We start from the raw sequence: 72089 nt of genomic DNA, 5'->3' as shown, positions 1-72089 counted from the left end.
CAGTCCTGATTATACAAATTTAATTATACAAAGTAAATAGTCCCTTGATCCTATATTCTATGAGCTGTTTGATTGGGTAGACTGCACACACTCTGTACAATCTGCAACGATGCTCGATCTCTGCTGTTTATTTACTAACAGCTTGCATTTACTCAGTATTCTCACTAGGTGGCAGCAGCGGGTCTTTTGTATTTCACCTCAGCGTACTGGACACGCTCGTATTCCTTTGTACCACCAGTGGTCAGAGACGAGCCCTGAGTGCGGGAGGAGAAGAGAATGCTGGAGTAGTGAACATCATCCTGATGTGTGACACATACCTGTCCACTCTGGAGATCCGGGTCTTCAGTGGAGCTGTGACTTTGCCCTGATTTGGACTTTCTCCTCCTGAGAAAATTGAAAGCATTTTAAGCAAATGCAATGTGTCACTGATCCTGTAAATGATCTAACTCTGTACATACCACATCCACAGAGCTCCCACGATGATTATTAATAAACTTCAGTTTGTTATAATGTGGTTTCTTCCTCAACTCAGATTAGAGCTATAGATATCTATAGCTCTAATCTGAATCTACAATTACCTTAGGTAATCTATAGCTGATCTATAATCTATATAGATTATAGATCAGCTATAGATTACCTAAGGTAATTATTTCGGCTAATGGACCTCAATTTGTAAACCTTTAAGCAGTCATTGGACAAGCAAAAACAATTAGGCATCACACTTCCACATTGCATTGACAGATTTTTTTTCTGTTACAGAAATACTTCAGTCCCAATTGAATTGTTTCTGAAAAGAAAAATTAGAAGGCGGCTATCACAGATACAGCCACAGTTCTCTTCTCAAATGCAGGAAAAGCAGCAAACGCAAATAAGAAGTTCAGTTCATGTGAGAGTATTTTATCCACAGCAGAAGGTACATGTGAAGCAGTTCAGGGGAAGGGAAGAGAAGTGGAAGGCCATTAGGTCCAGTTACTTACCTAGTCTGGGGAAAGGGCAAGTCCTACAAAAAGCATGTAGATCAGTTAAAAGCAACAAAATGAATGAATACTGAGCAGGATGTGGAAGAGCTGTCAGACAAAACGTCTGTGACACTTCAGGAACAGGGTTAAGAGCAAGTGAAAATTCAACAGTAGTATCAGAAATATCTCAAAGGTCTGTTAACATTAAGCCTTTCTGTGTCTGAAGAGTATGCCAGAGGTTAAATCTGTAAAACCCCAATGAATCTGGATAAAGATGCTGTGGATTTTTTGTTAAGGGTTTATTTATTTATTCATTCATTCATTTATTTATTTTGGTTGGCTGTTGTGTTATTTGGGAAAGTGGTACAGTGAGTGTAGTGTATTAAATATAATACAAAAAAAGTAAAAAAAAATGTTTTGGGATGAGTTGGAAAAGTAGTAAATTGTTATTGTCTGTTTTTAAAGACAAATGTGTTGATATAGTCTAGGACGTGTATGTACAAAAAGAAAGTAGAGCCATGGTGCCATGTGATGTGAAGGGTGTGCTTGTGTATGCACTATGAGGTACATGGTGTTCATGTCAAGTCTGTTAATAAACTTCAGTTCATGTTATAATGTGGTTTCTTCCTCAGCTCAGAAATTCCAGGTGTCCACCCAGCCACGACACTACTGTAGTTCCATTTTGACAACTATGATGCAGTTCTGTCTTTTGTGCTTGTTAACAACAATCACTGGAACTTGCTGGTTTGTAATTCTTTCTTGTTGATTTATTTTATTCTTTTTCATTTTGTATTATTTGTCTTTTAATCCACACCATTTCACAAGTAGTGAACAAAATATATTTCTGACTCATAATGCTTTTCCCTTTTTTGGGGCAAAGTATATTCACACATTGACGATTGATCAGATAGATAGATAGATAGATAGATAGATAGATAGATAGATAGATAGATAGACTTTATTGATCCCATGAGTGATATACTGTATATATATATAAACAGTAACAATCATTTTTGGAAAGTTCTAGCAACCACAGCTGCCAGTGTTTTTCACCACAGATGGACCAGTTTGTTTTTAATAATGTATAATCTAAAATAAAAATAACACATAATCTAAAACAAAATCTGTGTGAAAGAAAAAATAAGTGTTGTGGTGAATTATTAAATGTTGCAGAAAGGAAATCCAAACTTGTTATCCAAACCCTGGTGTCTATCTGACCACAACATCTCTCTGACAGCTTTTCCTCCATATTTAGAGCTGATGCTGCTTTGAACTCTGAAGTTTCTTCCTCATGGTGCGTTAGTTCCTAAGTCTCATCTATGAACTGATCACTTGACCAACATGCTGCAATCACCTTTGTGAATGAACTTGAACATGTACAATTAAAATCACATCTTGAGCTTCACTTGTTATCAGTTTATTTGGCATTACAACAACACCAGATCATTAGTTCTACAGATTTAACAGGTTTAGACTGTTGGCTAGAAAGTATTTGCTTGTGAGAGGAAAACAGTGGAATTACTTCTGAACACCAAAGTTCCAGCAGATGGAGAATTTCTACAGTGTAATTATATGAGAAATAAATGAGAAATGCTTATGATGTGTTATAAAAAAAGACACTGGAGACACAGGAGTATTGAACAAAAAAATAATTTATTAACTATTTATAACTATTTACAAGCAATGATGAACTTTAAACTTATTACAGATATTAATGTATTTTATACCACAACAAAATGCTTGAATCTAATTGAAATGTGTGCATAATTTTAAAACATTTTAGTATGACCACTTTAGCGTTATTTTAGTAGCATTTATTATACGTTAATATTAATAATAATTATTTCTAAAATAAATACGTGTATGCCAGACATAATCTGAGACGATGAATGAATTTAAAAACTGATTGTTGTTGAATAAAGTGATTCTTAAAAAGGTTGATGTGACATTTTTATGAAATGCTTACTGTATGTAACATTAATGTTTAATAAATGAAACATTGCTATCATTGGCAAATCGCTGTGGTATAAATATCTTAATAAACTCTAAACTTGGGGGTGGGGGTGTTTAGGGGGTTTAGAAGGGAATGGGGGGGATTCAGGGGGTGGGAGTACACTACATTTTTATAACTTATTGAAAAAAATATTAATCTTAAAAATGTAATATTTACATATTTACAGAAATGCATAAATCAACAACAATGCAAATTATATTAATATAATTATATTATTAATGTAAATTAGACTAATAACACAGGAAATAAAAAACAACAAGATCCTATACATTTAACAAAAACTAAATGTAAAAACCAGCAGACATTTTCTACAATTCTACAATCATTAAAATGTTTACATTTATAGATTATGATAGAGATGAGACTAATGCTGAAATCTAGGGGTGAAATACTTACCACACATACTTACCACAGATACATACCTTACATCATGAATACGAGGTGATGAACATGAGGTGAAGACTGAGCTTTTTAAAGTTACATCTCGTTCACAAAAATACTAACTACCCAAGTGGGGACTAGGACAGGCGTCCTGATGAACTCCACCTCCCCATCAGGATCCACACGCTGCCGTCTACTCAGAGGGGCTTCTTGATTGCCATCCTCTTCGTCCCGCCTCCTCCTTATGCCCTGGCGTGGGACAGGAGTTATCACTGTGGCAGGAGCATAGTACATACCAGCCACAATGCTGTGGATGTCGATATTGAAATAAGGCTGGGGCAAAGGAGCTGTTGAAGGCTGTGGACTCCCTGAAGGTGGTGGCCTCCTCAAAGGGGATGGGGTCCTGAGAGGGGATGGACTCCTTAGAGGGGGTGGGACTAGGTGATTCCCCTCACTCTCACTCATACTGACTTATATAAATAAAAAAGGTCTGTCTCTAAATATCTGAGCTTTTTTTCTTATTAATTCTTATTTTTACACATACACACTGTTTGTCTACCTGTCAAAAGTTTTAGAACACCCCAATTATTCCAGTTATTTATTGCAATTCAAGTCGTTCAAGTCCAATGAATAGCTTGAAATGGTACAAAGGTAAGTGGTGAACTGCCAGAAGTTAAAAAAAAGGTAAGGTTACCCAAAACTGAAAAATAATGTACATTTCAGAATTATACAAAAAGGCCTTTTTCAGGGAACACAAAATGGGTTAACAATTTAAAGCTGTTCTGCAGCAATGGAGGTTGATCAAGCCTTGAAAGCTGGTGCTACTAATTCCTACAGGTCTTCCAGCTTTTCTGGATTACTTACAACCCCCTCTGTCTGCATAAAAGCAGTGTTGGAACACACTGTGGTACCATACCCTCGTGAGCATCAGTTGAACAGTATTGTACTGCAGAAAGTAGCGTGTCGCTACAAAAATGGTGAGAAAAAGGCAATTAACAACGGAAGAGAGACAGACCATCATAACACTTAAAAATGTAGGTCTTTCCTACAGAGAAATTGCAAAGAAAGTCAAGGGGTCAGTGAGTACAGTTTCCTTCACCATCAAAAGGCACTCAGAAACTGGGGCAAACTCTGACAGGAAGAGGTCTGGCAGACCCAAAGCCACAACTGAATCAGAGGACAACTTTCTGAGAGTTAACAGCTTGCGTGATAGGCAGCTCACAGGACAACAGCTTCAAGCACAGCTTGATAGTGGTCGTAGTAAGCAAGTCTCAGTTTCAACTGTGAAGAGAAGACTTTGAGCTGCAGATTTGACAGGACGAGTTGCAGCAAGAAAGCCATTACTAAGACGTCAGAATAAGACAAAGAGGCTTGCCTGGGCCATGAAACACCGTCATTGGACTACTGAAGACTGGAAGAAGGTATTATGGACTGATGAATCAAAAATTGAAATCTTCAGTTCATCACGCAGGATCTTTGTACGCCGTCGAGTAGGAGAAAGGATGGTTCCACAGTGTGTGGCATCAACTGTCAAACATGGAGGAGGAAGTGTGATGGTCTGGGGCTGTTTTGCTGGATCCAGGGTCGGTGACTTGTACAGAGTGAGAGGCACCCTGAACCAAAACGGCTACCACAGCATTCTGCAGCGCCATGCAATACCCTCTGGTATGCACCTAGTTGGTCAGGGGTTCATCCTACAGTAAGATAATGACCCAAAACATAAGTCCAAGCTATGCCAGAACTACCTCAGGAAAAAAGAACAAGATGGTAAGCTTGAAAACATGGAGTGGCCAGCACAGTCTCCAGACTTAAACCCCATGGAGCTGGTTTGGGATGAACTGGACAGAAGAGTGAAAGCAAAGCAACCAAGTGCCACACATTTATGGAAACTTCTGCAACAGATTTGGGAAGAACTTTCTGAAGAATATTTGATTTCTATTGTAGAAAGAATGCCACGAGTGTGTTCAGCTGTTAGATCTGCCAAAGGTGGCTACTTCGATGAGTCAAAAGTTTAGAATACATTTTGGTCTAGAAATTGATTCCATGATTTCTTTTTTAACTCCAATTGCTTATTTGTACTATGCTTTCATTTCAGAGTGCAATGAGACATTAAACTGAATAATTTTCAATAAAAAACTGTAAAAATTGGGGTGTTCTAAAATTTTTGACCTGTAGGGTGTAATTTTATATATATATATATATATGCATAAACTTTTAAGCCATAACATTATGACCACCTGCCTAATATTGTTATTCCTCCTTTTGATGCCAAAATAGCCCTGCAGCCCTGACCCATAGAGGTGTGGTCTTCACTAGATCTCTGAATGAATAATATATATATATAAATAAAACAGTGGGTTATGGCAGCGACTGAGGGCAGGACTAGTGAGAAAACTTGAACACAATCAAAGGGGGCTGAACACAAATGCAGATAACCAGATCACAGTTCTGGAGAAATGTTTACTTATCTTTAATTAGATAATAATGCAGGTCAAATAATCCACAAAACAAATCCAACAAGTCAGCTCAAAAGACTTGACAGTAGTTCCAAAGAATAAATCCCCAAAATCCACAAGGTTAATCCAAAAGCATACAAAAGGTTCACAGGAGTCTAATCAAAAAACAAAGTCAATACTTCCAAAAAGTCATTCTAATTAGTCCACAAAATAAATCCATAAGGCATTCAAAAGAGCACTTGTCAATCAATCAAAACAAAGAACTATACCAGATGCACAAAGTCTTTTAAGGACAAGGCCATAAAACAGAGCACACGGCTGACCTAGACTTAATCAAGGTACAGGAAACACTAAGCAAAGTATTTGTGGAGGAAAAGGGTGACTTAAATACACAAACCTAAACAAAGCACAGGAGACACCTATTAGACATAATGACAGAGACTGGACACCAACAAAAAGGCAGTGGGGGCCTCTAGTGGGCAGAAAACAGTCCACAACCCTGACAGGAAACCAGTAGATATCAGTTTATATCTTGCTCTGTTCATGTTACAATTAGTTGCATATCTTACCTGTATATTTCAGTCTAGTTGTGTTGATATTTAACATGATCAGAAAATGACAAATGATTTTCAAAGTCTTTTCCTGTTTCATCATAAAATGGACATAATAAAACGTCCAAGAGTCAGAATGGACAAACCCATGTGTATAAATCACACCAAAATATGGATTTGAATTAAAACACTTAAGCAAAACATTATTTCAGACTTTTGGATAACAGCTTGATAGACTTTTATTTGATAATTATGTGCAGTATTGAGATTAAAATTTATACTTGATTTGGATTGGTCAGAAGGTGTTCAGCATGGACCTGATAGCAGTTCAGGTTTCAAATCAAATCTCTCTTTTTTTAAAGAATGTCCTCTTTCTGATTATATATATACAGTTATACAAACCAAAAAATAGTGTATGTCAAATATGTACAGAAGAAACTGAATTTGAGTTTAGAGACTAACTAACTAACTAACTAACTAACTAAATATAATCACAATCGTTTACATCAGCAAACAAAACATTAATATAAATTATGTATACACAGTGCACATACTTGTACTCAATACACTTTTGATCAAGATCAAGCCACAATTATAAGGACATCCTAATGATTAGACTGACCAACTATAGAAGAAGAATTCACATAATCAGAAAAAATAATAATTAATGGCCCCAAGTTTCAGAAAATATGCCAGTATTGCCCTTTATTGTGTACCTAATTTTATCCAAATGAAGGAAGCTCATAACATCTTACTGCCAGTCATCAAAAGATGGAGGGAGAATTTGTTTCCATAGCAGAAGAATATGCCATCTAGCTAATAATGTTAAAAAAGCAAAAGCGTTTGCAGAACATCCGGACAAACCTGTGACACTCGGAGGAAGTCCGATAAGTGCAACCAAAGGACAAGGCTTGATCTGTTTCTTTGTCACAGTGGAAAAACATTTAAAGATTTATAGCCAAAAAAAGTTATGGATCAAAATTCTGGGACCAAATTGGTAATAATTGCTGGACAAGGGAATTACTTTTAGGAAAACGTGAGACGGCAGTAAGAGGACCACACAGTAGTGCAGCTGGTCAGGCCGGGGAGCAAGAACCCTCTTCAATACTGACCCAAGCTGGGACCCAATCACAGAGCCCGAAATGACTCTGAAACCAGAACAGTGTAGATTGTATATTTGTCACCCAGTTGTAAAATAAGAAATTATGAAGGGCAAGCCCACCCTCAACCTTTGGTTTTTGAAGTATTTCCCTCCGAATTCTGGCTTGTTTTCCCCCCAAAAAACAGATGAAATGTGTGGGTTTAAAGTCTTAGATATAATAAATAATAGATATAATAAATATAATAAAGTTTTAGAGATAAAATTTTGAACACTGAAATAAATACAGAAATCTAGGCAAAACATTCATCTTTACTGAGTTTAAATGACCAGCTAGAGAAATGAGGAGAGCTGACCAGAGAGCAAAATCATTCTGAGACTTTGTGAACTGTACCAGCTCTCCCAATTGTTCAGTATCAGTAACATTCATTCAGTCAGCACAGGACATCTGTGCAACAGGACACACCAGTCACATGTCCAGTATTTTGATTGTGGAAAAAATAAGAGATTTCAAATAACAGGTTGTTGTTTACACATCTAGATGTAAATATCTGGAAATGAAATCTGAGAATTCTGGTCTATAGCCTTATATACTTTTTTGGAACTTAAAGCCAAATTGTCTTCAAAGTATAAAAAAAACATTTGAATATTTTCAGAGGGGACTGTACAAATAGTCTTAATAAGTGTCTAATTGTCTCCTAAACCTCTAATTGGTGAAACCCTGTCTTTTGCTTCTTCCCAACCATGTTCTAAAAGTAGTGGTGGCTCCAGCAGTGGCAGCATCACTGATGAAGGTCAGTGCAAATAAAGATGATCAGACTTTATGGTGTGTAGGAATGTACTCTCATTCACACTATTGCAGTTATACAGTAGACATACTGATGACTAAAAATAATCAGAATGAGACGGTAATAGGAGCAAATGAAAACATTTATTAAAGTAAACTATATAAACACTATACAACTATAAGTTTATTTACAACAATACTATTTGCAGCTACTATTTATACTAATTATTATTAGCAGTTATCTATATAGACAAGGATAGAGGGATAGACTGATAAGGGACGCTCTATGAGGGATGAGGGATATTAAAACTACTCCTTGGGTGCTGGGTTCACTCTACAGACCTGTAGGGAAGAAAAGAGTATACTTTAATATTAAGTTCATCAAAAATAAGAATTAAATTAATTTCTACTTACGTGTGGAGAGCTTGAGCAATGTATAGAAAAGAAGTGAGGGAAAAGAAATGGAACAGAAGGAAGAAAAGAGGAATTTGGTAGAAGGAAGGACATTGCTCAGAGCTTCCACAAAATGTCCAAGTATCCTTTTTTAGCAGGCTGTGATTGTTAGAAAAATTAGCTTTTGATGCTTGTTATTTTAATTATTATTCCTTAATTACTCATTACCACATTTGTTTGACAACTACATCATTTTAAAGCCCAGTAACTGAAAGTATTTTGCACAAGGAAACAGTCTATCATCATTCTGAAGTCACCTGGTTGTTAACTGCTGCCAGACGCATCACAATCTTCTTCCCCATAACGAACAAGAAGTTCTGATTGTGGATGCAGGTAAGATGAATCTGAATATAAGACAGCACATAATATAAGTTAAAGCAGAGTGAACTTCCCCTGAGCAAAAACAGCAGCTAAACAAAGGTTTTACTCACAGCGAACGCCTCACGGAGAGCATGCAGCTTCAGGCCGATATCAGTTACCCCTCTCTCTGTAAGATGGTCCCTAAGAAACAAAAGATTAAATGCTTAGTGTATTAAACATACATTACTCCTTTATACCATTAAACTGTGAAGAGAAGCGTACCAAGTAAAGGGCACCTCCATCTCCTCTTGGCTAAGGCTCTCCTCACTCTCCTGCAAGACACATTAGCAATAAATCATTAAAACTCACACAGTAAATGTTACAGCCTCCCATTCAGGGGAATAGCAGCATCTGTAGATACACATCAGGTCTGAAACACAGAATTACCTCAGAGTCGTACTGTTCCTCTGAATCACTGTGGGGAGAGTCAACCTGCTCCTGCTCCCAGGTGGAGGTGTTCACCTGACCATCTTTAGCCACATGCAGGAACGTGCAGGACACCTTCTTAAAGGTTTGCTGTTAAATTAAAATTCCAAGAGTTACTATCTACAATAAAGACTTCATGATACTGCAATAAATTTACCACATAATCCTCAAGTGGCTCCATGATGGTTTCCACCCGGTTACAGGAAAGGAGCTCTGTAACCTTCCCATATTCAGCCTTAAGAGAACAATTTGAAGTGAACACAATTAGTCACTGCAACTAACAAAAGTTTTGTGACGCCACAACAGATAATCCCTCACCTGTATGGCAGTGAAATGGTCCTCGATGGTGGTCTGATAAGGGAATCCCTGCAAATGACAATTAGCTGAAACTCAAGATCTACTTCTCAAAAGTGTTCATCTAATAATCATTAATATCAATTCTCTTCATCAGAGTAACAAAGATGGTGATTACCAGCTGGTCGAAGTAGCGCGTCTTGGTGGTTTTAAACCAGCAAATCCACTCTCAGGACCCCTTATCATCCCGAGGAAGTATCCCTTAATGTCCACTGCCTAGAAACAGAGAAACTAAACATTAGAACTTGTAAAGAAGGATGTGTGTGTTTGTATCTCAGCTGTAGCACTGTACAATACCCCAGACAGGAAGGTAAAGGTGCGTGCAGAGAGGAACTGGATATTTCGGCAGGCGCTGATCAGCTCACCAGCATCGAGTGTCTGTGAAATGAAGAGCATGATGAACATAACTGCTTCCTATCACAGCCATTTTATAATAACACAAGTAACATTCTCTCACTTTCTTTACAGTCAAAACAACCCTGTGAAATACAGTGATCAGCTTTAGTAAATAAAGGAAAGGTTTGGTTACCAGAAGGACGGGTGAAGATTCCTGGTCATGTTCGTTTGGCAGCAGCTGTAGGTTTGGCTCAACGACCTTAAAACACACAAACACAATTAGTAACTGCAATTAACACAATTTAGTGATGACACAATGAACAAGCCCTTACCTGAATGCCAGGGAAACTGTCCTCACAGTTGTTATGAAAAGGGAATCCCTGCAAACGACAATTAGATGAAACTCAAGATCTACAACCGCATTTCATTTAAGTTCTCTTTTAATAATCGTTAAAGTGGAATCTCTTCATGAGAGTAATAAATAGCGTGATTACCTCGAGAGTCCAGCAGTGTGCGGTTTCAACAAAACTAAACATTAGAACTTGTAAAGAAGGATGTGTGTGTTTGTATCTCAGCTGCAGCACTGTACAATACCCCAGACTGGGAGTTGGAGGAGTCTGCAGTGTTGTACTCAACATTACAGCAGGTGCTGTTCAGCTCACCAGCACTGAGGGGCTGTGAAAAGTAGAAGATGAGGATCATCAGTGTTTTTTATCATAGCAGTTTCACACTAACACTTTCAAACATTCTGTCACTTGGAAAATCCAGAGATCAGATTTAGTAAATAAATGACAGGTTTGGTTACCAGAACAACAGCTGAAGATGTGGAGTGAGTTTCTGTGGGTAGCTGCGGCAGGATTGGCTCAACAACCTTAAGACACACACACACACACACACACACACACACAGACACACACACACACAGACACACACACACACACAGACACACAGACACACACACACAGACACACACACACACACAGACACACACACACAGACACACACACACACACACACACACACACACACACTTAGACAAAAGCAGCCTACACGTTTCAAATGTAGTTAAAATATTTTACTGACACATACCTGGAGGACTGAGGGAGTATCTGATGATTCTCCCAGCAAATCCACAGCTTCTGCAATAAATTAGTTTCATGTAAGTTTAATTACAACTAATATTTTCTGTTAAATGTAAAACATTAAAATGGCCAAATTTATAAGGTAGTAGACAGAGAGAGAGAGAGAGAGAGAGACCTTGTAAATTTTTCTCTCCTTTCTTTCTAATGCTTAAAAGTTAATAAACCTGTGAGTTAGTTAGCTAGTTAATTTGTGAAGAAACAGACTAATTGTAGCATTAGTAGCTTGTGTAAATTCACTGTACATGTGACTGATTAAACTCTCTAAATCCTCAAGTCCAGGCGTCCTGATGAACTCCACCTCCCCATCAGGATCCACACGCTGCCGTCTACTCAGAGGGGCTTCTTGATTGCCATCCTCTTCGTCCCACCTCCTCCTTATGCCCTGGCGTGGGACAGGAGTTATCATTGTGGCAGGAGCATAGTACATACCAGCCACAATGTTGTGGATGTCGATATTGAAATAAGGCTGGGGCAAAGGAACTGTTGAAGGCTGTGGACTCCCTGAAGGTGGTGGCCTCCTCAAAGGGGATGGGGTTTTATTTTAATAGCACTGTGTATGTTTTATACAGCAGGAAAGCCTCACTATCAAAACAAGAAGTATTTACACAAGTTATATTACTGTAATCTTCCTATAACACTGCATTAAAAACTATTTTATTTACATTTACAGTATTTACATTTTAGCTGCATTTATAGGTGTTATACAGGGCTCTTCCAGTATCACGGCTTCACTGTTAGTCACACTGTGCACTTATTTCAATGCTTAAAAATATCTTCCCCCAAAAAATGCAGATTAAAATACATTTCTATTACAGTCTATTACTTTAGCACTTTCTTACTCCAGTGGTTCACATCCCCTTTGAGTCCAATTGTGTCTCCTCTCAAAAATTCGCCCTTTATCGTAAATTACACTACTCCTAACTATTTTATTCACGACAGCTAGAAACAAAACCTTGCTGAACAGAATTGAAACAAACAGCTTGATATTTTTGCCTAAGCTGCACTCTACATTGCCACACTAGCTCCATTTATTTGTACCGATTGGTTTTGTTCAGCTAGCTGCCTTTCCTCACAGCCCCTTTCTCTCTCCGCTTTAACAACTCGACAAACACGGACAATGAAAAATCCTTAAAATAGTAAGTTACTTCATGTTATTGTAAGTATTTTAACTTATTCTATTCACTCCATCAAAAAAAACTATAAACACTGAAAAACAATTATTTAGCTACATGCTAACTAGCCGTCTAGCTAATCTTTGCTAATACTCCTCGGCTTGACTTAGTAAACTTTAACAAACGTTAAGTAAACATTGGGACTTTTATGAAAAGCTGATGTTAACATATCTGAAAACATGAACACTGTTTTCTTCTTCCCTGCTCGTTTCACTGGAGTCTGTCATTTTGTCCGCTAGCTTTAGCATACTGATCGGGTACGTAAAGCGATTAGCCGAATAAAGATTAGCTGAACAGAATTTCTCAAAACCATCTAATCATATAAAACGATATTCCTGATTGTGGTTTTTTGTAATAACGCGGTGTTTAAAAGACTTTATACTTAAGTGAAAAAGAGGAAACTCAGTAACTCACCGTTCCAGGGGTCGTACAGTCCGCTCCATCCGGGCTCGGGATCCACATCCGGGTGCTGAGGCTCGGCTCCTCCCCCGAAGTTCATCATCGCTGCGCTGTAGAGTCGGTGTAGGAGTCAAATCCAGTAGTGGAGTACAGAGAAATCCGAAACAGGGGTGTAGCAAAAATGCCAAAAGATAATCCAAATCTTGCGACCTTCAGAATCAGTATAAACCAACACTAACTAGTATAAAACAGCACTAACTAGTATAAACCAATATAAACCAGCACTAACTAGTATAAACCAGTATAAACCAGCACTAACTAGTATAAACCAGTATAATCCAGCACTAACTAGTAACAAGAGTCAATAATGAATAAATAATAATAATCATAATAATAAGCTGAAATGTCCGGGAAGCCCAGGGAGTGAAGCATAGCTGAAGTTTAAGGCAGCATGTAGCTGTACAGTTAGAATTCAAGCTGTAGGACCAGTTTAAAGACGATACGACCTTAAAAAAAAAAAAAAAAACCTCCTGTTTACGGCATCTACCGAAAACCTCCGAGAAAAACCGAACTGTACGGAAACCAGGAAGTGAAGTCCGTAAAAAAATGCATTTACAAATTATATATTTTACATTTTATAATTTGCTCCTGCTGAACACACTCAGTGTCCTCAAGGTAGGATGATCTTTATCCTTTAATGCCACACTGTTTCTACAATAAATCATGTTAAAGTGACAGTGTTACAGTCTAATGTTATGTAGCACACAAGACACCATGTTGCTGTGAATTAGCCTAATGCTAGTTACCGTGCTAGCGAACCTGGCTACTGGTTTAAACTACACAATAAAATCATTAAGCTCGGTTTAAGAATTTATTTTATTTCCACAATGAAATATTTACCCCATTAGAAGTCCATTCTTAACAACCCCTTCTCCTGGTTTTAATAAAATAAATCGTGCTTAGCTTTGTGATTCAGCAGCTAGCGCGCTAACGGACTTTAGCCGATTTTTAGCGATTTCAATGACAGTGTAATATTTGGACTAATCATATCTACCGAGAGAACTTGTATATTTGTTGTAATTATTTAACACTTTATTGGTTATATTAATGTGAATATGATATTTCTCCTAATAATAGTTCACCTGCTATTGAACATGCTGCTGCTTTAAATTACACACTAAAATCCTGAACCGAGTTGATGAGCTCGGGTAACGAGAATTTAGTTTATTTCCATAATATAATATTTACCCATTTAAAAGGTGACTTTTCACACCCCTGAGTACTGGTTTTACACTAAATCATGACTAGACTAGTGATTTAGTCAGGTCTAAAGGACTTAGTTACAGATGTATGTTATCTACCTAGAGAACTTCGCTAATCATTTCATTTACACAGTTAGCATCATGCTAGTTATCGTGCTAGCGAACTCGGCTGCTGGTTTAAATGACACAATAAAATCCTTAAGCTTGGTCAAGAATTTATTTTATTTCCACAATGAAATATTTACCCTGTTAGTAGGTCACTTTTAACAACCCTGACTACTGGTTTTACACTAAATCATGATTAGCCTTGTGATCCGCTAGCTAGCGCGCTAGCGGACTTTAGCCGATTTTTACCGATTTAAATTACACTGTAATAGTTGGATTAATTATATCTATATGTCTATTTGTTGTAAGTTGTACACATTTTATCGGTAAATATAATATAAATATAATGTTTAGCCTAATGTTAGTTAAGCTGCTAGTGAACTTGGCTGTTGTTTTACATTACACACTAAAATCCTGAACGAGTTGATGAGCTTGACCAACGAGAATTTCATTTATTTCCACAATATAATACTCATCCCCATTAAAAAGTGACTTTTAACAACCCTGACTACTGGTTTTATACTAAATCATACTTAGACTACTGATTAATCAGCTCTCGCGCTAAAGGGCATGGTTACAGATGTACACCGATCAGCCATAACATTATGACCACCGACAGGTGAAGTGAATAAGACTGATGATCTCCTCATCATGGCACCTGTTAGTGTGTGGGATATATTAGGCAGCAGGTGAACATTTTGTCCTCATAGTTGATGTGTTAAAAGCAGGAAAAATGGGAAAGTGAAAGGATTTGAGCGAGTTTGACAAATGGTGATGGCTGCATGACTGGATCAGAGCATCTCCAAAACTGCAGCTCTTGTGGGATGTTCCCGGTCTGCAGTGGTCAGTATCTATCAAACGTGGTCCAAAGAAGGAACGGTGGTGAACCGGTGACAGGGTCATGGGCGGCCAAGGCTCACTGATACACGTGGAGAGTGAAGGCTGGCCCATGTGGTCCGATCCACAAGACGAGCTACTGTTGCCCAAATTGCTGAAGAATTTAATGCTGGTTCTGATAGAAAGGTGTCCGAATACACAGTAAATCACTGTATTTCCTGATGTCTGTGGCCTCTTTTAGCAGGATGATGCACCGTGCCCCAAAGCAAAAATGGATCAGGAATGGTTTGATGACCACAACAATGAGAATGAGGTGTTGACTTGGCTTCCAAATTCCCCAGATCTCAGTCAAATCGAGCATCTGTGGGATGTGCTGGACAAACAAGTCCAATCCATGGAGGCCCCACCTCGCAACTTACAGGACTTAAAGGATCTGCTGCTAACATCTTGGTGCCAGATACCACAGCACACCTTCAGGGATCTAGTGGAGTCCATGCCTCGACAGTCAGGGCTGTTTTGGCAGCAAAAAGGGGACCAACAGCATATTAGGCAGGTGGTCATAATGTTATGGCTAAGCAGTGTATGGTATCTACCTAGAGAACTTCACTAATCGTTTCATTTCCACAATATCATATTGAGTATAAAGGTTTTAATAATTATACAGTATAATATTTTTTATAGATTTGGGTGGTGGACAGGGGCAGGAGGTTTTAGAGAGTTTAATCAGGTCACATGTACAGTGAATTTACACAATCTGACTGCTACAATTTTTCTGTTTCTTCACAAGTTAACTAATTATCAAACTCACTGCTTTATTAACTTTTATGCATTAATAGGAAAGTTTGATATTGTGTAATTGAAGAGTCATAATTCTGAGTCACAGAAAAATAATCTATTGCAGAACCTGTGGATGTGCTGGAGGAATCAGCAGATACTCCCTCTGTCCTCCAGGTATGTGTCAGTTAAATAGTAATATTTTAACTTCATTTAAAACCTACAGGCCACTTTTTTCTAAGTGTGTGTGTGTTTGTGTGTGTGTGTGTGTGTGTGTGTGTGTGTGTGTGTGTTAAGGTCATTGAGCCAATCCTGCAGCTGCTGCCCACCGAACCACACGAAGAACCTTCAGCTGTCATTCTGGTAAGAAAATCCTTCATTTATTTCCTAAAGCCAATCAATGGATTTTACAAGGTTGTTTTTACTGTAAAGAATGTTAGTATAAATCTGATATGATAAGAAGCACTTATGATCTTCATGCTCTACATTTCACAGCCGCTCGATGCTTATGAGCCGGACAGTGCCTGCCGTGATGTTCAGTGTGTGTCTGTAGTCTCCTCCCTCTCCCAGGTATTCTACACTGCTGTAACTGTGATACAAACACACAAACATCCTTCTTTACAAGATCTAATGTTAAGTTTTGTTTCTCTATTTCTGGCCAGTGGACATAAGCAGAGACATCATTGGAATGATGAGGGGTCCAGAGAGTCGGCTCTGCTGGTTTGAAAGCGCAGAGACACACTGCTTGACTCGCGAGGTAATCACAGTCTTTATTACTCTGATGAAGAGAATGGACATTTTTGAACTGACATGATTTTTAGAAGAGCACTTTTGTGAAATGTGGTTGTAGATCTTGAGTTTCATCTAATTGTCTTTTACAGAGATTCCCTTATTATACCAGTGATAAGGAGAGTTTCACTGGCATTCAGGTAAGGGATTATTCATTGTGGCATCACAAAATGTTATGAACTGCAGTGACTAATTGTGTTTGTGTGTTTTAAGTTTGTTGAGCCGAACATCCAGCTGCTGCCCACAGAACAACCTCAAGACCCTTCACCTGTTTTTCTGGTAACCAAAGCTTTCATTTATTTCCTAAAGCTGATCACTGGATTTTACAAGGTTGTTTTTACTGTAAGTGACAGAATATTAGTATGAAACTGCTGTGATCAGAAGCACTCATGATCTTCCTGCTCTACTTTTCACAGCCGCTCGATGCTGGTGAGCTGATCAGCGCTTGGTGTAATATTCAGTTCCTCTCTGCACAGGCCTCCATCTCCCAGTTCAAGGTATTCTACAGTGCAGCAGCTGAGATACAAACACACAAACACCCGTCTTTACAAGTTCTAATGTTTAGTTTTGACTGGCATTTTGGGTCGTCAGTAAAGTGCTGTAATATCTTAATGTTGCATAAAATGACACATAACCCAGCACACTTGCTCATTTGACTGATGTAGGATACAACTAAGCTGAAAGATAAGGGTCTTACTCAACCAATGCTGCTTGGAAGTGTGCTGGAATTTGAACACAACCTTCTGATCAAGCCTTCTGTCACTGAGCCATTACAACCATGCCAGAGCAACACCATAACTAGTTTGCATTGATTCAGCTATTTCTCCCACTGAATTAATGGCACTTAAAGATTCCAGTGAAGCAGTGCAAGCTAGCTGTAGTGATGGCTTTGAGTCTCTGATAAGAAGGTTGTGTGTTCAAGTCCCAGCACAAAACATAACTTCCTTGATTGTACCCTTGAGCAAGACACTTCTTCTTTTTCTTATTTTTGTCCTGTATTGATTTTGACCCATAGTTTGTTGTCTCTGTAGGACACAGTCCAGAAGGAAACCTGCACTAAGGGACTCAAAGTAGATATCCTCAGTTTTGTTGAAGATGTGGCAATAACCAACCCAAACACAAGAAGTATAGCTGTGGTGCTGGAAGAGAAAATTGTGCTTGATGATGTTGATGACCTGCCAAATGCATTTGCTTTACTTTTTGGTATCATTTATGCACTTAACATTGAGCACCTGAAGAAGTATACCTTCGAGGTGACCCAGACATTATTTCTGCACCTTGGCTCTCAGTGTACTGCAAGAGTGCAGTCATTGAAGAATAAGCTTCTGAAGCTGGATGTTTAATCTTGGCTGCTGTTTATAAAAAAGTTAACAGTTATCTATGCACTTTCATAGTTTTGTTATTGGAGCTGAGTTTGTTGGACTTGTTTGTTGAACTGTTCAAGCTGCAGCTGTGAAGCCATAGCAAAGTCATTTTTGGTCTTTTTCCATTGTTTTACCCAAATCTGATTACTTAGAAATATACAGAATACTTGCTGACTCAAAAGGTTCAGACTGTAGTTTCATGGCCATAGCAGTGAATCCAGAAAAAGTCGTCGTTGTATATTTCTCAATATTTCATCTAGTTGTGTTTTGTATTCAGTGATTATTTGTTCTTTTTATTTGTTTTGGTCTCAAAATCTCTAATACTGCTTTTTTCACTCCTTGGACTCAGATTGTTTATGTACCATTGTTTAATTCAGGCTTACTCTTTTATAATTGGTGCAAAATTTTATATCGTTTTTTTATTCCTATTTGCAAACTTTCTTTCATGTTTGTATCGATTTATTGGATTATAATTGATATTTTATTTAAGATAAATTATATTAATATTGAAAAGAGAGCTTTTTGTGAAATGTATATTCAGTGCCATGAGTAATGTCTGGATTTTGCATTACATCATTTTTGGTTGTGGTCATTTGTTTCTGTTTACTGGAGAGTTATTGAGGCTCAATGCCTTGGTTTTATTAAATGTTATTCAATAAATAATAGCATTTATTCAAGTTGGATTGATTCATATTCTGTCTTGGAAAAGTCTAAATCTAAATATCTGTTCATTCTTAAACTCTTCCAGTAATCAGTTCTGCTGTTTGTAACACCTCAGCTTATGGACAGACTGAGATGCAGACAGATACCATAAGCACAGACACAGCTCTTATTTTATATGCCACCATTTGCTCTTTAAAGACTTGTCTCATTTGTTTTGAAATGGATTTGAATGGGCTTGAACACGCGTATGAAAACAAACAAAATGTTACACGTCTCATTATCAACTTCTTTGGAACATTTATTAATAAACTTGAACAAGCATCGGCTCTGTACATCCAACATTAACACTATAAACGTTTTACATAGAGTGCATTGTATAACGTAATGACATCACACCCAAATGAACCATAATACATTCAATAAAACAAGAGTAGTTCGGCTGATGCCGTAATCTAACGAGTAAGAGTGCAATACTTAACACCCACACTTGCTCTTAGCTTATTAAGTTACCTGAAAACAAAATAACAAATAAGGCTTCTCTTTCACATAAACGATGTAAACATAAACCTTTTACTCTTTTAAGTACCAAACATGTCTCGAGCAAACCTCTTTAACTTTAGCTTTAGTTTCCTTTATAAAGTGCTACTTGATGTCAATGTGCTTGCACCTTTGCCTGTAAACTGGGTTTCTGGCTATTGCTATTGTACCTTGGTTGTCTTCATACACTTTTGTTTGTGCGTATTGGTATGTATCCATACCTTTGAGTAGCTGCTCTAAGTAGATACATTCCTGAATGGCTGATGATAAGGACATGTATTCTGCTTCACAAGTAGATAATGCTACTGTTGGCTGTTTTCTGGTTTTCCATGAGATCAGAGTAGTAGAGTAGTAGAGGTCACAGTATTTATTTCCACAATGAAATATTGAAATTTGGAGATTTTAGAGACTCAATGGTGAGGGACAAAATAATCTGTGGGATTCCTGATAATGGTCTCAGGGAAAGACTGTTATGTGAAGCAGCTCTGACACTGGAGAAATCAGTCAATATGTGTAGACCTGCTGAAATAACTTGTGCACAAGCCAAGGAACTACATAGAGAAGATGCTGCAGTGCAGGCCATTAAAAAAGAGGAGCAAAACACATTTTGCAAAGCAAAAGCAGCAAAGAATGAAAACCCCAAAAAGTAAATGCTGAAGATGTGGAGGCAAAATCTGCAACAATAATGTCTCTCCTGCGATGTCTTGCAGACCAAGATGACCTGTTAGACCTCCTTCAAATTCACAAGTCTTACTTAGTGTGTGCAGTTCCGCAAGGTACTGGTCAAAACTCACTCCTTGTGTCTGGTCAGCAGAGAAAAACGTCTCAAAAGTGACATTCTTACTTGGCACGAAGTATTATGGAACATGTGCCACACACAAGACCTGAAATAATTGTTTGGTCTAAAAACCACACACCTGGCAACACACAAACATCATCTGACATTCACTGAATTGAACTAGATGACTGTTCCTGAGAAAATTCAGCAACTTATTATTTCAATCAATTTACGCACTAGGCTTTCTCACAACAAATCAATCTCACTGTTGGATATGTAATCTAATGATGATGAGGTAGTTCTAGGTTTCGCCTTGTTTTATATAAGCTGTATCCGATACTGCCATCCTGTGGTGAGATTGAGAATTGACCTAATACAGGAGACTTACTATCAGGTACCACAGAGTATAGAAGTAATGCATTAAGTCTCTTTATATACTTTCACAAGAAGACCAGCCTGTAACCACTTAATGAAATAGAAATAATAAATGAATTAAATGACTTGAATGAAATTTTATTTTTATACTTGTACAGAAGGCCATCATACAGAGGTGGCAGCAGGAATAACACAGGCTACTGACTTAACACCTTACTACACACTGTGTCACTTTAAATTTCATTCATCTCAGGTTACTTTTAGAAGCATTACTGCACTTTAAAGCTTTGGACCCTGTGTTTTCTATAATGTATAATTTTCATTTTGAATGTACTTTTTTGTGATTTCAGTATTTATACCCTATACTCTTATACTTACACTCTACCCATGTGTGTACTTACCCCCACTGTTACCCATAGCCCCTCCCTGCATGCTTAGTCTCGTCAGCATTGTGAATGTCATACATGTGTCTCAGACCTTGAGTCCAAGAGAATTGTTATTTCATCTCATCACACTGTATGTGTCTGTGATTATCTTGAAATACCGCATAGTTAAAGCTCTGTGAAGAGATTCTGGCACTTAGGTTTAAAACACTTAAATCCTCATTATTCGCATCCTACAGTTCTGTTATTTATTTTAAAGTAAATTGTTCTTCATAAGTATACCAGTAATTGTTAAGAAGTTTCTGTCAGTTCACATTTCACAATACAAATCAAATCCAGCTCCAAGAAGAGATTCAGGGTCTAAGGTGATCTGTTATAAAGAAGGTATCAGCTTTCATATAAGCATTTCTTTAATGTTAACTAATGCAGTAAATAAAGTAAGTTAACAGAGCCTTAATGTAAAGTGTTATCACAGTATGTTTATATGGTTTATTACTCACATAAATAATTGTAATGTGATAAATGTATTGATTATGTCCACTGAAAAAAAAGTCCAAAATTCTGTGACCACATTAATAATCTGGGATTTTTCTTCAACTGCATTTTTCCTATTTAAAATATAGAAAGTAAACAATAGTTCATTTAAGATTCTGTACTCTTTCTAGGTGTCTATTTAAAGGTCAGATTTTCCTCATGTCTGATCTTTTTTACTGAAGCATGTGTTCAAGTGACACACTGATGCATTTGATCTAAAATGGCTTGTAAGGTTTTACATAAACTTGTGGTGTCCATGCAGCTCAAATGCACACACTCATTTAAAGCAAAAAAGGCAACATGCTAAATGCTAGAAGCTCAGAAAGGCATCTTGCATAAATTTCAAAGATTTTACTTCAAGTTGTTGTCAAATAATATAATCTGTAAAACAAATTGATGTATTAAATTAGAAAAAAATGCCAAAAAGAAGCATTTTTACTAGTGGTCTCAGACATTTGGACCCCACTATATATTTTACTATGACCTTAGCAAGGCTATAAAGTGTCCAGCTTTTATATATTTCTTTTCTGTTTTGTACATTCCTTATTTTGAAGGCTAGTGTATTAATTTAAGTGTGTTCATTTATGACAGAAATGGCCTCAATGTGTCTTAAAATGTCCTTGTTTTGTCTGTGCAGGCAACATTTATAACTGATTCCAGGTGTTTTGAGGAAATGCATCTCAAGCTCTGACATACTGCTGTGGCTGAAATTGATTTTTAAGACACTAATGTACATGGAAGTTGCTGGACAAAGCTCAGTCTGATGGTGTGCTTTTAGATCATTTGTGGCATATCTTGCTTCTTGTCATAGATAAATGTGAACTGTCTGAAAATGGAAAAATGGTGTTGGCAGTAGGACTAAAAGGGAACTGGAAGCAAACATTTTGATCAGTGGAGTTAATAAAGCTTATCTAACAGTTAGAACAGCTGTCCTGTGTTGTAATTATTTTATTGTTCATATTCTTCTTATTAACATGAGTTAATCATAATGGACTTTATACTGGACAATGGCAGCACACAGAGCGCTTACTCTAAATAAATGATGTTTATTATTATTTTTGTGGGAAATGGTGATGGAGTTCTAACTGAAAGACTACAAACTAAAATATATCATCCTATCATCACATACTCTCCCATCCAGCATGTCTAGACAAACATGCGTACACATGCACACGTGCACACAATCTTGGTATTTCCAATGACCTTCGTATTGGTGTAGATATTTAATGGAACATGCCATTTCAGAGGCTTGTACCAATCACTGTAGTTCCATAAAGCTCAGTCTTTACAATATGAATAGGTAAAAATCATCTTCTGTTGTGACCTAAACCTTTATAAACTACTGTGTTGAGACAGTGTGTAGAATTCATGCACTTGTCAGCCGTAAGAGTGTTTTATATTCTGACTCACATGTCAACAGAAACAGAAGCTGAATAGATTCTGGATGAAGCCTTAAAAAATAATCAGACATGATCTTCCATGAGAGCATTCTCTGGACATCAAATAAACCCAATAAATAGTAAAATACTAATAAAATAATAAAATAGTAATAAAATAAAGGACAAATAATAAGAAACGCGGAAAACATGCTGATTTATTTTTGTTAGTTCAGATTCATTCTGGTTTAAATGTTTTATCATTATTTACAGTAACTTTAGGAGATAAAACTCATTCATAATGGTTAATAAAGGTGTCATGAAGACGCTGTGATTTCTATTTCACCAGCAGAGGGCGCGCTGAGACTGTCAAATATTCCCTAACAAGAACCTGAAACATCTCAATGGCGCCATCTAGAGGGAATCGTGCAGAAAATTATTTCTGTATCTTTGAGAATTTTTTAAAAGCATTAGATTTTTTTGGTAAACGGAAATGAAATACGTTGTGGAAGTGGAATTTTCATACGTTTTCATTAAGATTAAAATGGATTAGAATATAGCTCATATCTGTATATATGATTATATCTACATATATGATACAGTATAAACAACTCAATTCAATTCAGTTCAAAGTGTTTATTGTCTTGTGCACAGTGAGGAAAACAAGTTTCCCTGTACAATGAAATTCTTTCTTTGCTTTTCACAGTTAATGCCAAGACAAGTCACACACACAAAAATATAACTCAGTGTTCTAGTATTCAGTAGCATATGGTGAGATGCTGTTGTTTAACTGTTTAATTGTTTCATCTCAGTACACACACACACACACACACACACACACACACACACACACACACTCTCTCTCTCTCTCTCTCTCTCTCTCACAGCATTTCACACAGTAACATGACTGTTGTTTTAGAAAAATACTGATATGTAATACAGCAATACTCTACTCTTTTTACTGTGTAATTATATGAGAAACAAATGAGAAATGTTTATGATGTGTTATAAAAAAAGACACTTGAGACACGTGTGTAATGAACCAAAAAATAATGTATTAACTATTTACAAGCAATGACAAACTGTACACTTATTACAGATATTAATATTTTATATAATATTTTAACATTTTATACCACAACACATTTGTATAATTTAATAGTAAAAGTCTTAAAAATGTAATATTTACATATTTACAACAATGCATAATTCAACAACAATACAATTATATTTATTTATTTATTAATATAAATGACGATAATACACATAACATAAATAAACAACATTAATATATTATAATTTTATAATTATAAAAATCCTATACATTTAATACAAATTAAATGCAAATGCAAAAAAAACCAAGACTCACATTTTTATCTAGATGCCATAACTACTTTAATCATACCACAATTATATCATTAAAATGATTTACATTTAGAGATTATGCTAGAGATGGTGGTAAGAATCCTCTGGATGCCTGCGCAATCACACCGAGATTCATAAAGTGACCGAATGATGTAGCTATGAACTATGGGCTATGAGCTCATAAGAGGTGTTCTTAAAAAACTACAGAAGAGGCCTGAGCATGAACACTGGGCTCTTGGGTCTACTGAAAATTTTGGGAACAGGTTACATAGTTAGCTCCAAAATGTTTTTTTTTTTAATTTTTTCCAACACAACAGACGAGAAGGTATCAAGCGGATTCTCACCACCCCACGTGTTTAAAAGGCTGAAATACTTACATAATTATTAAAAAAGACTAATGCTGAAATCTAGGGGTGAAATAATTATCACACATACTTACCACAGATACTTACCATACATCATGGATATGAGGTGATGAACATGAGGTGATGACTGAGCTTCTGAACTTTTGAACAGCTCTCCCATGGAAATAGAAACCAAGTTAACGGGGAAACGGATGATCCATACAGGTGGTGGGATCCATACAGGAGAGAGACCTCTCATAGGTGGGGATGAGCTCCTCACAGGTGGTGGGATCCATACAGGAGAGAGACCTCTCATAGGTGGGGATGAGCTCCTCACAGGTGGTGGGATCCATACAGGAGAGAGACCTCTCATAGGTGGGGATGGGATCCTCACAGGTGGTGGGATCCATACAGGAGAGAGACCTCTCATAGGTGGGGATGGGATCCTCACAGGTGGTGGGATCCATACAGGAGAGAGACCTCTCATAGGTGGGGATGAGCTCCTCACAGGTGGTGGGATCCATACAGGAGAGAGACCTCTCATAGGTGGGGATGGGCTCCTCACAGGTGGTGGGATCCATACAGGAGAGAGACCTCTCATAGGTGGGGATGGGCTCCTCACAGGTGGTGGGATCCATACAGGAGAGAGACCTCTCATAGGCCAGATGTCATTGTCCTCAGAGTCACTGAGCTCTCTGTTGTAGCTGAGCTCATCCTCTGGAAACACAAACGTCTCCCTGTGTGTCCCTGTGTCAAAGAAGATAAACAGACAATGTGGCACATTTAAAAACGTCTCATAAAAAGAAGCAGAAACCCTTTTTAATAGCACTGTGTATGTTTTGTAAAGCAGGAAAACCTCCCTATCAAAACAAGACGTATTTAGACAAGTTATATTAGTAAGAGTAATTCTGCAGTATGATTAATGCTGTCAGACCTAGACTACAGTCTACTGGTCAAATTTAAGAAAAAGTATCGCAAAAGAAACATAACATTACTTTTTATAAAAAAAATAACTAAGTAATGCAAGTAGTTACTTTTTTAGGGAGTAACACAATATTGTAACGCATTACTTTTAAAAGTAACTTTCCCCAACACTGAATATAATATATAATAAAATATATAATATAATAACAAATATATAATATATTTGTTATTTTTCACATTTTAGTAAACCATTTAAAGGTTGTGAAATTCTGTAAAAATGATCTGTATATGAGTGAAAAATTCAGTTTGTGTTGCGTTTAAAGGAAACTTTTATACATATACTGATGGCTAAAAATAATCAGAATGAGACCGCAATAGGAACAAATATAAACATTTATTTAAGCAAAGTCTATAAGAAGTATACAAATAAGTTTATTTCTAAACAATTCTATATATGTATTTCCGATCTTTAGGCTATTGATGGGAATAGGGGGAGTGGGATAGGAACAGAGGGATAGATTAATAAGGGATGATTATTAAGGGATGAGGGATCTTAAATGCTAAGGTTAAGCCTTCTTCAGGTCCTGGGGTTCACTGTACAAACCTGTAGGAAAGAAAAGAGATTTTTTAAATATTAAGTTGATCAAAAATAGAAATAAAATGATTTCATACTTACGTGTGGAGCCTGAGCAATGTAGGAAAAAGAAGTGAGAGAAAAGAAGATGAAATGAAACAGAGGAAGAAAAGATGAAGTGGGTAAGGGGAAAGACATTGCTCAGAGCTCCTCCAAAATGTCCATCATCAGCTGGACGTGCAGCTTGAGGAGTCGCTGAACTGTGGTGGCTAAGGCTGCTGGGTCACTGTAGAGCTCCAGAGGCTGAGTGAAGAGTACTTCAGCAAGCTCTGTAAGGTAATCCTATTGACAAATTACACACACATCCAACATAGTGTCACTGAGTTTAAGATACAATCCTGAGAATTTGTGGATCGTGGCATCAGAAGATATTCAACACTTACAATAAGCACTGTGAAGTACAGCTCTGCTGCAGGCTCCCACACGTCCACGTCCCACATGCTGAAGAGCGCAAGCAGGCGCTCCAAGAAACCTCCCTTAAACTTTTGGAAAGAAAGACAAGCTTCATTAATGCCATGTCTTATCAGGTTTAAAAAATATGGAAAAAGAAAACCAGATCAAATAGACCATGTTCTGAAACTCAAACATTGCTTAGAAATCTCCTGATAAGACACTTACTGGCTGAGGTTTTGAGCCATTTATAAAGTAGCTGAAGAAAATCAGCTCAAAAAAAACATCCAGGAAGTTGTAGTGGTGGTCCTGCACAGAGTAGAAAAGATACAAAAATAAATTAGCTTTACATATTGGAGTCCTGTTTTCTATATTAGCAAAATCTGTTATCTTTAAACATCTGTCATTTCACACAGGCGTTTATTAGCTTACACAGGAGCTGAGCTCTGCTTTAATCGATTCCTGATTGGAAGGCGTCCTCAGGAATCGAATCAGGGCCTCGTAGGCCAACTGCACACCAACTGCATCCTGTTAAAGCAAACGAAAAAATCTCTGTAACTCACTTTGGCTATGGCTGAGAAACTGAAATTATTTCCATCACAAAAATGATACAGTCTTTCATCATTCTGAAGTCACCTGGTTGTTAGCTGCTGCCAGTCGCATGACCATCTTCTTTCCAGCCATGAACAAGAAGTTCTGCTTGTGGATGCTGGCAAGCAGAGTCTGAATATAAGACAGCACACAATATAAAAGTTAAAGCAGAGTGGACTTTACCTGCGCAGTAACAGCAGCTGAATAAAGGTTTTACTCACAGCAAACGCCTCACGAAGCGCGGGCACCTTCAGGCCGATTTCAGTCACCCCTCTGTCTGAAAGATGGCAGCTAAGAAACAAGAGATGTAAATGTTTAGTGTATATTAAACATACAATACACTGTTACATCATTAAAGAGTGAAGAGGATCGTACCAAATAAAGGGCACCTCCAACTCCTCTGGGTTAAGGCGCTCCTCACTCTCCTGCAAGCCAAATCATTAAATCATTAAAACTCACACAGTAAATTTTACAGTATCCGAATCAGGGGAATAGCAGCATATGTAGATACACATCAGGTCTGAAAGTCTGAATTACCTCACAGTCGTTGTGATCATAGTCCCAAGTGGAGGTGAACATCTGTCCATCTTCAGCCACATACAGCAAAGTGCAGGTTACCGTTGTAATGGTTTGCTGTTGAATAAAAAAAATATCCACACTGAAGACAAATAAAAGCACAACTGACAAAATTCTAAAAGTTACTAACTACAAGATACACTTCATGACAGTGCAATAAATTTACCACAAAATAATGTGGCACGACGAATGATGTCTCCATTCAGTTACAGGAGATGAACTCTGTAACCCTCCCAGATTCAGCCTTAAGAGAACAAATTAAAGTGAACACAATTAGTCACTGCAATTAACAAAAGTTTTGTGATGCCACAACGAATAATCCCTTACCTGTATGCCAGTGAAACAGTCCTCTATGGAGGACTCATAAGGGAATCCCTGCAAATGACAAAAAGCTGAAACTCAAGATCTATTTCACAAACGTGAGCGTCTAATAATCATCAAGGTCAATTCTCTTCCTCAGAGTAATTAAATCTGTGATTAACAAACTTAAAACACACAAACACAATTAGTCACTGCAGTTCATAACATTTTGTGATGCCACAATGAATAATCCCTTACCTGAATGCCAGTGAAACTCTCCTTATCACTGGTATAATAAGGGAATCCCTGTAAAAGACAATTAGATGAAACTCAAGATCTACAACCACATTTCACAAAAGTGCTCTTCTAAAAATCATGTCAGCTCAAAAATGTCCATTCTCTTCATCAGAGTAATAAAGACTGTGATTACCTCGCGAGTCAAGCAGTGTGTCTCTGCGCTTTCAAACCAGCAGAGCCGACTCTCTGGACCCCTCATCATTCCAATGATGTCTCTGCTTATGTCCACTGGCCAGAAATAGAGAAACAAAACTTAACATTAGATCTTGTAAAGAAGGATGTTTGTGTGTTTGTATCTCAGTTACAGCAGTGTAGAATACCTGGGAGAGGGAGGAGACTACAGACACACACTGAACATCACGGCAGGCACTGTCCGGCTCATCAGCATCGAGCGGCTGTGAAATGTAGAGCATGAAGATCATAAGTGCTTCTTATCATATCAGATTTATACTAACATTCTTTACAGTAAAAACAACCTTGTAAAATCCATTGATTGGCTTTAGGAAATAAATGAAGGATTTTCTTACCAGAATGACAGCTGAAGGTTCTTCGTGTGGTTCAGTGGGCAGCAGCTGCAGGATTGGGTCAATGACCTTAACACTCACACACACACACACAAACACACACACACACACACTTAGAAAAAAGAGGCCTGTAGGTTTTAAATGAAGTTAAAATATTACTATTTAACTGACACATACCTGGAGGACAGAGGGAGTATCTGCTGATTCCTCCAGCACATCCACAGGCTCTGCAATAGATTATTTTTCTGTGACTCAGAATTATGACTCTTCAATTACACAATATCAAACTTTCCTATTAATGCATAAAAGTTAATAAAGCAGTGAGTTTGATAATTAGTTAACTTGTGAAGAAACAGAAAAATTGGAGCAGTCAGATTGTGTAAATTCACTGAACATGTGACCTGATTAAACTCTCTAAAACCTCCTGCCCCTGTCCACCACCCAAATCTATAAAAAATATTATACTGTATAATTATTAAAACCTTTATACTCACTATGATATTGTGGAAATGAAACGATTAGTGAAGTTCTCTAGGTAGATACCATACACACGCTCAGCCATAACATTATGACCACCTGCCTAATATGCTGTTGGTCCCCTTTTTGCTGCCAAAACAGCCCTGACTGTCGAGGCATGGACTCCACTAGATCCCTGAAGGTGTGCTGTGGTATCTGGCACCAAGATGTTAGCAGCAGATCCTTTAAGTCCTGGAAGTTGCGAGGTGGGGCCTCCATGGATTGGACTTGTTTGTCCAGCACATCCCACAGATGCTCGATTGGATTGAGATCTGGGGAATTTGGAAGCTAAGTCAACACCTCATTCTCATTGTTGTGGTCATCAAACCATTCCTGATCCATTTTTGCTTTGGGGCACGGTGCATCATCCTGCTGAAAGAGGCCACAGACATCAGGAAATACCGTTACCATGAAAGGGTGTAGATGGCCTGCAACAATGCTTAGGTAGGTGGTTCATGTCAAAGCATCATCCATATGGATGGCAGGACCAAAAGGTTTCCCAGCAAAACATTGCCCAAAGCATGACACTGCCTCCGCCAGCTTGCCCTCTTCCCATAGTGCATCCTGGTGCCATGTGCACACACACCCGTCCATCCACGCCATGTTAAAGAAAACTTGATTTATCAGACCAGGTCACCTTCTTCCATTGCTTCGTGGTCCAGTTCTGATGCTCACGTGCCCATTGTTGGTGCTTTCAGTGGTGCACAGGGGTCAACATGGGTGCCCTGACTATGCAGTCCCATAAGTAACAAACCGTGATTTACTGTGTATTCGGACTCCTTTCTATCAGAACCAGCATTAACTTCTTCAGCAATTTGGGCAACAGTAGCTTGTCTTGTGGATCGGACCACATGGGCCAGCCTTCACTCTCTACGTGCATCAAGTGAGCCTTGGCCGCCCATGACCCTGTCACTGGTTCACCACCGTTCCTGCTTTGGACCACGTTTGATAGATACTGACCACTGCAGACTGGGAACATCCCACAAGAGCTGCAGTTTTGGAGATGCTCTGATCCACTCGCGCAAATCCTTACACTTTCCCATTTTTCCTGCTTTTAACACATCAACTATGAGGACAAAATGTTCACCTGCTGCCTAATATATCCCACACACTAACAGGTGCCATGATGAGGAGATCATCAGTCTTGTTCACTTCACCTGTCGGTGGTCATAATGTTATGGCTGATCGGTGTACATTTGTAACCATGCCCTTTAGCGCGAGAGCTGATTAATCAGTAGTCTAAGTATGATTTAGTATAAAACCAGTAGTCAGGGTTGTTAAAAGTGACCTACTAACAGGGTCAATATTTCATTGTGGAAATAAAATAAATTCTTGACCAAGCTTAAGGATTTTATTGTGTCATTTAAACCAGTAGCCGAGTTCGCTAGCACGATAACTAGTATGATGCTAACTGTGTAAATGAAATGATTAGCGAAGTTCTCTAGGTAGATAACATACATCTGTAACTAAGTCCTTTAGACCTGACTAAATCACTAGTCTAGTCATGATTTAGTGTAAAACCAGTACTCAGGAGTGTGAAAAGTCACCTTTTAAATGGGTAAATATTATATTATGGAAATAAACTAAATTCTCGTTACCCGAGCTCATCAACTCGGTTCAGGATTTTAGTGTGTAATTTAAAGCAGCAGCATGTTCACTAACAGGTGAACTATTATTAGGAGAAATATCATATTCACATTAATATAACCAATAAAGTGTTAAATAAGTACAACAAATATACAAGTTCTCTCGGTAGATATGATTAGTCCAAATATTACAGTCATTGAAATCGCTAAAAATCGGCTAAAGTCCGTTAGCGCGCTAGCTGCTGAATCACAAAGCTAAGCACGATTTATTTTATTAAAACCAGGAGAAGGGGTTGTTAAGAATGGACTTCTAATGGGGTAAATATTTCATTGTGGAAATAAAATAAATTCTTAAACCGAGCTTAATGATTTTATTGTGTAGTTTAAACCAGTAGCCAGGTTCGCTAGCACGGTAACTAGCATTAGGCTAATTCACGGCAAGATGAGGTGTCTTGTGTGCTACATAACATTAGACTGTAACACTGTCACTTTAACATGATTTATTGTAGAAACAGTGTGGCATTAAAGGATAAAGATCATCCTACCTTGAGGACACTGAGTGTGTTCAGCAGGAGCAAATTATAAAATGTAAAATATATAATTTGTAAATGCATTTTTTACGGACTACACTTCCTGGTTTCCGTAGTTCGGTTTTTCTCGGAGGTTTTCGGTAGATGCCGTAAACAGGAGTTTTTTTTTTTTTTTTTTTTAAGGTCGTATCGTCTTTAAACCGGTCCTACAGCTTGAATTCTAACTGTACAGCTACATGCTGCCTTAAACTTCAGCTATGCTTCACTCCCTGGGCTTCCCGGACATTTCAGCTTATTATTATGATTATTATTATTATTTATTCATTATTGACTCTTGTTACTAGTTAGTGCTGGTTTATACTAGTTAGTGCTGGTTTATACTGGTTTATACTAGTTAGTGCTGGTTTATACTGGTTTATACTAGTTAGTGCTGGTTTATATTGGTTTATACTAGTTAGTGCTGTTTTATACTAGTTAGTGCTGTTTTATACTATTTAGTGTTGGTTTATACTGGTTCTGAAGGTCGCAAGATTTGGATTATCTTTTGGCATTTTTGCTACACCCCTGTTTCGGATTTCTCTGTACTCCACTACTGGATTTGACTCCTACACCGACTCTACAGCGCAGCGATGATGAACTTCGGGGGAGGAGCCGAGCCTCAGCACCCGGATGTGGATCCCGAGCCGGATGGAGCGGACTGTACGACCCCTGGAACGGTGAGTTACTGAGTTTCCTCCTTTTCACTTAAGTATAAAGTCTTTTAAACACCGCGTTATTACAAAAAACCACAATCAGGAATATCGTTTTATATGATTAGATGGTTTTGAGAAATTCTGTTCGGCTAATCTTTATTCGGCTAATCGCTTTACGTACACGATCAGTATGCTAAAGCTAGCGGACAAAATGGCAGACTCCAGTGAAACGAGCAGGGAAGAAGAAAACAGTGTTGATGTTTTCAGATATGTTAACATCAGCTTTTCATAAAAGTCCCAATGTTTACTTAACGTTTGCTAAAGTTTACTAAGTCAAGCCGAGGAGTATTAGCAAAGATTAGCTAGACGGCTAGTTAGCATGTAGCTAAGTAATTGTTTTTCAGTGTTTATAGTTTTTTTTGATGGAGTGAATAGAATAAGTTAAAATACTTACAATAACATGAAGTAACTTATTATTTTAAGGATTTTTCATTGTCCGTGTTTGTCGAGTTGTTAAAGCGGAGAGAGAAAGGGGCTGTGAGGAAAGGCAGCTAGCTGAACAAAACCAATCGGTACAAATAAATGGAGCTAGTGTGGCAATGTAGAGTGCAGCTTAGGCAAAAATATCAAGCTGTTTGTTTCAATTCTGTTCAGCAAGGTTTTGTTTCTAGCTGTCGTGAATAAAATAGTTAGGAGTAGTGTAATTTACGATAAAGGGCGAATTTTTGAGAGGAGACACAATTGGACTCAAAGGGGATGTGAACCACTGGAGTAAGAAAGTGCTAAAGTAATAGACTGTAATAGAAATGTATTTTAATCTGCATTATTTGGGGAAGATATTTTTAAGCATTGGAATAAGTGCACAGTGTGACTAACAGTGAAGCCGTGATACTGGAAGAGCCCTGTATAACACCTATAAATGCAGCTAAAATGTAAATACTGAGTTTTTAATGCAGTGTTATAGGAAGATTACAGTAATATAACTTGTGTAAATACTTCTTGTTTTGATAGTGAGGCTTTCCTGCTGTATAAAACATACACAGTGCTATTAAAATAAAACCCCCATCCCCTTTGAGGAGGCCACCACCTTCAGGGAGTCCACAGCCTTCAACAGTTCCTTTGCCCCAGCCTTATTTCAATATCGACATCCACAACATTGTGGCTGGTATGTACTATGCTCCTGCCACAATGATAACTCCTGTCCCACGCCAGGGCATAAGGAGGAGGCGGGACGAAGAGGATGGCAATCAAGAAGCCCCTCTGAGTAGACGGCAGCGTGTGGATCCTGATGGGGAGGTGGAGTTCATCAGGATGCCTGGACTTGAGGATTTAGAGAGTTTAATCAGTCACATGTACAGTGAATCTACACAAGCTACTAATGCTACAATTAGTCTGTTTCTTCACAAATTAACTAGCTAACTAACTCACAGGTTTATTAACTTTTAAGCATTAGAAAGAAAGGAGAGAAATATTTACAAGGTCTCTCTCTCTCTACTACCTTATAAATTTGGCCATTTTAATGTTTTACATTTAACAGAAAATATTAGTTGTAATTAAACTTACATGAAACTAATTTATTGCAGAAGCTGTGGATTTGCTGGGAGAATGGTCAGATACTCCCTCAGTCCTCCAGGTATGTGTCAGTAAAATATTTTAACTACATTTGAAACGTGTAGGCTGCTTTTGTCTAAGTGTGTGTGTGTGTGGCTGTGTGTGTGTGTGTGTCTGTGTCTTAAGGTTGTTGAGCCAATCCTGCCGCAGCTACCCACAGAAACTCACTCCACATCTTCAGCTGTTGTTCTGGTAACCAAACCTGTCATTTATTTACTAAATCTGATCTCTGGATTTTACAAGTGACAGAATGTTTGAAAGTGTTAGTGTGAAACTGCTATGATAAAAAACACTGATGATCCTCATCTTCTACTTTTCACAGCCCCTCAGTGCTGGTGAGCTGAACAGCACCTGCTGTAATGTTGAGTACAACACTGCAGACTCCTCCAACTCCCAGTCTGGGGTATTGTACAGTGCTGCAGCTGAGATACAAACACACACACATCCTTCTTTACAAGTTCTAATGTTTAGTTTCTCTATTTCTAGGCAGTGGACATTAAGGGATACTTCCTCGGGATGATAAGGGGTCCTGAGAGTGGTTTTTGCTGGTTTAAAACCACCAAGACGCGCTACTTTGACCAGCTGGTAATCACCATCTTTGTTACTCTGATGAAGAGAATTGATATTAATGATTATTAGATGAACACTTTTGAGAAGTAGATCTTGAGTTTCAGCTAATTGTCATTTGCAGGGATTCCCTTATCAGACCACCATCGAGGACCATTTCACTGTCATACAGGTGAGGGATTATCTGTTGTGGCGTCACAAAACTTTTGTTAGTTGCAGTGACTAATTGTGTTCACTTCAAATTGTTCTCTTAAGGCTGAATATGGGAAGGTTACAGAGCTCCTTTCCTGTAACCGGGTGGAAACCATCATGGAGCCACTTGAGGATTATGTGGTAAATTTATTGCAATGTCATGAAGTCTTTATTGTAGATAGTAACTCTTGGAATTTTGTACACATATGGGTCTGCAGTGTTCATTTTTATATATTTTTTTTAATTTAACAGCAAACCTTTAAAAAGGTGTCCTGCACGTTCCTGCATGTGGCTAAAGATGGTCAGGTGAACACCTCCACCTGGGAGCAGGAGCAGGTTGACTCTCCCCACAGTGATTCAGAGGAACAGTACGACTCTGAGGTAATTCTGTGTTTCAGACCTGATGTGTATCTACAGATGCTGCTATTCCCCTGAATGGGAGGCTGTAACATTTACTGTGTGAGTTTTAATGATTTATTGCTAATGTGTCTTGCAGGAGAGTGAGGAGAGCCTTAGCCAAGAGGAGATGGAGGTGCCCTTTACTTGGTACGCTTCTCTTCACAGTTTAATGGTATAAAGGTGTAATGTATGTTTAATACACTAAGCATGTAACTCTTTTGTTTCTTAGGGACCATCTTACAGAGAGAGGGGTAACTGATATCGGCCTGAAGCTGCATGCTCTCCGTGAGGCGTTCGCTGTGAGTAAAACCTTTGTTTAGCTGCTGTTTTTGCTCAGGGGAAGTTCACTCTGCTTTAGCTTATATTATGTGCTGTCTTATATTCAGATTCATGAGTAATATGAGTAATTAAGGAATAATAATTAAAATAACAAGCAGTCAAAAGCTAATTTTATAACAATCACAGCCTGCTAAAAAAAGGACATTCTTAGGATAAATATTAAAATAAAATGTACATAATGAAGAGGGCTCTGGGATATGCAGTAGTTGGACATTTGGTCCATGTCATACATCATCTGTGTATCTTTAGTAAAGTACTGGACATGCTGAGGCTTACATACTGCTTCATTTTAGGGTTTAAAATGAGTTTCCACGTAAAAAAACTGAAGCCAAATTCAAATTATCAGATTATTTTGTTTGTTTGTTTTAACAGGATGCAGGTCGTGTACAGCTGGACTATGAGGCTCTGATTCGTTTCCTGAAGACTCCTTCTTATCAGGACTGGATTGCAGCAGAGCTCTCCGGGTCCTATGTAAGCTTATAAATGCTTGTGTAACATGACAAATGTTTAAATCGAAAAGATTTTGATGTGATAGAAAACAGGACTCCATTATGTAAAGCTAATTTCTTCTTGTAACTTTTCTCTTCTGTGCAGGTCTACCACTACAACTTCGTGGACATCTTTTTCGAGCTGCTTCTATTCGGCTATTTTACAAACAGCTCAATACCTGAGACAGTAAGAGTCTTATCAGGAGATTTAAAAGCCATGCTTGAATGTAGTTTCAGAACATGGTTTATTTTATCTCATTTTATTTTTCCATGTTGTTAACCCTGATATGACATGATATTAATGGAGCTTGTCGTCTTTCTTTCCTAAAGCTTAAGGGAGGATTCTTGGAGCGCCTGTTTGCGCTCATCAGCATGTGGGAGGTAGACGTGTGGAAGCCTGCAGCAAGGACCTACTTTAAAGTGCTTATTGTAAGTGTCTAATATCTTCTGATGCTGTGATCCACAAATTCTCAGTATTGTATCCTAAACTCAGTGACACTATGTTGGATTGTGACAGTGATGATGTAATTTGTCTATAGGATCAGCTTACAGATCTCGCTGAAGTGCTGTTTACTCAGCCCCCGGAGTTCTACCAAGACCCAGCAGCCTTAGCCAGCAAACTGAGACCTTTCCTCAGACAGCGTGTCCAGAAGATGATGGACATTTTGTGGAAGCTTATTGTCCCTTATCAATCTATCCCTCTATCCTTGTCTATATAGATAATTGCTAATAGTAATTAGTATAAATAGTAGCTGCAAATAATATTGTTGTAAATAAACTTATAGTTGTATAGTGTTTATATAGTTTACTTTAATAAATGTTTTCATTTGCTCCTATTACCGTCTCATTCTGATTATTTTTAGTCATCAGTATGTCTATATAATTTTCCTTTAAAAAGCAACACAACACTAAATGAACTTTTCACTCATATACAAATCCTTTTTAAAGAACTTCAGAAACTTTGGTTTACTAAAATGTGAAAAATGACAAATAACATCCAACAAAATTCAGATATTTATAGTCTTTTAAAGTTTGTTTCCAGAAAAATGTAGAAAAATCTGTAACATTTGGGGAATTGCACATTTACATTTAAGCATCCAGAGCACAGTTGTGTATAAAAAGTCTGAAATCTTGAGATAAAAATCTGAAAATCTAAATTGTAGAGGACTAAAAATGTGGATTTACAGTTTACACCAAATCACACCACTGTAGCACATCATTTATAATGCAGTTACTCTGAACTCTCAAGGTTACTCTTTAAGAAGAAATAGTTTATAATATCAGTAGTCTTTAAGGTGTTTTCCAAAATAAATAAAAAAATAAAAATCCGGTTCATGAAAATGAAGGTTGGTTAGATGTTTAAAATGGAAAGGAATGCTTATTGTCTTTCAGTCATTCCAAAACACTGTTAGTGAAACACTAGAGTGATTTAATTTGTGTGTTTTTAGTACTTTCTAGTTTCTTAACAAAAGTACATTAAAGTACAGTAAATAAAAAATAAATAAATAAAACTGAACTCTGTTTCTTTCTCCAGTTTGGGCTTCAAGCAGTTTTATTATTTAGAAGGGGATGCTCATGATTTACAGCCATGTCCACAATTTTCTCCATATCATGCATTTATTGCTAGTCCCCCTTTTTTTCTTAAGGTTTCAGATCAAGTGACTGACTTTTTCTCACAAGAATTTCCCAGTTTTTAGTTTTGAAGTTTTTAGTTTGGAGGCATTTTTCCTGAACTTTAGTTGATGTTTCTATATCCTCAGAATTCATTTTGCTTCTGCAATCAGCAGTTCCATCATCAGGCTCGTATTTTACAGATATGATAGCATGCTTAGATCTTGCGCAGTTTCTTTTCGCCTCCACATTTTGATCCTGTTTTTGTGGGTAACTATTATTTTACATTTTGCAGTATTTTACATTTTGCATCTGAGAATGTGGACTTAAACTTTTTGTTTGTGTAGAAATGTAAAACTGTGGAATACAGAGGCAATTAAAGCACACATTATAGAGTTCACTGTGCCTTAACCCATAAGAACCCAGACCCCTTTCTCCTTCAGGGAAAATGATGGGGGACATAACACAGACTAAATAGATGCCAAATAACACATTTCTCAACTTTTTTTTTTTCAGAATACCACCCCCTACTGTCAGGGATCTGTAATGTTACATATATGTCACAATGGGCATTAAGCAGCCGGACCCATTTCTCATGAAACCCCATGAAATTTGTTTATGCGGCAATAACCTAGGCCAAATGGAAACATTTGAAGCAATTTCTTTCCTCAGTGAAACTAAGACGCACATCACGTTTTGTTGGTGTAATTAGTGTCAGATATAAAGAGTTAAACAGCATTAAAACAAGATGCAATGGTACATGAACCTGAATGACCTTATAAATCAGCTTTCATCCTCTGGAAAAAATCATATCAATCTCTACATATCTGTTCACTCTTAAACTCTTCCAGTAATCAGTTCTGCTGTTTGTAACACCTCAGATTATGGACAGACTGAGATGGACAGACAGATACCATAAGCACAGACACAGCTCACACAGCTTATTTTGTATGTCATCATTTGCTCTTAAAAGACTTGTCTCATTTGTTTTAAACTGGATTTGAGTGGGCTTGCTGTTTGTATTTTTTTGCCATAAATATGAAATGACATGATTAGAAATATTACCTTTGTGTGCTATTTAAATAATCCTGTGGATCCTGATGGGGAGGTGGAGTTCATCAGGACGCCTGTCCTAGTCCCCACTTGGGTAGTTAGTATTTTTGTGAACGAGATGTAACTTTAAAAAGCTCAGTCTTCACCTCATGTTCATCACCTCGTATTCATGATGTAAGGTATGTATCTGTGGTAAGTATGTGTGGTAAGTATTTCACCCCTAGATTTCAGCATTAGTCTCATCTATAAATGTAAACATTTTAATGATTGTAGAATTGTAGAAAATGTCTGCTGGTTTTTACATTTAGTTTTTGTTAAATGTATTGGATCTTTAGATTATTAATGTTGTTTTTTTATTTCCTGTGTATTAGTCTAATTTACATTAATAATATAATTATATTAATATAATTTGCATTGTTGTTGATTTATGCATTTCTGTAAATATTTATATATTACATTTTTAAGATTAAGATTTTTTTCAATAAGTTATAAAAATGTAGTGTACTCCCACCCCCCGAATTATGACTATATAGATATTATAGACTGTTTTTAGTAGACGATAATCAGAAAGAGGACATCCTTAAAAAAGAGAGATTTGATTTGAAACCTGAACTGCTATCAGGTCCATGCTGAACACCTTCTGACCAATCCAAATCAAGTATAAATTTTAATCTCAATACTGCACATAATTATCAAATAAAAGTCTATCCAGCTGTTATGCAAAAGTCTGAAATAATGTTTCTCTTAAGTGTTTTAATTCAAATCCATATTTTGTTGTGATTTATACACGTTGATTTGTCCATCATGACTTTTGGACGCTTTATTATGTCCATTTTATGATGAAACAGGAAAAGACTTTGAAAATCATCTGTCATTTTCTGATCATGTTAAATATCAACACAACTAGACTGAAATATACAGGTAAGATATGCAACTAATTGTAACATGAACAGAGCAAGATATAAACTGATATCTACTGGTTTCCTGTCAGGGTTGTGGACTGTTTTCTGGCCACTAGAGGCCCCCACTGCCTTTTTGTTGGTGTCCAGTCTCTGTCATTATGTCTAATAGGTGTCTCCTGTGCTTTGTTTAGGTTTGTGTATTTAATTGAACTCTGCACTTTTTTTCGGCAGATGCAGCCGTGTCAAATGGCCAGTCCCGTGGAAGTTCAGGACAGAAATGCTGGTGTCATGAGTGGTAACGAATTTTTTATTATCATTATTAAAAATATTTCATTGGTAAAATATAAATTTATTATGTATAGGGCTGAACTTTTTCTGATTCGGGACAGGGCCTGAGGCGTTATTACTTACATGTTGGGACTGTTTTTTTTTCCAGCTGAGTATGAAGGTCATCTTCTGCAGAAAAGGGAGTGCAAACTGGTAATGAATCAAATAAAGTTTTGCTAGAATAGCAGACATCTGGCTGGTTTTATCATGGTCATGTTCTGTGCTCACGAATCAAGCATTTATCCTAATTCCTTACAGATTATAAACACGGACATTAATGACTGCAATCGAGACATGATGGCCGAGCTCTATGGAGTTAAAATGTCATCTTTACTGACGACACCTCCTAAAAGGCCTGAATGCAGCATCACTGTGAGGGATCCTGTACCTCCAAAAAACACACCCACAAAGGAGGCGGAGCTGAACACTGCCCCTGCTTCAGAGCTGAATACTGAGCTGGACAATTTCAGTGTACTACAAAAATACTACTACACAGAAGAAAAGAAACAAATCCAGCTGCTTTAGTGGTGTTGTCTGTAATATTACTTTATTTCTGTTTTGATACATTATGATGAACATTACATTGATCCTGTGTGTGTTTTCCTTCAGACTCAATCCCAGAAAAAGCCCAGGGAACCGGTCAGATTCTTCATTCCCCTGATGGAAGAGGAGAAAGAGGAGGCAAAGAAAGCCAACATCAGTTTTGGTGATTTCTTGTCTGACCACCAGACGCTTACAGGGGGTGACATTGTGGAGACTCCTGCCCCTCTACAAACCACACCCCCAAAGGATCTCCACAAGAGACCAGGCCTGCTCCTCTTCTCCATCCCTCCAGAGGAGGAAGTGCAGCAGAAGACGGAGAAAGTCAACACACAGGAGAAAGAAACAAAACAAGGCTAAGGTGCAGAAGGTAGAAAAGAGTTTTAATCCTGTTGTTAGTTACTGAAATACAGTGAACTTTTCTTGTCTTGGACTTGCGTTGTTCAAAGCACATCATTAATGAAAGTGTACAGTGCTGGTTTGACTTTATTTGTAGTGACTTTTATCAAGAATATATACACATTACTTTAGGAACAAGTCTCATGTGTTACACTGTCTCACCTGTTTAGCTTAATAACTGTTTAAATACTGAATGACTTAACACTGGGAGATATTAAAGCCTAGTTTAGTCCAGTAGTTTTAGTGCTGTAGCTTGTACTATTACTTTAGAACCATTACATTGATCCTGTGTGTGTTCTTCCATCAGACTCGATCCCAGAAAAAGCCCAGGGAACCGGTCAGTTTCTTCATTCCCCTGATGGAAGAAGAGAAAGAGGAGGCAAAGAAAGCCAACACCAGTTTTGGTGATTTCTTGTCCGACCACCTGGCGCTTACAGGGGGTGACATTGTGGAGACTCCTGCCCCTCTACAAACCACACCCCCAATGGAGACTGAGCCAAACAACACTCCTGAGCCTGCTCCTGTTGAGGTCCAGCCTTCAGAGCCTCATCCCTCTGCCTCTCCTAGTAACCCAAAAGAGAGGAAGAAGTACAATCGGGAATTCCTGCTGCGTTTACGCTTCGTCAGTGCCAGCATGCACAGACCCGAGGGTTTTCCGGACATCCCCGGCGTCGTTCTGGACAAGGTAAACATGACAGTTAGTGACATGACGCTCTATAGGAGCACAGTGCTTTACTCAGTATGAAGCGTCAGGCTAATGTATCACTTTTTATTGCCCTGGAGCAGGTCGAGGACCTGTAAGTCTCACAAAGGGAACTTTAAAACACCAGATAGCTTTATTAATTGCAACATTAAAGTCTGGAGTATCTGAGAGTTGATCAGTCTTTTATTTGGTGCATTAATTCAAGTCACAGCCTTTCAGTTTTAAATAAACATTTCAATTGTTTTTGTCATCTCTAAGCTGTGTGAGCTTAAAAAGCCAAACAAGATCACCACCAGCGTGTCTCTGAATGATGACATGCAACTGGACAAGGCTGAGAAAGCCTGGAAGCCAGCGATGGGAAAAAGTCCCGCAGCGACGAAGATGACCAGGAAATGGTCAAGACCCAGGAGCTCGTCCAGAAAGTGCGCAGTATCTTGAATAAACTGATGTTACAGATGTTCCAGCAGCTCATGAAACGGGTCATGGAGCTGACCATCGACACAGAGGAGAGACTTAAAGGAGTCGTGGACCTCATCTTCGAAAAAGCCATTTCTGAACCCAACTTCCGTCACTTATGCCAACATGTGCCACTGCCTTGTGGGGGTGAGTCGCCACACCCAGCCTCTCGGTCCACATTTATCGGTCATGTCAAAACCTACGCTTTTTTCTATATATACACAAGAGCTGTTCATCTATCTATACATACACAACAGCATTTGGCTCCCAGACAGTGTGGTGTAAATATATCATGGCCTTTTTTCTTGTCAAATAAGGATGTGGAGACACACTGGTGGATCAGAGAAATATAATATCTGCATTGTATTATTTATTTATTTGATCTGATTTGAAGTACTATTATAACAAGTGATTAATTATAGAGACATTATTTGAAATAATTATTCATCCGTTACTTGTGAATCAAGCATGTGACTTAAATACACAAACCTAAACAAAGCACAGGAGACACCTATTAGACATAATGACAGAGACTGGACACCAACAAAAAGGCAGTGGGGGCTTTTAGTGGCCAGAAAACAGTCCACAACCCTGACAGGAAACCAGTAGATATCAGTTTATATCTTGCTCTGTTCATGTTACAATTAGTTGCATATCTTACCTGTATATTTCAGTCTAGTTGTGTTGATATTTAACATGATCAGAAAATGACAGATGATTTTCAAAGTCTTTTCCTGTTTCATCATAAAATGGACATAATAAAGCGTCCAAGAGTCAGAATGGACAAACCCATGTGTATAAATCACACCAAAATACACAACTACATCATTTTCAAGCCCAGTAACTGAAAGTATTTTGCACAAGGAAACAGTCTATCATCATTCTGAAGTCACCTGGTTGTTAACTGCTGCCAGACGCACCACAATCTTCTTCCCCATAACGAACAAGAAGTTCTGATTGTGGATGCAGGTAAGATGAATCTGATTATAAGACAGCACATAATATAAGCTAAAGCAGAGTGAACTTCCCCTGAGCAAAAACAGCAGCTAAACAAAGGTTTTACTCACAGCGAACGCCTCACGGAGAGCATGCAGCTTCAGGCCGATATCAGTTACCCCTCTCTCTGTAAGATGGTCCCTAAGAAACAAAAGATTTACATGCTTAGTGTATTAAACATACATTACTCCTTTATACCATTAAACTGTGAAGAGAAGCGTACCAAGTAAAGGGCACCTCCATCTCCTCTTGGCTAAGGCTCTCCTCACTCTCCTGCAAGACACATTAGCAATAAATCATTAAAACTCACACAGTAAATGTTACAGCCTCCCATTCAGGGGAATAGCAGCAGATAGATACACATGTAGATACATATCAGGTCTGAAACACAGAATTAGAATTAAAAAAATATATAAAAATGAACACTGCAGACCCATATGCGTACAAAATTCCAAGAGTTACTATCTACAATAAAGACTTCATGACATTGCAATAAATTTACCACATAATCCTCAAGTGGCTCCATGATGGTTTCCACCCGGTTACAGGAAAGGAGCTCTGTAACCTTCCCATATTCAGCCTTAAGAGAACAATTTGAAGTGAACACAATTAGTCACTGCAACTAACAAAAGTTTTGTGACGCCACAACAGATAATCCCTCACCTGTATGGCAGTGAAATGGTCCTCGATGGTGGTCTGATAAGGGAATCCCTGCAAATGACAATTAGCTGAAACTCAAGATCTACTTTTCAAAAGTGTTCATCTAATAATCATTAATATCAATTCTCTTCATCAGAGTAACAAAGATGGTGATTACCAGCTGGTCAAGGTAGCGCGTCTTGGTGGTTTTAAACCAGCAAATCCACTCTCAGGACCCCTTATCATCCCGAGGAAGTATCCCTTAACGTCCACTGCCTAGAAATAGAGAAACTAAACATTAGAACTTGTAAAGAAGGATGTGTGTGTGTTTGTATCTCAGCTGCAGCACTGTACAATACCCCAGACTGGGAGTTGGAGGAGTCTGCAGTGTTGTACTCAACATTACAGCAGGTGCTGTTCAGCTCACCAGCACTGAGGGGCTGTGAAAAGTAGAAGATGAGGATCATCAGTGTTTTTTATCATAGCAGTTTCACACTAACACTTTCAAACATTCTGTCACTTGGAAAATCCAGAGATCAGATTTAGTAAATAAATGACAGGTTTGGTTACCAGAACAACAGCTGAAGATGTGGAGTGAGTTTCTGTGGGTAGCTGCAGCAGGATTGTCTCAACAACCTTAAGACACACACACACATACACACACACACACACACAGACACAGACACACACACAGACACACACACAGACACAGACACACACAAAAGCAGCCTACACGTTTCAAATGTAGTTAAAATATTTTACTGACACATACCTGGAGGACTGAGGGAGTATCTGACGATTCTCTCAGCAAATCCACAGCTTCTGCAATAAATTAGTTTCATGTAAATTTAATTACAACTAATATTTTCTGTTAAATGTAAAACATTAAAATGGCCAAATTTATAAGGTAGTAGAGAGAGAGACCTTGTAAATTTTTCTCTCCTTTCTTTCTAATGCTTAAAAGTTAATGAACCTGTGAGTTAGTTAGCTAGTTAATTTGTGAAGAAACAGACTAATTGTAGCATTAGTAGCTTGTGTAAATTCACTGTACAGGTGACTGATTAAACTCTCTAAATCCCCAAGTCCAGGCATCCTGATGAACTCCACCTCCCCATCAGGATCCACACGCTGCCGTCTACTCAGAGGGGCTTCTTGATTGCCATCCTCTTCGTCCCGCCTCCTCCTTATGCCCTGGCGTGGGACAGGAGTTATCATTGTGGCAGGAGCATAGTACATACCAGCCACAATGTTGTGGATGTCGATATTGAAATAAGGCTGGGGCAAAGGAACTGTTGAAGGCTGTGGACTCCCTGAAGGTGGTGGCCTCCTCAAAGGGGATGGGGTTTTATTTTAATAGCACTGTGTATGTTTTATACAGCAGGAAAGCCTCACTATCAAAACAAGAAGTATTTACACAAGTTATATTACTGTAATCTTCCTATAACACTGCATTAAAAACTCAGTATTTACATTTTAGCTGCATTTATAGGTGTTATACAGGGCTCTTCCAGTATCACGGCTTCACTGTTAGTCACACTGTGCACTTATTTCAATGCTTAAAAATATCTTCCCCCAAAAAATGCAGATTAAAATACATTTCTATTACAGTCTATTACTTTAGCACTTTCTTACTCCAGTGGTTCACATCCCCTTTGAGTCCAATTGTGTCTCCTCTCAAAAATTCGCCCTTTATCGTAAATTACACTACTCCTAACTATTTTATTCACGACAGCTAGAAACAAAACCTTGCTGAACAGAATTGAAACAAACAGCTTGATATTTTTGCCTAAGCTGCACTCTACATTGCCACACTAGCTCCATTTATTTGTACCGATTGGTTTTGTTCAGCTAGCTGCCTTTCCTCACAGCCCCTTTCTCTCTCCGCTTTAACAACTCGACAAACACGGACAATGAAAAATCCTTAAAATAATAAGTTACTTCATGTTATTGTAAGTATTTTAACTTATTCTATTCACTCCATCAAAAAAAACCATAAACATTGAAAAACAATTACTTAGCTACATGCTAACTAGCCGTCTAGCTAATCTTTGCTAATACTCCTCGGCTTGACTTAGTAAACTTTAACAAACGTTAAGTAAACATTGGGACTTTTATGAAAAGCTGATGTTAACATATCTGAAAACATCAACACTGTTTTCTTCTTCCCTGCTCGTTTCACTGGAGTCTGCCATTTTGTCCGCTAGCTTTAGCATACTGATCGGGTACGTAAAGCGATTAGCCGAATAAAGATTAGCCGAACAGAATTTCTCAAAACCATCTAATCATATAAAACGATATTCCTGATTGCGGTTTTTTGTAATAACGCGGTGTTTAAAAGACTTTATACTTAAGTGAAAAAGAGGAAACTCAGTAACTCACCGTTCCAGGGGTCGTACAGTCCGCTCCATCCGGGCTCGGGATCCACATCCGGGTGCTGAGGCTCGGCTCCTCCCCCGAAGTTCATCATCGCTGCGCTGTAGAGTCGGTGTAGGAGTCAAATCCAGTAGTGGAGTACAGAGAAATCCCAAACAGGGGTGTAGCAAAAATGCCAAAAGATAATCCAACTCTTGCGACCTTCAGAACCAGTATAAACCAACACTAACTAGTATAAAACAGCACTAACTAGTATAAACCAATATAAACCAGCACTAACTAGTATAAACCAACACTAACTAGTATAAAACAGCACTAACTAGTATAAACCAATATAAACCAGCACTAACTAGTATAAACCAGTATAAACCAGCACTAACTAGTATAAACCAGTATAAACCAGCACTAACTAGTAACAAGAGTCAATAATGAATAAATAATAATAATAATCATAATAATAAGCTGAAATGTCCGGGAAGCCCAGGGAGTGAAGCATAGCTGAAGTTTAAGGCAGCATGTAGCTGTACAGTTAGAATTCAAGCTGTAGGACCAGTTTAAAGACGATACGACCTTAAAAAAAAAAAAAAAAAAACTCCTGTTTACGGCATCTACCGAAAACCTCCGAGAAAAACCGAACTGTACGGAAACCAGGAAGTGAAGTCCGTAAAAAATGCATTTACAAATTATATATTTTACATTTTATAATTTGCTCCTGCTGAACACACTCAGTGTCCTCAAGGTAGGATGATCTTTATCCTTTAATGCCACACTGTTTCTACAATAAATCATGTTAAAGTGACAGTGTTACAGTCTAATGTTATGTAGCACACAAGACACCTCATCTTGCCGTGAATTAGCCTAATGCTAGTTACCGTGCTAGCGAACCTGGCTACTGGTTTAAACTACACAATAAAATCATTAAGCTCGGTTTAAGAATTTATTTTATTTCCACAATGAAATATTTACCCTGTTAGTAGGTCACTTTTAACAACCCTGACTACTGGTTTTACACTAAATCATGATTAGCCTTGTGATCCGCTAGCTAGCGCGCTAGCGGACTTTAGCCGATTTTTACCGATTTAAATTACACTGTAATAGTTGGACTAATTATATCTACATGTCTATTTGTTGTAATTTGTACACATTTTATCGGTAAATATAATATAAATATAATGTTTAGCCTAATGTTAGTTAAGCTGCTAGTGAACTTGGCTGTTGTTTTACATTACACACTAAAATCCTGAACGAGTTGATGAGCTTGTCCAACGAGAATTTCATTTATTTCCACAATATAATACTCATCCCCATTAAAAAGTGACTTTTAACAACCCTGACTACTGGTTTTATACTAAATCATACTTAGACTACTGATTAATCAGCTCTCGCGCTAAAGGGCATGGTTACAGATGTACACCGATCAGCCATAACATTATGACCACCGACAGGTGAAGTGAATAAGACTGATGATCTCCTCATCATGGCACCTGTTAGTGTGTGGGATATATTAGACAGCAGGTGAACATTTTGTCCTCATAGTTGATGTGTTAAAAGCAGGAAAAATGGGAAAGTGTAAGGATTTGAGCGAGTTTGACAAATGGTGATGGCTGCACGACTGGATCAGAGCATCTCCGAAACTGCAGCTGTTGTGGGATGTTCCCAGTCTGCAGTGGTCAGTATCTATCAAACGTGGTCCAAAGCAGGAACGGTGGTGAACCGGTGACAGGGTCATGGGCGGCCAAGGCTCACTGATGCACGTGGAGAGTGAAGGCTGGCCCATGTGGTCCGATCCACAAGACGAGCTACTGTTGCCCAAATTGCTGAAGAATTTAATGCTGGTTCTGATAGAAAGGTGTCCGAATACACAGTATATCACGGTTTGTTACTTATGGGACTGCATAGTCAGGGCGCCCATGTTGACCCCTGTGCACTACCGAAAGCACCAACAATGGGCATGTGAGCATCAGAACTGGACCACGAAGCAATGGAAGAAGGTGACCTGGTCTGATAAATCAAGTTTTCTTTAACATGGCGTGGATGGACGGGTGTGTGTGCACATGGCACCAGGATGCACTATGGGAAGAGTGCAAGCTGGCGGAGGCAGTGTCATGCTTTGGGCAATGTTCTGCTGGGAAACCTTTTGGGTCCTGCCATCCATATGGATGATGCTTTGACATGAACCACCTACCTAAGCATTGTTGCAGGCCATCTACACCCTTTCATGGTAACGGTATTTCCTGATGTCTGTGGCCTCTTTCAGCAGGATGATGCACCGTGCCCCAAAGCAAAAATGGATCAGGAATGGTTTGATGACCACAACAATGAGAATGAGGTGTTGACTTGGCTTCCAAATTCCCCAGATCTCAGTCAAATCGAGCATCTGTGGGATGTGCTGGACAAACAAGTCCAATCCATGGAGGCCCCACCTCGCAACTTCCAGGACTTAAAGGATCTGCTGCTAACATCTTGGTGCCAGATACCACAGCACACCTTCAGGGATCTAGTGGAGTCCATGCCTCGACGGGTCAGGGCTGTTTTGGCAGCAAAAAGGGGACCAACAGCATATTAGGCAGGTGGTCATAATGTTATGGCTGAGCGGTGTATGGTATCTACCTAGAGAACTTCACTAATGGTTTCATTTCCACAATATCATAGTGAGTATAAAGGTTTTAATAATCATACAGTATAATATTTTTAATAGATTTGGGTGGTGGACAGGGGCAGGAGGTTTTAGAGAGTTTAATCAGGTCACATGTTCAGTGAATTTACACAATCTGACTGCTACAATTTTTCTGTTTCTTCACAAGTTAACTAATTATCAAACTCACTGCTTTATTAACTTTTATACATTAATAGGAAAGTTTGATATTGTGTAATTGAAGAGTCATAATTCTGAGTCACAGAAAAATAATCTATTGCAGAGCCTGTGGATGTGCTGGAGGAATCAGCAGATACTCCCTCTGTCCTCCAGGTATGTGTCAGTTAAATAGTAATATTTTAACTTCATTTAAAACCTACAGGCCACTTTTTTCTAAGTGTGTGTGTGTGTTTGTGTGTGTGTGTGTGTGTGTGTGTGTGTGTTAAGGTCATTGAGCCAATCCTGCAGCTGCTGCCCACCGAACCACACGAAGAACCTTCAGCTGTCATTCTGGTAAGAAAATCCTTCATTTATTTCCTAAAGCCAATCAATGGATTTTACAAGGTTGTTTTTACTGTAAAGAATGTTAGTATAAATCTGATATGATAAGAAGCACTTATGATCTTCATGCTCTACATTTCACAGCCGCTCGATGCTGATGAGCCGGACAGTGCCTGCCGTGATGTTCAGTGTGTGTCTGTAGTCTCCTCCCTCTCCCAGGTATTCTACACTGCTGTAACTGAGATACAAACACACAAACATCCTTCTTTACAAGATCTAATGTTAAGTTTTGTTTCTCTATTTCTGGCCAGTGGACATAAGCAGAGACATCATTGGAATGATGAGGGGTCCAGAGAGTCGGCTCTGCTGGTTTGAAAGCGCAGAGACACACTGCTTGACTCGCGAGGTAATCACAGTCTTTATTACTCTGATGAAGAGAATGGACATTTTTGAACTGACATGATTTTTAGAAGAGCACTTTTGTGAAATGTGGTTGTAGATCTTGAGTTTCATCTAATTGTCTTTTACAGGGATTCCCTTATTATACCAGTGATAAGGAGAGTTTCACTGGCATTCAGGTAAGGGATTATTCATTGTGGCATCACAAAATGTTATGAACTGCAGTGACTAATTGTGTTTGTGTGTTTTAAGTTTGTTGAGCCGAACATCCAGCTGCTGCCCACAGAACAACCTCAAGACCCTTCACCTGTTTTTCTATGTGACAGAATATTAGTATGAAACTGCTGTGATCAGAAGCACTCATGATCTTCCTGCTCTACTTTTCACAGCCGCTCGATGCTGGTGAGCTGATCAGCGCTTGGTGTAATATTCAGTTCCTCTCTGCACAGGCCTCCATCTCCCAGTTCAAGGTATTCTACAGTGCAGCAGCTGAGATACAAACACACAAACACCCGTCTTTACAAGTTCTAATGTTTAGTTTTGTTTCTCTATTTTCAGTCAGTGGAAATGAAAACATACTTCCTGGGGATGATAAGGGGCCCACAGAGCCGTCTTTGTTGGTTTAAATCCACCAAGACGAGCAGCTTGAATCACATGGTAATCACAGACTTAATTACTCTGAGGAAGAGAATTGACCTTGATGATTATTAGACGCTCACGTTTGTGAAATAGATCTTGAGTTTCAGCTTTTTGTCATTTGCAGGGATTCCCTTATGAGTCCTCCATAGAGGACTGTTTCACTGGCATACAGGTAAGGGATTATTCGTTGTGGCATCACAAAACTTTTGTTAATTGCAGTGACTAATTGTGTTCACTTTAATTTGTTCTCTTAAGGCTGAATCTGGGAGGGTTACAGAGTTCATCTCCTGTAACCGAATGGAGACATCATTCGTCGTGCCACATTATTTTGTGGTAAATTTATTGCACTGTCATGAAGTGTATCTTGTAGTTAGTAACTTTTAGAATTTTGTCAGTTGTGCTTTTATTTGTCTTCCGTGTGGATATTTTTTTTATTCAACAGCAAACCATTACAACGGTAACCTGCACTTTGCTGTATGTGGCTGAAGATGGACAGATGTTCACCTCCACTTGGGACTATGATCACAACGACTGTGAGGTAATTCAGACATTCAGACCTGATGTGTATCTACATATGCTGCTATTCCCCTGATTCGGATACTGTAAAATTTACTGTGTGAGTTTTAATGATTTAATCATTTGGCTTGCAGGAGAGTGAGGACCCCTTAACCCAGAGGAGTTGGAGGTGCCCTTTATTTGGTACGATCCTCTTCACTCTTTAATGATGTAACAGTGTATTGTATGTTTAATATACACTAAACATTTACATCTCTTGTTTCTTAGCTGCCATCTTTCAGACAGAGGGGTGACTGAAATCGGCCTGAAGGTGCCCGTGCTTCGTGAGGCGTTTGCTGTGAGTAAAACCTTTATTCAGCTGCTGTTACTGCGCAGGTAAAGTCCACTCTGCTTTAACTTTTATATTGTGTGCTGTCTTATATTCAGACTCTGCTTGCCAGCATCCACAAGCAGAACTTCTTGTTCATGGCTGGAAAGAAGATGGTCATGCGACTGGCAGCAGCTAACAACCAGGTGACTTCAGAATGATGAAAGACTGTATCATTTTTGTGATGGAAATAATTTCAGTTTCTCAGCCATAGCCAAAGTGAGTTACAGAGATTTTTTCGTTTGCTTTAACAGGATGCAGTTGGTGTGCAGTTGGCCTACGAGGCCCTGATTCGATTCCTGAGGACGCCTTCCAATCAGGAATCGATTAAAGCAGAGCTCAGCTCCTGTGTAAGCTAATAAACGCCTGTGTGAAATGACAGATGTTTAAAGATAACAGATTTTGCTAATATAGAAACCAGGACTCCAATATGTAAAGCTAATTTATTTTTGTATCTTTTCTACTCTGTGCAGGACCACCACTACAACTTCCTGGATGTTTTTTGAGCTGATTTTCTTCAGCTACTTTATAAATGGCTCAAAACCTCAGCCAGTAAGTGTCTTATCAGGAGATTTCTAAGTAATGTTTGAGTTTCAGAACATGGTCTATTTGATCTGGTTTTCTTTTTCCATATTTTTTAAACCTGATAAGACATGGCATTAATGAAGCTTGTCTTTCTTTCCAAAAGTTTAAGGGAGGTTTCTTGGAGCGCCTGCTTGCGCTCTTCAGCATGTGGGACGTGGACGTGTGGGAGCCTGCAGCAGAGCTGTACTTCACAGTGCTTATTGTAAGTGTTGAATATCTTCTGATGCCACGATCCACAAATTCTCAGGATTGTATCTTAAACTCAGTGACACTATGTTGGATGTGTGTGGAATTTGTCAATAGGATTACCTTACAGAGCTTGCTGAAGTACTCTTCACTCAGCCTCTGGAGCTCTACAGTGACCCAGCAGCCTTAGCCACCACAGTTCAGCGACTCCTCAAGCTGCACGTCCAGCTGATGATGGACATTTTGGAGGAGCTCTGAGCAATGTCTTTCCCCTTACCCACTTCATCTTTTCTTCCTCTGTTTCATTTCATCTTCTTTTCTCTCACTTCTTTTTCCTACATTGCTCAGGCTCCACACGTAAGTGTGAAATCATTTTATTTCTATTTTTGATCAACTTAATATTTAAAAAATCTCTTTTCTTTCTTACAGGTTTGTACAGGGAACCCCAGGACCTGAAGAAGGGCTTAACCTTAGCATTTAAGATCCCTCGTCCCTTAATAATCATCCCTTATTAATCTATCCCTCTGTTCCTATCCCACTCCCCCTATTCCCATCAATAGCCTATAGATTGTAAATACATATATAGAATTGTTTAGAAATAAACTTATTTGTATACTTCTTATAGACTTTGCTTAAATAAATGTTTATATTTGTTCCTATTGCGGTCTCATTCTGATTATTTTTAGCCATCAGTATATGTATAAAAGTTTCCTTTAAACGCAACACAAACTGAATTTTTACTCATATACAGATCATTTTTACAGAATTTCACAACCTTTAAATGGTTTAGTAAAATGTGAAAAATAACAAATATATTATATATTTGTTATTATATTATATTCAGTGTTGGGGAAAGTTACTTTTAAAAGTAATGCGTTACAGTATTGTGTTACTCCCTAAAAAAGTAACAAATTGCATTACTTAGTTATTTTTTATAAAAAGTAATGCGTTACGTTACTTTTGCGATACTTTTTCTTAAATTTGACCAGTAGACTCGTTCTCTTTTCATTTTATACACATAGAAACCTATATGTGTTACATTACAAAGTAAACTCACAGTCCAAGTTAATAAAGACATTAAAGAGTGCAATATAGTCTTCCTAAAGTCATTCTAAAATTAGATCAATCTGCAAATGTTTTCTTCAGGTCTGCCTCCATTTCTATATATGCCTTGTCCAAAAAGCTTGTAAAGGTTTTGCGATCGGAGAGCACGGCCCCTGTCCATTTCCCTGATTTTGCTGATGATATTACAAAATGTCGCCGCCTTCACAGTGAAGAGTGGCTGCATCTCCTCAACAATAAATGCAGCAACCAATTTATTGAGTTCAGTCAAACTAATTGTTTTACCTGGTGGTGAACTGAAATCTAGCTTTTGTTGTTCAGCAGTAGGCGGGGTATATTAATACTGACATACATGGTTTGTTTATGTAAACTAATGTTAAATAATATCATTTAAGGCGACCATAATGTAAAACATTATTGATTGAGTCATTTCCCATATGAGTAACAGTTATTCTACCATAATTTAAATCATATCTAAGGCTGGGTTTGATTAGGAGTGGGATTATTAGATAGATGAATTCAGACCCTCGCTGTGAAACATCACCCCCTGGACACAGGTGGACACAGCGTCCCTCATTTATTCCAAGTGTAGGGTGGCTTGAGTTCAGACACCATTAGTCAGGTGTGACAGCATTAATCATACTGCAGAATTCCTCTTCACTAAACAGCTTACGAGACAGATACCCCCTGCTGAAGAAATCTGTTTGCTTCACTTTTGTTCAGTCACACAGGACAGCTGTTCTAACTGTTAGATAAGCTTTATTAACTCCACTGATCAAAATGTTTGCTTCCAGTTCCCTTTTAGTCCTACTGCCAACACCATTTTTCCATTTTCAGACAGATCACATTTATCTATGACAAGAAGCAAGATATGCCACAAATGATCTAAAACCACACCATCAGACTGAGCTTTGTCCAGCAACTTCTAATTTAATACAACAACTAATTTAATACATTAGGTCATCAACATCATCAAGCACAATTTTCTCTTCCAGCACCACAGCTATACTTCTTGTGTTTGGGTTGGTTATTGCCACATCTTCAACAAAACTGAGGATATCTACTTTGAGTCCCTTAGTGCAGGGACTCAAAGTAGATATCCTCAGGACTGTGTCCTACAGAGACAACAAACTATGGGTCAAAATCAATACAGGACAAAGATAAGAAAAAGAAGTGTCTTGCTCAAGGGTACAATCAATGTTTTGTGCTGGGACTTGAACACACAACCTTCTTATCAGAGACTAAAAGCCATCACTACAGCTAGCTTGCACTGCTTCACTGGAATCTTTAAGTGGCATTAATTCAGTGGGAGAAACAGCTGAATCAATGCAAACTAGTTATGGTGTTGCTCTGGCATGGTTGTAATGGCTCAGTGACAGAAGGCTTGATCAGAAGGTTGTGTTCAAATTCCAGCACACTTCCAAGCAGCATTGGTTGAGTAAGACCCTTATCTTTCAGCTTAGTTGTATCCTACATCAGTCAAATGAGCAAGTGTGCTGGGTTATGTGTCATTTTATGCAACATGAAGATATTACAGCACTTTACTGACGACCCAAAATGCCAGTCAACTCCTGTAAAATTTAGAGCGTTTTGGTTTCTTATGTTCACTAATCATTAAAATATTTAATACACTTACATTTTTTGTTTTAAGGCGAGTCGTTTGGGTTGTAGTCTATACACTCCCAATAGCACATTCTGAATGCCCTTAAAATGCAATTTGAGAAAGGATAGCATTCTCACAAACGTCTCCACAGGCCAGCCATGTTAGACATGACGGATAAGATAAAAAATATTACCAGATACGTTCTCAGTAGATTGTCCTCCTTTTCTCTCAGAAACAAGGGAAGGCCACAAAGTGCTGCAGATTTCCTGTGTGTCAGGATAGCAGTGGTCTAAAACACAAATAGGAACCAGGAAAAACATGGACAAAGTAAATGGCTTTTACTACAGCTAACATTTGTAGTATGCAGTTATGTTTTTTAAAACCTCACAATTTGAAGTAAACTGATGTTGTTACCCGTTCATCAAGTCTGTCTAGGAGTATTTGAATTTCTCCTCCCAAGGCTCCACTTCTTGATCTATAGAGCTTGATCAATCGTGGTGCAAGTGAGTCCAAGTAACTAAGAAAGATCTGCCTGAGATCAACTCGAGTAACTCTGTAGAATTCTGCATATATCTGCAAAAAATAGAAATAGTTCAAATTCACTACCCTAATGTTATGTTTGGGGATGAAAACATGCACTAAAATAAACTGCTGTAAAAATATATCAGATGATTTTTTTTTTCAACTTTTATTTGCATAAATCTGTTAATCAACCTCAGTTCTGATCAAAACTACTAAATGTTCAAAAACATCCAGGATTTTAACTCTTTAATTGCCAAGTTCATAAATGATGTCACTGATTTGGGGAAAAAACAATATATAAAGTAATTGTGGAATGGAGATTTTTTTACTTTTTATCACAGTCTTGGACATGTCAAAGATTAGTAACAACATTAGCTCTGATGCATTTTTAGTTTTTTTTGCAGCATCAGATTAAATTTTTTCTCCTTAATTTACTGTTGGTGGCTGTTTTTGCCCCATAGACTTCCATTATAACCACATTTTTTGTCTGCACAGCCATGACACTATATAATCATGCATTCTTGATTGTTGCTGGTTTTCCCTGTTGGGAAGAGGTAAAGTTTGTGATTTTTACTGTTGATGACCAAGTGGCACCATTAACCCTTTAGATAGGCCTGAGCAAAGAAAGCTTAGTTTCTGGCTTTTGTGTGTGTGTGTGTGTGTGTGTGTGTGTGTGTGTGTGTGTGTGTGTGTGTGTGTGTGTGTGTGTGTGTGTGAGAAAGTGAGAGAGACCACCCACCCTGGTGCAGAACACCATGGTCGTGAGTTATATTCCGAAATGGGGGAGGAATGTGATCCTCATCAGCACAAGGCACCGCGAGGCAGTGGTGACAATGTTCATAAATCTGATGCAGAGTAGATTTTTTACAGAAAAAATGGAAAAGTGTATCACTGAAGGATTTTAAGGTAGTTTCAAACTGGCTTTACCATCAAGAAGACAAGCATTTCATACACAGGCCATACATAGGTTTAGTCTGTACTTCTCACCATCCAAAGGCCACAGGTGCAGAAATACACTTTGTTTTTGTGTACTCCATGTAGTTGTGAGGGCTGAGGTACATATTTTGATTTTCTCAGACACATCAAGGTTAGTGTGCAAAGGTCTCTCTCTAACTTTCACACACACCCACATGATAACAACTACTGCTGAACAACAAAAGCTAGATTTCAGTTCACCACCAGGTTCCCGGCCCTTATTAACTGAACTCCTTGCCAGTTCTGCGGACAATCTAATAAAGTCACGTTCCCATACCGGGAGTCGAACCCGGGCCACCTGGGTGAAAACCAGGAATCCTGACCGCTAGACCATATGGGAGGGCTCCCCAGGAGAGTTGAGATTGGCGTTTTACTCGACCACCAAGCAGTTTGAGCTCCAGCACGGTATCATCCAGAGCTTTGCATGGGAACCTTGCATTGCAGAGCACAAAATCGGCCAGCGCTGACCGAGCATTCAGCTACTCGAGCTGTCACTCCAGCGGAAGATCAGCTGCTAGACAGAGCGTGGGCTGGTGTTCCTGGTGCAGAAAGCCAGCATACCTCCTAGTACAGGACTCTCCGCATTTCAGGGATTATGGGAGGTGTTACTCTGCCAGCAATTCGGCAGCTGGAGTCTGTGGCACACCTCTGGGCTCTTAAAAGGCAGCCAAGCCAGCCAGGAGTCGAACCTAGAATCTTAAGGGGAGCGGGGTCCTACCTGCTTATGCTTTTCAAGTGACAAATGGCCAAAAGCCATGCCTAGCATTCAACGGTGATGTGGAAAAGCCAATGCCGTGACCCGGATTCGAACCGGAGTTTCTGCGACCACAACACAGAGTACTAACCACTATACGATCACGGCACCCCACACACCTGGGCCGGCAGGTAAAAGGAGCTGCTACATGTTGTGATATGCGTTCTGGCGCCCCTCTGGCCTGGTGCAGTGGCTTTTGATTTAGACATGATTGGAATAGTTGTAATCTTTTTTGACACTATATCAAGAGACGATCTGATTCATACCCAAATGATACCTTCTGTGCTTTTTAAATAAAAAAACAAACAAATAAATGAAAAAATCCTGCAACCCGAATACACTACATGATTAGTTCTATTGACACTGGGACTGACACTCACAGACACCGAGAGAGAAAATAAGCCAAAAGAGAGTTCTCCTCAGTTCATCAAGAAGCTTAAGAACGATTTAAGTTGAAGAGGTCAATGGTACTGTGGCTTTGGTTATGTAACGTTTTGCGCAGTGAATCGAAATGAACACAACACCAACATGCTGCTGGCTGCAATCAGTGATCGTTTTCGGATTCCGTTGAGGAAGCGTTCCCGGCCGTTATTAACTGAGCGATTTGGTGAACTCCTCGCCAGTTCTGCGGGTAATCCAATAAAGTCACGTTTAACGGTAACATTATTAGCTAGATGGCATATTCTTCTGCTATGGAAACAAATTCTCCCTCCATCTTTTGATGACTGGCAGTAAGATGTTATGAGCTTCATTCATTTGGATAAAATTAGGTACACAATAAAGGGCAATACTGGCATATTTTCTGAAACTTGGGGCCATTAATTTTTATTTTTTTCTGATTATGTGAATTCTTCTTCTATAGTTGGTCAGTCTAATCATTAGGATGTCCTTATAATTGTGGCTTGATCAAGTATGTGCACTGTGTATACATAATTTATATTAATGTTTTGTTTGCTGATGTAAACGATTGTGATTATATTTAGTTAGTTAGTTAGTTAGTTAGTCTCTAAACTCAGATTCAGTTTTTTCTGTACATATTTGACATAGACTATTTTTTGGTTTGTATAACTGTGTATATATAATCAGAAAGAGGACATTCTTTAAAAAAGAGAGATTTGATTTGAAACCTGAACTGCTATCAGGTCCATGCTGAACACCTTCTGACCAATCCAAATCAAGTATAAATTTTAATCTCAATACTGCACATAATTATCAAATAAAAGTCTATCAAGCTGTTATCCAAAAGTCTGAAATAATGTTTCTCTTAAGTGTTTTAATTCAAATCCATATTTTGGTGTGATTTATACACATGGGTTTGTCCATTTTTGGATGCTTTATTATGTCCATTTTATGAAGAAACAGGAAAAGACTTTGAAAATCATCTGTCATTTTCTGATCATGATAAATATCAACACAACTAGACTGAAATATACAGGTAAGATATGCAACTAATTGTAACATGAACAGAGCAAGATATAAACTGATATCTACTGGTTTCCTGTCAGGGTTGTGGACTGTTTTCTGGTCACTAGAGGCCCCCACTGCCTTTTTGTTGGTGTCCAGTCTCTGTCATTATGTCTAATAGGTGTCTCCTGTGCTTTGTTTAGGTTTGTGTATTTAAGTCACCCTTTTCCTCCACAAATACTTTGCTTAGTGTTTCCTGTACCTTGATTAAGTCTAGGTCAGCCATGTGCTCTGGTTTATGGCCTTGTCCTTAAAAGACTTTGTGCATCTGGTATAGTTCTTTGTTTTGATTGATTGACAAGTGCTCTTTTGAATGCCTTATGGATTTATTTTGTGGACTAATTAGAATGACTTTTTGGAAGTATTGACTTTGTTTTTTGATTAGACTCCTGTGAACCTTTTGTATGCTTCTGGATTAACCTTGTGGATTTTGGGGATTTATTCTTTGGAACTACTGTCAAGTCTTTTGAGCTGACTTGTTGGATTTGTTTTGTGGATTATTTGACTTGCATTATTATCTAATTAAAGATAAGTAAACATTTCTCCAGAACTGTGATCTGGTTATCTGCATTTGTGTTCAGCCCCCTTTGATTGTGTTCAGGTTTTCTCACTAGTCCTGCCCTCAGTCGCTGCCATAACCTACTGTTCCTTCATTGGACCACTTTTGATAGATACTGACTACTGCAGACCGGGAACACGCCACAAGAGCTGCAGTTTTGGAGATGCTCTGATCCAGTCATATAGCCATCACAATTTGGTCCTTGTCCATGCTGTAGGCTTGCCCATTTTTTCTGGTAAAAACCTATAAACTATAATATTGTGCTCACCATACAAATAGATGTACAATAATACTGGATTCAGGAAGCTTCTGCAGATGACAGCAGAGGAGTTTGATATCTTGCTGGGGATGGTTGGACCTCTCATAACCAAGCAGCACACACAAATGAGACGGGCCATATCCCCAAAAGAGCGTCTAGCTGTGACCATGCGGTTTTTGGCAACAGGTGGGTCCGGCAGAACAATATTTGATTCAACAAGTATTACTTTTAAGTGTGTATTGCTATATTTTATAGTTACTTTATTTCTTGTGCAGGCGAAACGTTCAGTTCCCTCAGTTTCCAATACGGGGTTGGGGTAAGCACTATTTCTAACAGTCATGGAGACCTGTGCTGCTCCTGTAGGTACTCACTGATTCACAACATTTACTCAAATGCTGTACTTAAAGGACACATTTAGTACATTGGTAAAAAATAACTTTTAGTAAAATTAGCTTAAAAATGAACGTCTGTTTCAGTAAAATGCATCAGTTATTTGTGATGGTCTGTGAATTCCAGCCTACAGTGTCAATTTTACTATGAGGTTAGGACCATCAAATTTTTTGTTCCAATCATTTTGTAATGATTTCAATCTTCAACATGGCCTTACTCAATATTCCAGATATCAAGTTGATGATTTTACAGAATGTTCTTTACATTATGATGATTTTATGTACAAAACAGTCACCAATAAAATGACTTTATCTGGGTTTTCAGTCATGTATAACTTATAACTAAAAAGTAATTTTAATAAAAGTATACATATGTATAGTTTATAAATGATCTGAATGCATCTTCCACCACTGATTACCAGTAATGTACAAAAAACAGTAGTATGCTGTGATGATCAATATAGCTATAACGTCCCAGAGTATTTGTATTTTCAAGGTCACTGCTTTTTGTATTTTAATGTTTATTCTGTAATAGTCAATGAAGCCTTAAGTAATGAATCCATATTTGCAATGCTTCAGAAATGTTTTATTTTTATGCTCTGTGACAAAGAAATAATGTTCAAATCTGTTCTTCTGTTCTTTTGCTAGACCCACAACAGAGGCAGAATGGCTCTGATTATAGCGCATGATTTTCAATCTAAATGGCAATTCCCACATTGCTTATTGCGCTTGATGGTAAACACATCCGTACACAGCCTCCAGTTAAAGGTGGCAGTCTTTACCATAATTACAAGTCCAGCTTCTCTGTAATAATGATGGCTGTTGTGGATGCCAACTACAAGTTCGTCTACGCCAGTGTGTATTTTGTAGAAGAAGGAAAAGTGTCTTTCTTAAAGCATGGTGCTTCTGTTATTGATGTTAGCCTTTTATGCATAGAATACTATGTATATACTGTATCTTCAGACTATACAACTTGGGTGTACTTTGAAAGCATTGAGACAGGTGTCCATGACTGTTAGAAATAGTGCTTACCCCAACCCTGTATTGGAAACTGAGGGAACTGAACGTTTCACCTGCACAAGACATAAAGTAACTAAAATATACAGTGAGGGTAAAATTATTTGATCCCCTGCTGATTTTGTACGTTTGCCCACTGACAAAGAAATGATCAGTCTGTAATTTTAATGGTAGGTGTATTTGAACAGTGAGAGGCAGAATAACAAGAAAAAAATCCAGAAAAATGCATTTCAGAAAAGTTCTACATTGATTTGCATTTTAATGAGTGAAATAAGTATTTGATCCCCTATCAGTCAGATTTCTGGCTCCCAGGTGTCTTTTATACAGGTAAGGAGCTGAGATTACAGTAGGAGCACTCTCGGGGAGTGCTCTTAATCTCAGCTTGTTAACTGTATGAAAGACACCTGTCCACAGAAGGAAGCAATCAATCAGATTCCAAACTCTCCATCATGGTCAAGACCAAAGACCTGTCCATGGATGTCAGGGACAAGATTGTAGACCTACACAAGGCTGGAATGAGCTACAAGACCATTGCCAAGCAGCTTGGTGAGAAGGTGACAACAGTTGGTGCGATTATTCCCAAATGGAAGAAACACAAAAGGACTGTCAATCTTCCTCTGGGGCTCCATGCAAGATCTCACCTCATGGAGTTTTTCAATGATCATGAGAACGGCGAAGAATCAGCCCAGAATTACACTGGAGGATTTTGTCAATGATCTCAAGGCAGCTGGGACCATAGTCACCAAGAAAACAATTGGTAACACACTATGCCGTAAAAGACTCAAATCCAGTAGCGCCCGCAAGGTCCCCGTGCTAAAGAAAGCACATGTACAGGCTCATCTGAAGTTTGCCAGTGAACATCTGAATGATTCAGAGGTCATGTGGTCAAATGAGACCAAAATCCAGCTCTTTGGCATCAACTCAACTCGTCGTGTTTGGAGGAGGAGGAGTGCTGCCTATGACTCCAAGAAGACCATCCCCACTGTCAAACATGGAGGTGGAAACATTATGCTTTGGGGGTGTTTTTCTGGTAAGGGGACAGGACAACCGTACCGCATCAAAGGGACGATGGACGGAGCCACGTACCGTCAAATCTTGAGTAAGAACCTCCTTCCCTCAGCCAGGGCATTAAAAATGGGTCGTGGATGCAAAGAGGAGTGGGCCCAAATTCCTTGAGATGTGAGATGTGTGCAAACCTGGTGGCCAACTACAAGAAATGTCTGACGTCTGTGATTGCCAACAAGGATTTGCCACCAAGTACTAAGTCATGTTTTGCAAAGGGGTCAAATACTTATTTCACTCAATAAAATTCAAATCAATGTATAACTTTTTTTGAAGTGTGTTTTTCTGGATTTTTTTCTTGTTATTCTGTCTCTCACTGTTCAGATAAACCTACCATTAAAATTAGACTGATCATTTCTTTGTCAGGGAGCAAATGTACAAAATCAGCAGGGGATCAAATAATTTTTTCCCTCACTGTATACCGTACACTGGCTAATGGTGATTTGTGAGGACTTTTATTTTTATATATTTTTATATATATATAAAAAATGTAAACATAAATATGCTAATTCAGGCTAATTCCAGAAACAAACAATGTGATTTCTGTGGCATTTCACACTGACACTGTGGACCATATGTGTGTATGTGATGTAGCACTAAATGTGATGCCCTCTTTTATGTTTTAATCAACATGCTGGAGAGCTTCAATGTCTTTTTAGCCACTTCACTTTACTTAGCATTTTGCACAACATTTCTTATAGCACAACTTACGGTTCCCCTCTAAACTGTCCAGACACACACACACACACCCGGAACCAAAATCACATGTAATCATTCATAACATCACATCTTCCCCACTTTAAAAGTAAAGCACTATCTTTGGGATTCTTTACTTCTATTACTAACTTTTATGCAAAAAACAACCTTTTTTTTCTTTTATCTAACAGTAACACAATAGTTGCAGTTTAACTGTGAGATATTACAATCAACCTTTTTCTTTTTCAACTACCCCAGTCCTTGAAATATTTAACAAATTTCAATAAGCCTTTCAGGAGGTCTAACAGGTCATCTTGGTCTGCAAGACATCGCAGGAGAGACATTATTGTTGCAGATTTCGCTTCCACATCTTCAGCATTTACTTTTTGGGGTTTTCATTCTTTGCAGCTTTTGCTTTGCAAAATGTGTTTTGCTCCTCTTTTTTAATGGCCTGCACTGCAGCATCTTCTCTATGTAGTTCCTTGGCTTGTGCACAAGTTATTTCAGCAGGTCTACACATATTGACTGATTTCTCCAGGGTCAGGGTCTTTCCCTGAGACCATTATCAGGAATCCCACAGACTATTTTGTCCCTCACCATTGAGTCTCTAAAATCTTCAAATTCACAAGTCTTAGTGTGTGCAGTTTCGCAAGGTACTGGTCAAAACTCACTCCTTGTGTTTGGTCAGCAGAGAAAAATTTGTATCTCTCAAAAGTGACATTCTTACTTGGCACGAAGTATTATGGAACATGTGCCACACACAAGACCTGAAATAATTGTTTGGTCTAAAAACCACACACCTGGCAACACAAACATCATCTGACATTCACTGAATTGAACTAGATGACTGTTCCTGAGAAAATTCAGCAACTTATTATTTCAATCAATTTACGCACTAGGCTTTCTCACAACAAATCAATCTCACTGTTGGATATGTAATCTAATGATGATGAGGTAGTTCTAGGTTTCGCCTTGTTTTATATAAACTGTATCCGATACTGCCATCCTGTGGTGAGATTGAGAATTGACCTAATACAGGAGACTTACTATCAGGTACCACAGAGTATAGAAGTAATGCATTAAGTCTCTTTATATACTTTCACAGGAAGACCAGCCTGTAACCACTTAATGAAATAAAAATAATAAATGAATTAAATGACTTGAATGAAATTTTATTTTTATACTTGTACAGAAGGCCATCATACAGAGGTGGCAGCAGGAATAACACAGGCTACTGACTTAACACCTTACTACACACTGTGTCACTTTAAATTTCATTCATCTCAGGTTACTTTTAGAAGCATTACTGCACTTTAAAGTTTTGGACCCTGTGTTTTCTATAATGTATAATTTTCATTTTGAATGTACTTTTTTGTGATTTCAGTATTTATACCCTATACTCTTATACTTACACTCTACCCATGTGTGTACTTACCCCCACTGTTACCCATAGCCCCTCCCTGCATGCTTAGTCTCGTCAGCATTGTGAATGTCATACATGTGTCTTAGACCTTGAGTCCAAGAGAATTGTTATTTCATCTCATCACACTGTATGTGGCTGTGATTATCTTGAAATACCGCATAGTTAAAGCTCTGTGAAGAGATTCTGGCACTTAGGTTTAAAACACTTAAATCCTCATTATTCCCATCCTACAGTTCTGTTATTTATTTTAAAGTAAATTGTTCTTCATAAGTATACCAGTAATTGTTAAGAAGTTTCTGTCAGTTCACATTTCACAATACAAATCAAATCCAGCTCCAAGAAGAGATTCAGGGTCTAAGGTGATCTGTTATAAAGAAGGTATCAGCTTTCATATAAGCATTTCTTTAATGTTAACTAATGCAGTAAATAAAGTAAGTTAACAGAGCCTTAATGTAAAGTGTTATCACAGTATGTTTATATGGTTTATTACTCACATAAATAATTGTAATGTGATAAATGTATTGATTATGTCCACTGAAAAAAAAGTCCAAAATTCTGTGACCACATTAATAATCTGGGATTTTTCTTCAACTGCATTTTTTCCTATTTAAAATATAGAAAGTAAACAATAGTTCATTTAAGATTCTGTACTCTTTCTAGGTGTCTATTTAAAGGTCAGATTTTCCTCATGTCTGATCTTTTTTACTGAAGCATGTGTTCAAGTGACACACTGATGCATTTGATCTAAAATGGCTTGTAAGGTTTTACATAAACTTGTGGTGTCCATGCAGCTCAAATGCACACACTCATTTAAAGCAAAAAAGGCAACATGCTAAATGCTAGAAGCTCAGAAAGGCATCTTGCATAAATTTCAAAGATTTTACTTCAAGTTGTTGTCAAATAATATAATCTGTATAACAAATTAATGTATTAAATTAGAAAAAAATGCCAAAAAGAAGCATTTTTACTAGTGGTCTCAGACATTTGGACCCCACTATATATTTTATTATGGCCTTAGCAAGGCTATAAAGTGTCCAGCTTTTATATATTTCTTTTCTGTTTTGTACATTCCTTATTTTGAAGGCTAGTGTATTAATTTAAGTGTGTTCATTTATGACAGAAATGGCCTCAATGTGTCTTAAAATGTCCTTGTTTTGTCTGTGCAGGCAACATTTATAACTGATTCCAGGTGTTTTGAGGAAATGCATCTCAAGCTCTGACATACTGCTGTGGCTGAAATTGATTTTTAAGACACTAATGTACATGGAAGTTGCTGGACAAAGTTCAGTCTGATGGTGTGCTTTTAGATCATTTTTGGCATATCTTGCTTCTTGTCATAGATAAATGTGATCTGTCTGAAAATGGAAAAATGGTGTTGGCAGTAGGACTAAAAGGGAACTGGAAGCAAACATTTTGATCAGTGGAGTTAATAAAGCTTATCTAACAGTTAGAACAGCTGTCCTGTGTGACTGAACAAAAGTGAAGCAAACAGATTTCTTCAGCAGGGGGTATCTGTCTCGTAAGCTGTTTAGTGAAGAGGAATTCTGCAGTATGATTAATGCTGTCACACCTGACTAATGGTGTCTGAACTCAAGCCACCCTACACTTGGAATAAATGAGGGACGCTGTGTCCACCTGTGTCCAGGGGGTGATGTTTCACACCGAGGGTCTGAATTCATCTATCTAATAATCCCACTCCTAATCAAACCCAGCCTTAGATATGATTTAAATTATGGTAGAATAACTATGTTACTCATATGGGAAATGTCTCAATCAATAATGCTTTACATTATGGTCCCCTTAAATGATATTATTTAACATTAGTTTACATAAACAAACCATGTATGTCAGTATTAATATACCCCGCCTACTGCTGAACAACAAAAGCTAGATTTCAGTTCACCACCAGGTAAAACAATTAGTTTGACTGAACTCAATAAATTGGTTGCTGCATTTATTGTTGAGGAGATGCAGCCACTCTTCACTGTGAAGGCGCCGACATTTTGTAATATCATCAGCAAAATCAGGGAAATGGACAGGGGCCGTGCTCTCCGATCGCAAAACCTTTACAAGCTTTTTGGACAAGGCATATATAGAAATGGAGGCAGACCTGAAGAAAACATTTGCAGATTGATCTAATTTTAGAATGACTTTAGGAAGACTATATTGCACTCTTTAACGTCTTTATTAACTTGGACTGTGAGTTTACTTTGTAATGTAACACATATAGGTTTCTATGTGTATAAAATGAAAAGAGAACGAGTCTACTGGTCAAATTTAAGAAAAAGTACCGCAAAAGTAACGTAACGCATTACTTTTTATAAAAAATAACTAAGTAATGCAATTTGGTACTTTTTTAGGGAGTAACACAATATTGTAACGCATTACTTTTAAAAGTAACTTTCCCCAACACTGAATATAATATAATAACAAATATATAATATATTTGTTATTTTTACCATTTTAGTAAACTATTTAAAGGTTGTGAAATTCTGTAAAAATGATCTGTATATGAGTGAAAAATTCAGTTTGTGTTGCGTTTAAAGGAAACTTTTATACATATACTGATGGCTAAAAATAATCAGAATGAGACCGCAATAGGAACAAATATAAACATTTATTTAAGCAAAGTCTATAAGAAGTATACAAATAAGTTTATTTCTAAACAATTCTATATATGTATTTACAATCTATAGGCTATTGATGGGAATAGGGGGAGTGGGATAGGAACAGAGGGATAGATTAATAAGGGATGATTATTAAGGGATGAGGGATCTTAAATGCTAAGGTTAAGCCCTTCTTCAGGTCCTGGGGTTCACTGTACAAACCTGTAGGAAAGAAAAGAGATTTTTTAAATATTAAGTTGATCAAAAATAGAAATAAAATGATTTCATACTTACGTGTGGAGTCTGAGCAATGTAGGAAAAAGAAGTGAGAGAAAAGAAGATGAAATGAAACAGAGGAAGAAAAGATGAAGTGGGTAAGGGGAAAGACATTGCTCAGAGCTCCTCCAAAATGTCCATCATCAGCTGGACGTGCAGCTTGAGGAGTCGCTGAACTGTGGTGGCTAAGGCTGCTGGGTCACTGTAGAGCTCCAGAGGCTGAGTGAAGAGTACTTCAGCAAGCTCTGTAAGGTAATCCTATTGACAAATTCCACACACATCCAACATAGTGTCACTGAGTTTAAGATACAATCCTGAGAATTTGTGGATCGTGGCATCAGAAGATATTCAACACTTACAATAAGCACTGTGAAGTACAGCTCTGCTGCAGGCTCCCACACGTCCACGTCCCACATGCTGAAGAGCGCAAGCAGGCGCTCCAAGAAACCTCCCTTAAACTTTTGGAAAGAAAGACAGGATTCATTAATGCCATGTCTTATCAGGTTTAAAAAATATGGAAAAAGAAAACCAGATCAAATAGACCATGTTCTGAAACTCAAACATTACTTAGAAATCTCCTGATAAGACACTTACTGGCTGAGGTTTTGAGCCATTTATAAAGTAGCTGAAGAAAATCAGCTCAAAAAAACATCCAGGAAGTTGTAGTGGTGGTCCTGCACAGAGTAGAAAAGATACAAAAATAAATTAGCTTTACATATTGGAGTCCTGGTTTCTATATTAGCAAAATCTTTTATCTTTAAACATCTGTCATTTCACACAGGCGTTTATTAGCTTACACAGGAGCTGAGCTCTGCTTTAATCGATTCCTGATTGGAAGGCGTCCTCAGGAATCGAATCAGGGCCTCGTAGGCCAACTGCACATCAACTGCATCCTGTTAAAGCAAACGAAAAAATCTCTGTAACTCACTTTGGCTATGGCTGAGAAACTGAAATTATTTCCATCACAAAAATGATACAGTCTTTCATCATTCTGAAGTCACCTGGTTGTTAGCTGCTGCCAGTCGCATGACGATCTTCTTTCCAGCCATGAACAAGAAGTTCTGCTTGTGGATGCTGGCAAGCAGAGTCTGAATATAAGACAGCACACAATATAAAAGTTAAAGCAGAGTGGACTTTACCTGCGCAGTAACAGCAGCTGAATAAAGGTTTTACTCACAGCAAACGCCTCACGAAGCGCAGGCACCTTCAGGCCGATTTCAGTCACCCCTCTGTCTGAAAGATGGCAGCTAAGAAACAAGAGATGTAAATGTTTAGTGTATATTAAACATACAATACACTGTTACATCATTAAAGAGTGAAGAGGATCGTACCAAATAAAGGGCACCTCCAACTCCTCTGGGTTAAGGCGCTCCTCACTCTCCTGCAAGCCAAATCATTAAATCATTAAAACTCACACAGTAAATTTTACAGTATCCGAATCAGGGGAATAGCAGCATATGTAGATACACACCAGGTCTGAAAGTCTGAATTACCTCACAGTCGTTGTGATCATAGTCCCAAGTGGAGGTGAACATCTGTCCATCTTCAGCCACATACAGCAAAGTGCAGGTTACCGTTGTAATGGTTTGCTGTTGAATGAAAAAAATATCCACACGGAAGACAAATAAAAGCACAACTGACAAAATTCTAAAAGTTACTAACTACAAGATACACTTCATGACAGTGCAATAAATTTACCACAAAATAATGTGGCACGACGAATGATGTCTCCATTCGGTTACAGGAGATGAACTCTGTAACCCTCCCAGATTCAGCCTTAAGAGAACAAATTAAAGTGAACACAATTAGTCACTGCAATTAACAAAAGTTTTGTGATGCCACAACGAATAATCCCTTACCTGTATGCCAGTGAAACAGTTCTCTATGGAGGACTCATAAGGGAATCCCTGCAAATGACAAAAAGCTGAAACTCAAGATCTATTTCACAAACGTGAGCATCTAATAATCATCAAGGTCAATTCTCTTCCTCAGAGTAATTTGAAACCAGTAGATATCAGTTTATATTCCTTTTTCATCAAAAAATGGATGTAATAAAGCGTCCAAAAGTCATAATGGACAAATCAATGTGTATAAATTACATATAATGTAATGTAAAGTAATGTAATGTAATGTTTCAATGCAGTGATGTAAAGAAATACTGAATATACAGAACTACTGTAATGCTGAAGCTTTCTGTAAGGAGAATGTTTACCATATAGGGAGGGAGACTCCAATAACACTATGAAACTTTCATTTATTTCAGTCATTTTTATTCTTTCTTTCTTTTTTGCTTAATCTGTTTATTGAACCTTTATAATAATAAAAGGATAAAGATACAGGAGAATAAAAACAACATATTTTCCCCACACTCAGAGTTATACAAACCAAAAAAAACCTCAATACATAATTATAAAGTGTATGTCAATTATGTACAGAAGAACGTTTGAATCACAATCGTTTATATCAGCAAACAAAACATTAATATAAATTATGTATACACAGTGCACATACTTGTAGTCAATACACTTTTGATCAAGATCAAGCCACAATTATAAGGACATCCTAATGATTAGACTGACCAACTATAGAAGAAGAATTCACATAATCAGAAAAAATAATAATTAATGGATCCCGGGGGATATAGGGCTACAATTAATAGGTGAAACCAGTGGCAAACTTTGGAGGCTAAAATGGTTTCGAAACTGGGAGCAAATTTGTAATAATTGGACAATCAGGCAATGGAATTACTTTTAGGAAAACGTGAGACGGCAGTAAGAGGACCACACAGTAGTGCAGAGTTAGAGAGTGGAAAGGAAACAGTACTGCAAGTGGAACTGTGCACAGATTAAAAGAGAGAAAAGGTGGAAATAGGAAACTGTAAGTGATGACATCATGAATTATGATCTGTGTACCAAGAAAGTTTTAATGATGATTTAATATTTTATATAATTATTATAAGTGCCCACTTCTTTCAGATTAGGTTGTAGGGAGTTGGAGGTTCATATTCATACGGTAACTACATGGAGCATCAAATGGGCTGAGAATAAACAAGTCTTCATTCCAAACAAGTACTACATTACCAGAGATTATTGTTTACTTTATCCTCTCTGGTGCGCTCATCAATAAATCCAGACTATGAATTTTTTTGGTTTGAAAGTAAATCTACTTCCTGTTGGACATCCATACCATCCCTAAGCACAACACAAAGAACATTATTGCCAGAAGTGAACTATGAATTTATCCTTTGAAGACTGCATGTCCTTTTTTTATCAGTTTAATTTTAAGCTATTTGTAGCGTATTAAAGATCATTTAAAAAGTATATAAAAACAAATATCTTGACATAATCTTTGATATGTATGTATTAAAAACTGTAGAGCTATGGTGGTATGTGACGTGAGGTGTGTGTGCTTGTGTACACGCTATGAGGTGCATCATGGTCATAGAGTCTGTTAATAATCTTCAGTTTGTTATAACGTGGTTTCTTCCTCAGTTCAGAAATTCCAGGTGTCCGCCCAGTGACAACAATTTGGCAACGAAGCACCAGGCTGAAAAGCGATCGTTAAAGAGAGAGAGAGATGATGGCGGTGTTCAGCACAGAATCGGGCCTGTGTTTTGTAGAGGCTATGAAGAGCACTTCGCACAATCGAAGAAAGCAAACAACACACAACACTTTTTCTGTCTATGGTAGGTGCAAAGACTATTTCATTCCTCACAGATTTATTGGCACCAAAAAGACCGTCTGAAACACTACTAGCTGACATTTTGAAAACGCTCAGAGTTTCATCTATGAACTGATCACTTGACCAACATGCTGCAATCACCTTTGTGAATTAACTTGAACATGTACAATTAAAATCACATCTTGAGCTTCACTTGTTATCAGTTTATTTGGCATTACAACAACACCAGATCATTAGTTCTACAGATTTAACAGGTTTAGACTGTTGGCTAGAAAGTATTTGCTTGTGAGAGGAAAACAGTGGAATTACTTCTGAACACCAAAGTTCCAGCAGATGGAGAATTTCTACAGTGTAATTATATGAGAAATAAATAAGAAATGCTTATGATGTGTTTTTATTTTTTTTATGACACTGGAGACACGAGTACTGAACAAAAAAAATAATTTATTAACTATTTATAACTATTTACAAGCAATGATGAACTTTAAACTTATTACAGATATTAACATATTTTATACCACAACAAAATGCTTGAATCTAATTGAAATGTGTGCATTATTTTAAAACATTTTAGTATGATCACTTTAGCATTATTTTAGTAGCATTTATTATACGTTAATATTAATAATAATTATTTCTAAAATAAATATGTGTATGCCAGACATAATCTGAGACGATGAATGAATTTAAAAACTGATTGTTGTTTAATAAAGTGATTCTTAAAAAGGTTGATGTGACATTTTTATGAAATGCTTACTGTATGTAACATTAATGTTTAATAAATGAAACATTGCTATCATTGGGAAATCGCTGTGGTATAAATATCTTAATAAACTCTAAACTTGGGGGTGGGGGTGTTTAGGGGGTTTAGAAGGGAATGGGGGGGATTTGGGGGGGTGGGAGTACACTACATTTTTATAACTTATTGAAAAATATCTTAATCTTAAAAATGTAATATTTACATATTTACAGAAATGCATAAATCAACAACAATGCAAATTATATTAATATAATTATATTATTAATGTAAATTAGACTAATAACACAGGAAATAAAAAACAACAAGATCCTATACATTTAACAAAAACTAAATGTAAAAACCAGCAGACATTTTCTACAATTCTACAATCATTAAAATGTTTACATTTATAGATTATGATAGAGATGAGACTAATGCCGTCTACTCAGAGGGGCTTCTTGATTGCCATCCTCTTCGTCCTGCCTCCTCCTTATGCCCTGGCGTGGGACAGGAGTTATCACTGTGGCAGGAGCATAGTACATACCAGCCACAATGTTGTGATGTCGATATTGAAATAAGGCTGGGGCAAAGGAACTGTTGAAGGCTGTGGACTCCCTGAAGGTGGTGGCCTCCTCAAAGGGGATGGGGTCCTGAGAGGGGATGGACTCCTCACAGGGGGTGGGACTAGGTGATTCCCCTCACTCTCACTCATACTGACTTATATAAATAAAAAAGGTCTGTCTCTAAATATCTGAGCTTTTTTTCTTATTAATTCTTATTTTTACACATACACACTGTTTGTCTACCTGTCAAAAGTTTTAGAACACCCCAATTATTCCAGTTATTTATTGCAATTCAAGTCGTTCAAGTCCAATGAATAGCTTGAAATGGTACAAAGGTAAGTGGTGAACTGCCAGAGGTTAAAAAAAAGGTAAGGTTACCCAAAACTGAAAAATAATGTACATTTCAGAATTATACAAAAAGGCCTTTTTCAGGGAACACAAAATGGGTTAACAATTTAAAGCTGTTCTGCAGCAATGGAGGTTGATCAAGCCTTGAAAGCTGGTGCTACTAATTCCTCCAGGTGTTCCAACTTTTCTGGATTACTTACAACCCCCTCTGTCTGCATAAAAGCAGTGTTGGAACACACTGTGGTACCATACCCTCGTGAGCATCAGTTGAACAGTATTGTACTGCAGAAAGTAGCGTGTTGCTACAAAAATGGCGAGAAAAAGGCAATTAACAACGGAAGAGAGACAGACCATCATAACACTTAAAAATGTAGGTCTTTCCTACAGAGAAATTGCAAAGAAAGTCAAGGTGTCAGTGAGTACAGTTTCCTTCACCATCAAAAGGCACTCAGAAACTGGGGCAAACTCTGACAGGAAGAGGTCTGGCAGACCCAAAGCCACAACTGAATCAGAGGACAAATTTCTGAGAGTTAACAGCTTGTGTGATAGGCAGCTCACAGGAAAACAGCTTCAAGCACAGCTTGATAGTGGTCGTAGTAAGCAAGTCTCAGTTTCAGCTGTGAAGAGAAGACTTTGAGCTGCAGGTTTGACAGGACGAGTTGCAGCAAGAAAGCCATTACTAAGACGTCAGAATAAGACAAAGAGGCTTGCCTGGGCCATGAAACACTGCCAT

General features: G+C 38.0%; 1 protein-coding gene and 2 non-coding genes across 3 annotated transcripts; 1 reads left to right on the top strand and 2 right to left on the bottom strand.

The window, feature by feature from the left end:
* Positions 1 to 40087: 40087 nt before the first annotated feature.
* LOC131350648 (eukaryotic translation initiation factor 4 gamma 1-like) lies at positions 40088 to 41165 on the top strand. The gene has a single exon (XM_058385532.1). The coding sequence runs from the start codon at positions 40722 to 40724 to the stop codon at positions 41106 to 41108; it is 387 nt and encodes a 128-aa protein (XP_058241515.1). The 5' UTR covers positions 40088 to 40721; the 3' UTR covers positions 41109 to 41165.
* A 14623-nt stretch (positions 41166 to 55788) lies between these two features.
* On the bottom strand, positions 55789 to 55860 carry trnae-uuc (transfer RNA glutamic acid (anticodon UUC)). The gene has a single exon. It is a non-coding gene; the product is annotated as a tRNA-Glu (tRNA).
* Positions 55861 to 56310: 450 nt separating this feature from the next.
* trnah-gug (transfer RNA histidin (anticodon GUG)) lies at positions 56311 to 56382 on the bottom strand. Its single transcript has one exon. It is a non-coding gene; the product is annotated as a tRNA-His (tRNA).
* Positions 56383 to 72089: the final 15707 nt, after the last annotated feature.

This window comes from Hemibagrus wyckioides, unplaced genomic scaffold (assembly GCF_019097595.1).
Source record: "Hemibagrus wyckioides isolate EC202008001 unplaced genomic scaffold, SWU_Hwy_1.0 Contig6, whole genome shotgun sequence".
Taxonomy (NCBI): domain Eukaryota; kingdom Metazoa; phylum Chordata; class Actinopteri; order Siluriformes; family Bagridae; genus Hemibagrus; species Hemibagrus wyckioides.
This window is presented reverse-complemented; position numbering and strand designations above follow the sequence as displayed.

Bases quoted from the DNA above. Each gene is read 5' to 3' on its own strand.
- LOC131350648 (XM_058385532.1), top strand. From the start codon at position 40,722: ATGGAAGAAGAGAAAGAGGAGGCAAAGAAAGCCAACACCAGTTTTGGT.